At 42.9% G+C, this 66256-nt stretch overlaps 3 protein-coding genes and 1 long non-coding RNA gene across 6 annotated transcripts; 1 reads left to right on the top strand and 3 right to left on the bottom strand.

The window, feature by feature from the left end:
* The first annotated feature begins 19244 nt into the window (after positions 1 to 19244).
* On the top strand, positions 19245 to 29279 carry LOC120106185 (serine carboxypeptidase 24-like). 2 transcript variants are annotated; one of them, XM_039119092.1, is made up of 9 exons: positions 19245 to 19685; positions 26574 to 26681; positions 26773 to 26868; positions 26981 to 27073; positions 27440 to 27528; positions 27877 to 28277; positions 28378 to 28473; positions 28576 to 28673; positions 28794 to 28961. In XM_039119092.1, exons 1-9 carry the CDS (start codon positions 19427 to 19429, stop codon positions 28817 to 28819), a joined length of 1266 nt encoding a protein of 421 aa, XP_038975020.1. In that variant the 5' UTR covers positions 19245 to 19426; the 3' UTR covers positions 28820 to 28961. The 2 variants fall into 2 exon arrangements, with proteins under 2 accessions (XP_038975020.1, XP_038975019.1); XM_039119091.1 differs by having other exon boundaries at positions 19247 to 19685; positions 28576 to 28681; positions 28794 to 29279.
* Positions 20183 to 21940, bottom strand: LOC120106186. The gene is made up of 2 exons (XR_005508402.1): positions 21269 to 21940; positions 20183 to 20546 (listed from the first exon to the last, which is right to left on the bottom strand). It is a non-coding gene; the product is annotated as an uncharacterized LOC120106186 (long non-coding RNA).
* A 467-nt stretch (positions 29280 to 29746) lies between the features above and the next one.
* On the bottom strand, positions 29747 to 49105 carry LOC103721758 (phospholipase D alpha 1-like). 2 transcript variants are annotated; one of them, XM_039119089.1, is made up of 8 exons: positions 49027 to 49105; positions 47767 to 47812; positions 41592 to 41689; positions 41399 to 41488; positions 34828 to 35219; positions 34503 to 34713; positions 31322 to 33209; positions 29747 to 30366 (listed from the first exon to the last, which is right to left on the bottom strand). In XM_039119089.1, exons 6-8 carry the CDS (start codon positions 34605 to 34607, stop codon positions 29921 to 29923), a joined length of 2439 nt encoding a protein of 812 aa, XP_038975017.1. In that variant the 5' UTR covers positions 34608 to 34713; positions 34828 to 35219; positions 41399 to 41488; positions 41592 to 41689; positions 47767 to 47812; positions 49027 to 49105; the 3' UTR covers positions 29747 to 29920. The 2 variants fall into 2 exon arrangements, with proteins under 2 accessions (XP_038975017.1, XP_038975018.1); XM_039119090.1 differs by lacking the exon at positions 49027 to 49105 and having other exon boundaries at positions 47767 to 48277.
* Positions 49106 to 50430: 1325 nt separating this feature from the next.
* Positions 50431 to 64167, bottom strand: LOC103721768 (protein GrpE-like). The gene is made up of 3 exons (XM_039119088.1): positions 63785 to 64167; positions 51556 to 52071; positions 50431 to 50952 (listed from the first exon to the last, which is right to left on the bottom strand). Exons 1-3 carry the CDS (start codon positions 64022 to 64024, stop codon positions 50725 to 50727), a joined length of 984 nt encoding a protein of 327 aa, XP_038975016.1. The 5' UTR covers positions 64025 to 64167; the 3' UTR covers positions 50431 to 50724.
* Positions 64168 to 66256: the final 2089 nt, after the last annotated feature.

Genomic DNA, 66256 nt, shown 5'->3' with positions numbered 1-66256 from the left:
AAGCAGCGGATGGTAGTCACCCACCCCACCTACGTTCTGCTAAATCCAGCCAGTGACTGTCACTGAATCGCCCTCGAGCAGTACAACTCTTGCCTGCAGTTCCCGCCGAGCATAACTTAAGCCAGCCCAAGCCACCCTCAGCTCAACCTCCGGGATCAAGGTGTCGAAGATCTGCCAACCACCAGCCGCAATCACTCTGGACTCCGGCCTTCTGATGATAAAGCCGGCACATCCCCTTCTCCCACCATCCAATAGGCATCTGTCAAAATTTACCTTGAGGAAACTTGGCGATGGGGGCTCCCAGGCAAAAAATACCATACGAGATGCTCCACGAGCAGAAGTAGAGCCCCAGATATCCTGAGCTATCAAGGGTCCATCCAACAGCTGCGATTGAGCAATCTCTATCGCCTAGAGTCAGGCCCGCTCGACCATGAACCTCGGTGGGGGACAGCTCTTACCAAATGTCCAGGTGTTCCTGGACAGCCAGATCTGATAAGCTATATAGGTCACCATAGTAGCCACCTGTCGGGATCACGGGATAATAGCCCGCCATCTGATCACCTGCAGAAAGGACGTCGAGTGACACCAAACCTCCAATGGGTCATGGCAAGCTCCGAGATCCTCCTCGCATGTTGGCACTGGAATAAAGCATGGTCTGCTGACTCAACCACCTGGCACAAGGGGCACTGAGGGTGAACATCCAAACCCCTTCCACTCAGGACAAATCTCGTTGGGAGCCAGCCCCAGGCAACCTTCTAGAGGAATAAGGCCACCCTCGGGTGCAGGCCGAAGTGCGTAATCCACCCTCGCGTGCTGCTCACTTTGGAAAATGCTGTAGAAATCGCCCACCCTAATCTTGGATCTGCAGGTCGAGCTCCACACTCTCACGTCGGGGCTGGCACATCCCGAAATTGGCACTAACTAGATCCTCTCCGCAAGCTGATCTCCAAATAGCTGGGTGATCCGGGTGGTATCCCACCCTACCCCTCCAGGGTGAAGAAGGTCGCATACCCAAAGTCCTCCCAAGGCCTCGACATGGACCATAGTTGGCCAATGCCTAACCAGGAGCGAGTCCACTCAGGGGTCTTCCACTGCATCCACACTCTGCCCATCGTCGATCGGCCATCTACAGTTAGTCAAGACCAAAGGCACATACCTACGGATCTCTCGCCAAATGGAAGAGCATTTTCGGCCCCTTGTCAGTACCTCACCCATCCAAGCAAGACCATACAGGGCTGCCATCACCTAACTCCAAAAGCAATATGGCTCCAGAACAAATCTGGCTGCATGCCGGGTGATCAGTGCCTTTCTCCTCATCAAAAGAGATTGCACCTTAGTCCCCCAACTTAGGTTGGCTGGCAGATAGACTCCCAAGCTACAAGATGCACCCCGTGGCCACCGCCATAAGACCCCTAGAGAAAGGCCTGAACAAGCCGCTCGATGCTCGGCAGCACCGTCTTAGGGACAACGGTATTGAACATGAGGTAGACCGGCATAGAGCACAAGACCGACCTCATCAAGGTCACCCTACCCATCATGGACAGCGAAGCCGCCCCCAGCCCTCTGACCGCTCTTAGATACACTAAACCACACTGAGGCACTCTGACACTCACAACCTCTTTCCGATAATAGAGACTCCCAAATAGTACCAAGGCCCTATTTTGTTCCCTCATGCCAAACATCCCTCTGATCTCCTATCGCACCCGCATTTCTGTACTCGGACTCTATCATATACCCATTCTATGTCAAGCTTCACTGCCATGAAGCAATGCCGCCTCGGAGCTCGGTGCAGATCCCACTCATCTCTTGGGCAATCATAACATTGTCAGAGATGCTTCACCTTCCAACAAAAGCTTCCTGCTCTTGACAAATGAGACTAGGTAGCAATGGCTTCATCCTGCCTATCAGAATCTTAGCTACTACCTTGTAGAGGGTGGTACATAGACTGATAGGCCTATAGTGGCTAGGTTCCGCCGCATCGTGCCGCTTCGGAATCAAGGTAACCAAAGTGGCCTTCCAATCGTCTGTCGTGACTGTCGTATTGAAGAATAACTGGACTACCTCCACCACCGCCCTTCCAACAATACCCCAGTACCTCCAGAAGAAGGAGGGGGGAAGCCACCAGGCCCTGGGGCTTTGTCCTCACCCAGAGCCCAAACTGCCTCCCTGACCTTAGACTCGAAGATGGCTCTCACCAAGACAGCATTCTTCACCGCCCCCACCACAGTGTTTGGCTGCGGAAACATGGTGTTGCCCTCAGATCCGCCATCCTCCATCTACCTGGATCTAAAAAAGCCCACCAGCACTCGTCGGATCGAGCTCTCCTCCTTTACCCACTATCTAGTCCCATCTCTCAAGGAACGAATCATACTTCTTTGCCTTCTAATAATGGTCGATCGGTGGAAGAAGAGAGTGTTCCTATCGTCCTCCTTCATCCACTGGACTCGGAACTTCGGTTTTCAAAACACCTCCTGCTGCCTCAGGAGAAAGTGGTGCATGGCGAGCTTCCGCCACAAATTACTCAAGTCGGCCTCTGACAGCCCACCCATATGGTCCTCCCTCCCCTGAAGCTCGGCAATGGACGCATCCACCTCCTCTAGCCTCCTGAATATATCCCCTACTACAACACAGTTCCACCTATGGAGTCTGCGCTTGGTAAGCTCCAGTCTGCGCGAACCCTCTGCATGGCATCACTCCGTACCGACATTGCCTTTGCCTCTTGGACAATGTCCCAGGACTGGAGGTACGACAACCATATCTTCTCAAAGCAGAATGGGGGCTGCAGCTGACACAACCTAGAATGTCGGAAAGTGCTGAATCTAACATGGAGATACAACCGCCCGATCGATCTTCTCTCAGACTTTGGCTCGGCCCTCGCGATTATTGCACCAAGTAAACCGCGATCCGGAGAAACCAAGGTCCACCAGCTCATTCCTCACCAAAAACTTCGAAACTCTCTCCTTTCCACCTTGTCGGTATGGGCACTGCTACCTCGCTTCTCGCACGACCCAAAATGCAATTGAAATCTCCTGCCACCAAGGTCGGGACCCCCTAGGATATAAGGCTAGTGACCTCCTCCTACAGTAGTCTCCTCGACTTGTGGTCAATGCTAGCATATACACCACACTAATCCTAAGGAGCTTCATCAGGCTCAGAGATTACTAATATAACTTGCTGAGGGCTGTTGCAGAACACATCCACTATTGCCACCCCTGCTTCCAGTAAGATACCCCCTAACAGCCCCGAAGACTCCACTACGAAGGACTCCCAAACAGCCCCCAAGTGGTTTTAAACTCGATAAAGGCTACGCCCTGACAATTGCATCTCACATAGGATAGGAGGCCAACCAAGCAACTAATCGGACTGCCAATTTCATCCATTATCATTCTATTGACTCCACTAGGTCTTCCGAGTCACAAGAACATAAAGTGCTGGCCTTTCCTTGATACTTTGGAATGTACTTGTTGTGGTTCAAATTTGGCCCAAGGGTGACCATGTCAGAGGAGTCAGGGGAGCCACTGGTAGTTGGAAGAAGAAGACGATGGCCACCTCCTGCATGACGGCGGCAGCGGACCTGCACAAAGCCTCACCGGTGTTTTCGGCGAGGGCCCTCCGACGATCAAGTTAGAGTGGGGCAAATTTGGTCCAGCCAAAAGTCCCTTAGAAGTTACCTGACTGGGCTATTTATAATTCCGGTGGAGAGGCTCAAGTGGCAGAGGCACTGTTTTCCCTCATCATGAGGGGACGTGGTTCTGAGCTGCATGGTGCGCAGCTTAAGCTGGTGGGTAGCATGTGGTACTGTCCGTTCTTGAAAACGGTAAGGTGTTGACAGTCACAGCAGGATATGACCGGAGTAGTCATGGTACCATTCTTTAACTGTCGAGGGTCAGCTATCGAAGCGTGGCATGGTGGTGCTATAATGTACGGCCACATAGAAAGGCGTAGGCATGCACATAGATGCGGCTGTTCGCGAGGGCGAGCCCGTTGAGAGGTCGCATCATGCATTTGACGAGGTTGGCTGGACGGATGCTGGGGGTAGCTCGGCTTCTCAGGTTCTGAGGTGTGCTCGGTGGAGCGCCCCAAGCTCGAGGATCGGGGCGTACTACTGAAGTAGGCGCTCCGAGCTTGGTCGGAGTGGGTCGGCGAACATTGGAGGCACCCCGAACTTGGTCGGGGGAGTCGGCGAATATCTAAAGCCAATGGAGCTTTTGGCGAAGTCCGAAGTCGAGCTGGTTTTGGGCCGGACTGTGGATTCAACCGGACGATGTTGGCGTTTATTGGGCCAAAACTGGGCAACCTTTTAGCTGTGGGCTGGATGATCCATTTCGCCCCCCACATTTAGCCCCCACTTCCGAGGTCGAGTGGCCTTTCAACTCGAGCGACGGAAGTAGCCGGACCATTAATCGTCCAGTGCTTTCGTCAAGTGTTTATGAAGAGATGCATATCAAACTAGATATACCTCAGCACATTTCATAGCTAGGAGCTTGGCGTCGGACTTGGGAGGCTTGAGCTGCCACATTTTCCTGAGTATAATCCGTCGTGGGAATTTGTCGGTGTTCCACGTAGGCATTCTTTTCAGAAGGGTTGCTGGAATGGGACGAGGAGGGGTTGACCATTAATACCCCATCCCCTGAAGCATCCCGTCTGGCGGAATGCAAGAAGCCAGCCATTAATGCTCCCTTCTCTAAAGCGTCAAGCTAGATGGAATGCAAGAGGCTAGCTATCAACGTTTCGAGCTCCGGAGTGCCCTCTATAATGATCAGCATTTAGTGCGACGATTCGAAAAGATTTACTGAGGCTGTCTTAAGGCCCATCACATGGCGAATCCCGACTCGTCTGATCGTTTAGGCTACCTAATCGGAGCCGCTGTAGTAGGATATATAAGGCCTGAAAGAGGGGCCCTAGGATCGTTGCTTGACCCTCCCTGCTCCTTGTCCTCTTCTTTCAGCCGCCATTGCTATGGTGTTAGAGCTTTTCTCCGGGTACTCTCCAAGCTTTCCGTCAATCTTTGCATCGGGCATTACTTTCACCTCCCGGCGGTCATTCCCTTTCTCTTCCTGATCACCTTTTTCGGCGAGCTTTCGGGTAGGTATTTTATCCCTTCTTTTGGTCGCTCGGAGAGTCTTTCATATTCTCCCCTTTTTGTAATCTAAGACCAAAGCAATGGACTCGCCAATGAGGGCATCGTTGTTCGATGTAGGTCCATCACGAGCTCAGGCCTCTTCCAATGTGGGGGAGGTTGAGCTCGAGGGGGGCCCGAGCCCGTATGGAACCGGCTCGCTCATAAGCGACGAGGATCTGGGCTCGGTCCAAGCCTGATTCTTCATTCTTCTGGAGTTCGTCCTCGAGCTCTCGGATCTCGGAGGGCGAGTCACCAACCCACCTAATGGTTGGGTCGGAGGTACGTAGATACGCTCCGAGCAGGGTTGAGGTTTTCTCTACACGAATTCGTGGAGGAGCTCTTGACGGCCTATGTCCAGGTGCCTGCACAGCTCGCCCCGAACTCGTGGAGAATAATCATCGGCTTCCTCGCCCTTTGCCTGGCACATAGTCTCTCCCTCTCAGTGAATATCTTCAGAAGTTGCTTTATATTAAAAGGCAACCCTGTGGACAAAAGATGGTGGTACTTCTCCCCTCGAGAAGGCCGCAAGCTGTTTGGGGGCATGCCCATTTCCATTCACGGATGGAAGAATAATGTTTTCTTTATTTTCTCCGAGCAGTCGTGGGGATTTAATCCGACTTAAAACTTTCCGCTGGCTTCGGCGAACAATAGGCTTCCACGGTTGTTGTAGTCTGAGCAGGGGACCTTAGATAGTTTACTCGGACTAAAAGAAACTCATCGGCTCCCGACCTGCTTAGCGAGGAGGCCTTAGTGAATCTTGGTCTGAGCCCACCTTGTCCCGAGGGTAAGAGTAGTTTAGCTTTTTCTTCTTTCTTTTTATGTCGGATTCTAATAAGATCTTTTGTCTCCAGACATTGCAAACATGATCTTCAATACCGAGACGTTGATAGCCGCGTATAGGAAGAAGAGAGCCGCCCTCAAAGGGGTCCGACCTGAGGGGAGGCCGAAGAAAGCAAAAGTCGCATCTGACCTTGAGACTAAGCGGGGAGAGCTCGAGGTCATTGCCTCTGCTCGGGTCGGACTCCGCCAAGGCTTTGCAGTAGAGGCCGAGATGCCCCAGTCAACGATTGGAGAAGATCCTTTTGACCAAGTGGCGGTCGCACCCGTCAATCAAGTTCTGGAGGTCGGGGCAATCGCCCACCCGCTTGGATTGAACCCCAAGCTGGGGAGTAGGCCCGGGACTTTAATCCCCTCTATAGCTCCAATGTGTGCTGAGGCTGCGACCTTCTCCGAGGTTCCGGCCTTAGCAAGGGTCGAGCCCATGTTCTCCGAGCCCAGTAGGGAGCAATTGCAACATCAACATCGTGCACCTGAGGGCAATTTAGCCCTCGAGTCCGAGGACGTTGCTCGCGGGCTCGTGCACAGCATCATGCTCCCGCGTGACCGCGCACTGATGGAGGAGAGCCTTGGCGATCTCGTCCAACACATCTACTCGGCGAGCGTGTGGGTGAGTAATGTCGTCCTTTCGTTCCTTATTTATTTTCTTTGTGAATGTTCGACTTTTGTTGATACTTTATCTTTTCGTGCCAATCTCTTCACGTGGTCGATGTGCTGATGTCCAGCATGCTTGCCGACTGGGAGGAGCTGAGAGTGCTCAGGCCGATGATGAAGCGTGCCGAGCTCTAGGAGTAGGAGGCCAAAGCCTGGGCGGCAACTGCCGCGCAACGGTAGCAAGAGGCCGAGGAATGGGCGGCGGCCATTGAGCAGCAGTAGCGCGAGGCCGAGGAGAAGGCTACAGCTACCGCGCAGTGGCTTCGGATGGCCAAGAAGAAAGTGCGAGCTACCGAAGTCCTAATAAAGGACAGGCTCGCCCAAATCCAAGATATGGAGGCCGAGCATTCCCAGGCTCGCTCCTCTTCTGCAAGCTGCATCTCCGAGCTCGAAGCCGTCCTGGTTAGACTTCAGGACGAAGCAGAGGAACGGGAACTGCAAATTGAGCAACTCGAAAATCTAGTGGAGTCGTCCGCCCGTGTGGCTGTCGAGAAATTTCATCAGTCGGAGAAGTACTTCGCCGAACTGGCGGAAGGGGCTACTGCTGCCATGGTTCAAAGCTTCGATAATTGTCGCCTCCAAGTCTAGCAGTTCTACCCTAGAGTTGATCTTAGTAGCCTTGAGCCAAACCTGGACGAAGCTGCCGAGGCGGACGAGAACGCTGCGGAGGCCAATGTCGAGGTCAGGCCAGAGATCGCCTCCGAAGCTGTCGCTGGGATGGAATCAGTAGCCATTCCTGGTGCCGGTGTTGGAGCTGAGGCTAGCAGAGACGGTGCTTCCGAGGTCACGACTAGAACGGAGGCCGCACCCGACGCCAATGTGGAAGTCATCCACGTCGATTAATTTTTTGTTTTTATTTTTGTGAAGTCGGTCGTTTGGGCCCTTTGTAGCTAACCCAACCTCAAGGTCGGGCACCCTTGTATTTGGCCTTCGGCTTTTGTTATCAATGAAGTTCATATTTCTTCAATATGGTTTGCCTTGGATCAAGTATTTGAGCTCGTCCTGCTTCATGCTTGGATATCGAGATCCGAACTACGTAACGTAGGTCCAAGCCTATCTCACATTGCAAGAGGCACGTTTGGCATTTGCAGAAGTCTTCTGGCTCGGCATATACCTCTGATTCGAAGATAAACCTTACATGGAGAGAGCTTGTAGCTCTTTGTTTAATAGTGCAAGCCGCTTTAAGCCTTGCCAAAGAGAGAGAAATCGGAGGAGGAAGAAACTGACTGGAGATTAGCTTAAGGATAGAAGCCCACCCGAGGGCCAATGCCAACTCGAAAATACAGGTGAGCTCGGTGATAAGCATCCATCTGAGAGTAGAAATCCATTCGAGGGCTAATACCAACTCCAGGTTAGAAGTATGCTCGAGGGACAACGCCAACTTGGAAATAATAATGAGCTTAGGGATAAGCATCTGTCCGAGAGTAAGAATCCACTTGAGGGCCAATGCCAACTCGAGATTAGAAATCCGTCCGAGGGACAATGCTAACTCAAAAATAATAATGATCTCGGGGATAAGCGTCTACCTCAGAGTAAGAATCCGCTCGAGGGCTAATGCCAACTCGAGATTAGAACTCCGTCTGAGAGACAATGCCAACTCGAAAATAATAATGAGCTCGGGGATAAGCATCTATCCGAGAGTAAGAATCCGCTCGAGGGCTAATGCCAACTCGAGATTAGAAGTCCGCCCGAGGGACAATGCCAACTCGAAAATAATAATGAACTCGGAGATAAGTATCTACCCGAGAATAAGAATCCGTTCGAGGGCTAATGCCAACTCGAGATTTAAATAAACCTTGCAGTTGCCCTCTTACTCAAATTAGAGGCATACTTGTCGAATCATGCGGACGGGGGTGCTCTTCCTTGACTTTTCGTTGATGCCGCAGGGCATCCCGAGTTGAGCTCGAGGGATGACTTTGTAGATTCCCCCCACTCAGATCAGAGGCGTATTTGTAGAATCCTGCATATAGGGGTGCTCTTCCTTGGCTCCCGTTGATGCCGCAGGACATCCCGAGCCAGGCTCGAGGGATGATTTTGTAGATGCCCCCACTCAGATCAGAGGCGTACTTGTAGAATTCTGCAGATGGAGGTGCTCTTTCTTGGCTTTCCGTTGATGCCGCAGGACATCCCGAGCTGAGCTTGAGGGATAACTTTGTAGATGCCCTCCACTCAGATTAGAGGCGTACTTGTAGAATCCTGCAAGCGAGGGTGCTCTTCCTTGGCTCCCTGTTGACGCCACAGGACATCCCGAGCCGAGCTCAAAGGATGACTTTGTAGATGCCCCCCACTTAGATTAGAGGCGTACTTGTAGAATTCTGCGGATGGGGGTGCTCTTCCTTGTTTCCCCGTTGACGCCGCAGGGCATCCCGAGCCGACCTCGAGGGATGACTTTGTAGATGCCCCCCACTCAGATCAGAGGCATACTTGTAGAATCCTGCGGACGTGAGTGCTCTTCCTTGGCTCCCCGTTGACGCCGCAGGGCAACCCAAGTCAAGCTCGAGGGATGACTTTGTAGATGTCCCCCACTCAGATCAGAGACATATTTGTAGAAGCCTACGGACGAGGGTGTTCTTCCTTGGCTCTCCGTTGACGCGGCAGGGCATCCCAAGCCGAACTCGAGGGATGACTTTGTAGATGCGCCCCACCCAGATCAGAGACGTACTTGTAGAATTTTGCGGATGGGGGTGCTCTTCCTTGACTCTCCATTGACACCGCAGGGCATCCCGAGTCGAGCTCGAGGGATGACTTTGTAGATGCCCCCCTCCCTCAGATCAGAGGCATACTTGTAGAATCCTGTGGACGGGGGTGCTCTTCCTTGGCTCTCCGTTGACGCCGTAGGGCATTCCGAGCCGAGCTCGAGGGATGACTTTGTAGATGCTCCCTACTCAGATCAGAGGCATACTTGTAGAATTCTGCGGACAAGGGTACTCTTCCTTGGCTCCCCATTGACACCGCAGGACATCCCGAGCCGAGCTCGAGGGATGACATTGTAGATGGAACTCGTGGGATGACTTTATAGATTTATCAATATATAACTCATGCAGCCAAGGCATCCATAATGCGTCGAGCCCACTAGGGCGCTTCAGAGACGCTTTGGAAAAGTTTCGAAGGATAACTTCATTAATTTACACAGTCTGGGGGAAGAAAGCCCGGACCTGAAGGGGTTAAGGTCCTTTCTTGGAGGAGTAATTTACATCTAGAGTCCTTTCTTGGCCGATGAGAGTGTGGCCTCTTTTCGGCCCCTTGGGGCTAAGGCGGCGTTAACGCATAAGACATGTAGATGGGGTGTTGATAGTGCCCATGCCGGAGCGTCTATCGTCGGGCCCGTTAGATGGCCCCGAAGTCTGTCCATTAAGCTTTGCTCTGTCGGTCGACCCACCGACGAACCGGCTCAGGAGGCCTTGGCGGACGATTACTTCGATCTTATCACGGAGCCGGTAACAATCCTCTGTGGTGACCGTGATTCCTATAGAAGCGGCAGTATTTGCCCAAATACTTCCGTGACTTGGACGGTCGCATCTTCAGAGGAGATTGGAGGTGTTAGATGTATGCCCTAGAAGCCAATTTGGCTGACACATTGTTGATTCTAGGGACATAATTTTGTACTTGACTATTTATTATTGAATAAATAAAAGGCATCTTTTCATTCATATTGTTTATGTGTCTATGAATCGTCCAAGAAATTAATAAGATGATGATATATATTCTCAAGAGTTGAGAATTCGAGCCATGTATCATTGGTGATTAATTTCTAAATGCTCCTGATCAATGGATCATCACGAGGACGGTGATCTATCCGATCAGTGCACAGATCACTTTCCTTCTGGATGGACGAGACTTGAGTCCACAGTGTAGGGACACTGAAGTGATAGTGCAGGTGCTTGTTAGAGAACAAGGGTACTGAGCGTGACCAAGACAAGAAGTCACTTGGATGTCTATCCACTCGTCAGTGACTTGCTTGATGTTGCAGTAGTGTGACTGGTCCTTTGACCTGCGGTGCTTCGGCTACTCACAGTGAGGTTATTGTAGTTTGACTGCACACATACATGGTCTCTAGCCATATGGGTCCATGCAGTGTAGATTGGCTGCAGTAGGTTCACTGTAGGAGTAGGGTATGCACCTATAAGGAATCTATCGACCTTGATAGAAGAGGAGTGATCCTATGTGATTTGTTAGACTGAGTTCTAAGACCTTGGCCAGGGCAGTAATATAAAGTGGAAAAAGAGTTTTCCACCATCGAACTCAAGTCGAATAAATCTTGACATATGACAGACGATGGGGTTTGACGAGTTGTCCATGACCTCCGTCCTGTAGGGATCCACGATAGTAGGATTGTATCACATGTTAACTGCACCTAGAGGTTCATCATTCCATTCTGCTGGGTAGCCACTACATGCTGCTAGGTGTCACTGGTGGATGGTGGGACTCATAGGGATTATCTTGATGATCGATAAACCCTAATGAGTTGAGTTGGAATCGTTCCAACCCATTGAAAGGAGTTTTCAATGATATTGAGATAGAGATCACAATATATCTCACTACCAGTCAGAATAGAACCTATGGGGTCACACACACTAGAAGTATTGACCGATCCGATGGTTGAAATCGTGATTAGGAATCACAAGTAATCAATTTGATTGATAAGAAGTTGAAGAAAGGAACAAAGGGAATTAATTAATTGGACTTGAAACAAGAGTCCTACTTCGGGTAGGATTCCTAGAGTCCTAATTGGATTAGGACTGGGAATCCTAGTTGGAGTAGGACTGGGATTCCTACTTGGAATAGGATTCCTACAATCCTAATGAGATTAGGAATTTTGAATTAAAATTGGATTCCTACTTGGAGTAGGATTCCTAGAAATCCTAATTGGATTAGGACTTCGGATTCAAATAGAGTCCTAATTGGATTAGGACTAAAATTAAATACATCCTAATTGGATTAGGATTCCTTAAGTCTAAATTAATTATTAATCTAATGAATCAACATGACTCCTAATTGGATTAGGATTGAAGAGTTCAATTGAGTCATGGTTCATTCAAGTCCTAATTGGATTAGGACTAGCATAGATTGAACCCAAAATTGGCTAATCCTAATTAGATTAGGATTAAACCATGAGAGAGGCACCTAATCCTCTTTGGAAGAGGATTAGGCTAACCAAGTAAGAGGGGCATCAGCCCCTCTCCAATTGGTTAGGGCGACAAGAAGAGAGAAGGGGCCGGCGCTCCAAAGAAAGAAGGTTGTCAAGGGCTCCTAACTTGTAGGAGCCCTTGATGCTTATAAAAAGGGACCTAGGGCCGGCGCCCTAGGAGTGTGCTCTCTTCCCCCTCTTGCTGCCGCCACCAGCCCCTCTCCTCTCTTAGTTCAGCCGCAAGCAAGGGAAAAGGATCTCCAAGTGTTGGCGGCCTCCTCCCCTTCCCTTCCTTCATCCAACGCAAGGAACAAAAGAAGGCTGCGTGGGGTTCTTTCTTCTTCCTCATCTTCATCCTTCTTCTTCCTCCTCTCAAGCACAATCAAGGGTTGATTGAAAGAGAGAAGATCAGCCATCAAAAGAAGTCTTTGCAAGGGAGCTAGCACCCCGGGAAGACAAGAAAGATTTGATCGGTCCTCTACTTCGTGTGGATACCCGTAGAGGCCGGACGTTTGAACGGCTTCAAGCGAACCCTCTTCCAAAAACCACGAATTTAGATTTGCGGTGATCATCTACCCGCGCAAGGTGAAGATTTGATCTTCCTAATAGTTTTAAAAGTTTTTAATTCTTGCCTAATTACGAAAGGTCTCGAAACAACGTTCATGCGATGAACGTCGAACCCGTGCATGCCGATTCCGCTGCCATCTGATTTTTATTTTGAAATATCAGCGGCATGGGCGGGTTCCCAACAGGAGGTAGTCGCAACCCTCAATTTTGGTGAGGATCTCGGTTCGGGAAAATGTGAAAGGAGTGTACTCCTCAAAACTTCGGTGGCAGACATATCTTTCGGACCTCTGAGGGGACCTGCTCCTCGATCGTTAGCGCTCCTCGCGGAGTTCCGCAACCTGATCCCAAAACATCTGGATTTGTCGTCTCGCTTTCTCGACTTTTCTGTCGAGTTCAGCGATTGATAAAGCTCCGGCCGGATGAAGGATTTGAATAACTACAGCCAGAGCTTGGACTTGCTAGACGAGCAAATAAAACTGTTCTATCTGGATTTGAGAAATTTGGTCTGCCGGTACAAGCGGTGTAGGGGGTGGACTTTGGAGGGAGCAGTCGAGTGCTGCTTCCCGGTTGCTTGACGCATTTGGGGGCTTCCTGGCTCATTATTCTCGTGGTCATGGCTCAAGCCCTTCCTCTAGCGCTAGAAATATTGTGGTTCAAATTTGGCCCGAGGGTGACCATGCCGAAGGGAGTCGCCGATAGTTGGAAGAAGAAGACGGTGGCCACCTCCTGCACGACGGCGGCAGCGGAGCTGCACAAAGCCTCACCGCTGTTTTCGGTGAGGACCCTCCGACGATCAAGTTAGAGTAGGATAAATTTGGTCCAACCAAAATTTCTTAGAAGTTACCTGACCGGGTTATTTATAGTCCCAGTGGAAAGGCCTAGGTGGCAGAGGCACTGTTCGTCCTCATCATAAGGGAGTGTGGCTCTGAGCCGAATGGCGTGCAGCTTAGGCTGGTGGGTGGCGTGTGGTGGGAATTGTATCCTAAATGTCAATCGTCAGCATATTGATAATTGAATTTTGTAAATGAATTGATAAATTGATAAAGTATTATTTGGCATTATTCATCATTGTACATCTCCAAATGAACTCTTATATGATGAAGTCCTTAGGACTTATGTTATGATAAAGGAGGATTTATCTTTGAATCCTTAAACTGGTTCGTGACCAAATGATATGTTGCTACTGGGATGCACCATTATCGAGATTAGGTCATTGTGTGACATATACGTTGATTGTCCTTTTAACCAAGGAGTGTGGAGACACTGGTATGCCACACAGGTGAAGTGTAGGAGTACATTTCACTGAACGTGATCAATTTCGGAATACTTTACTGTCAAGAGATGTTTCGAGTGGATATAGATATAAGTTTGGCCCTCTGACCTGAGATCGCAACCTGTGACTAGCAAGTAACTCACTGTACTTTGGTACCGGACTATCTGAATTTCTAATTCAGTGACGGAAGGTCACTGAGTGCAGTCAAGTACTTGCGTAGTCAGTTGTGAGTCGAGATGGAATTGACCCCTTCTGAAAATAGGAGATAATGTCTTGTGATTAATTTAGTAAAACCTTTGCCAGGGTAATCCCAGTGAGGAGTCATGGGATATCTAAAATTAATCATATAATGGATATACTAATTATAGGGTTGACAGTGAGCTCTAAGTCATTCTGGCATTAGGAGTCAAAGGGATTGAATTATACAGTAACCATAGTCCAGGGTTCCAGAATATTTGCTTCGCATATATTCGGCCTATCCGGACGTCGGGTACCATTGCTAGATGGTCACATTGATTAGTATAGGAAGATGTTCCTATACTACCGGCTTAGATTCGAACATATGAGGTCACATGCATAGAGTTTCTAGGTTGATTAAATGGCTGATTGATGATTAAGAATCATTCAGAAGTAATTTGGTCAATTCGATTGACAAATTATCCTCAGCAAAAGTTGCATTAAAATAATTATTTAATTATTAGAGGATTAATTAGCAATTAGATTGCTAATGAACTCAATTTGATTGAGTAATTGGGCTTAGGTTGAGCCAAATTGAATAGGATTCAATTTGGGCTGCATCAGGGTTTGACCTAATTGGATTGGGTTCAATCTAAGTAGATTGAGCTTGACCAAATTGATGGGACTTGATCCAACTGGATTGGGCTTGATCCAAATCAATTAGAAGACCTTATTTGATGAGGATTATGAGTCCAAATAATCAGAATTGGATAAGGAGAAGAATTCCTAAATTTTAGGAACTCATCCTTATCTTCTTGGAGAAAAATGACACTTTGATTTATCCCCAATATTTTTCATGCCTATCCTCCTTATTTTTGGCCAAAAATTGGCATGAGAAGAGAGGAGGCGTGGGGCTATATTTTCTATAAAAATGGTACCTTAAATCTTCCTAGAAAGATTTAGATGAATTTTCTAATTTGTAGGGATTGCATGGTGCATGAAATAGCGTGGTCTACGGCTGAACTTTGGACGCATGAATTCCTATCTTTTAGGGATCCAAAATGTAAATTTGGATATATTTATCTGCTCTTAGCTGCCAAAACACCAGAATTTTTTGGAAATTTTATCAGCTAAATTAGTTTGCTAAATTAGGTGTGAGGCGTGGGGTGGTCTTTTGGCTATAAAAGATCCCCATGCCTTGGGTTCAAAATATACAATATTTAGAAGTTTCAAAAAATTCTGAAAAAATTCTCTGAGGGCCTCCATCCCTTCTTTTCCTTCTTCCTCATGTCCATCCTCCATCTCCTTGAAGAACAATCAAAGGTTGAGTGTTTAGAAGGAGAAAGCTTCAGCCATTGCAGCATTCCTGTGCGAGCTAGCACTCCTGCGGAAAACGATCTACCTAGGGCTTCGCGTGTACTTCTCGTAGAGGCCATTCGTGTGCGTGGCTGCGAAGTCAAAGATCAGATTCACAAGTTTCTTCCATCATAAAAGGTATTAATTCTATATTAATATTTTATTTTGGAGTCAGGGTCTAGATCTGATTTTCCGAGATTTTACCCTCCTTTAGGGCTCCTCACGGAGTTATCTTCAAAATCTATTCGATGAATATTCGGAGATTAATCGGAATAGAGTGTTTACCTTTCAGATCTGATAGTTAATCATGCATGAAAGTTTTAGCATAATTATTTAAACGATTCCGGCATAATCCTATGGGTTCTTAAGGTGCTAATTTTTAGATTTGATCTTGTAAGCATGCATGAATTAAATTGTTTGATTCGGTTTTTCCGCTGCGTTTTAAAATTTAAAAAGAACTACGTATGGCTTGATCCCCCTTATAAAGGAGTACGTAGGCAATCCGATCAGGTTCATCCATGGTTTTTTTTAAAAAAAAAAAATTCAGCATGCCTAATACCGAAGAACCTAGGATTCACTTTCAGGTAGTGCTGTAATGTACGGGCCCATAGAAGGATGTAGGCGCGCACATAGGTGCGATTGTTGGCGAGATCGAGCCCGTTGAGAGGTCGCATTATGCATTTGACGAGGTCGGCTGGATGGATGCTGGGGGTAGCACGGTTTCTCGAGTTCCTAGGTGTGCTCGGTGGAGCGCCCCGAACTCGAGGGTCGGGGCGTACTACTGAATTAGACGCCCCGAGCTTGGTCGGGGCGGATCGACGAACATTGGAGGCACCCCGAACTTGGTTAGAGGAGTCGGCGAATATCTGAAGCCGATGGAACTTTTGGCGAAGCCCGAAGCCGAGCTAGTTTTGGGCCGGACTGTAGAGTCAACCAGACGGTGTTGGTGTTTATTGGGCCAAAACTGGGCGGCCTTTTAGCTGTGGGCTGGACGACGCATTCCGCCCCCCATTACTTGAATTTTTGGACCAGGTATAAGGATCCAAGATCATCTGAACATACAATTCAAGTGAGACTATACATATGCTGGCCTGGTCTTCACATAGTCCCCCTATTCAAGTCCAAACATTTTTGCTAGGCTAAACATTCAAGTGAAACCTCAATTTGAACCTAATATATTAAATAGATAACTCGGCCAAACTCGCATAACTCGTTTACTAAACAGGTTGAATCAAGTTAAATCAGTTAAATAGATTAAATAGGCTTTTAATTGGTTAAACAAGACAGAAATGGGTTAACTAAATTTCAAATGGGTTAAATAGATTGGGTCATGACTTGGTCTAGTTATTACATGAATCAAAACGGGTTGAATGGGTTAGAGGTCTAAATCTGAATCCGACCAATCCGACCGGTTTAATAAGTAGATCTAGGTGGCTTGACTCATCCATGTCATGAATCTATTTATACCAAACTTAAAATTATTTAAAGTAGGTTGGTTGCTGGTCGGATTGATAGGTCGGGTCATAAATTGTGGCCTCTATTTATAATAATCTAGGATCTAAAAAAACTAGTCAAAGAGTATTATTTACATTCTCTTATAAATATTTAAAATCATCACGGTGCATAATTAATTTGATACTAAATACATGCCCTCATAGATTCTTACAAACCCATGCCCACATTTAGGGTTGGTGCAGCCAATAAACAAAAAGGTATGGAGGGGCCTAGTCCTAGACTAATCCGAAGCCATTCTTGAGAAGGAATCCAGACAACGAATTCTTATTCTTGAAATGTGGATGGTATGGATCACCATGTTTCAATTGTAATCGACCTAATGCTGCATTTAGGTCCTAGCATTTCAATGTGATCGCAGAAATGAGCCAACTTAATAGTCCTTTGAGTACGAATCGCATGACAGACTAATTTTGGTTTTGCTCAAGCTAGTGCACAAAAGCCAGTTCATAGCCAAGAAAATGAGCACGCCATGCATAACTCTTGCTTCACCGATGCATATACTATAAATGTCTCCACATCAAGTTAGTCGAGCATACAATTCTTGTGACTTAGTGTTTGCTAATTATTGATGCTGACGGCTTCGTTGGTTCCAACATCCATACATTTTCTTCTCAATATATGATAGGAAAAAAATTCTGTAGATGCGTCTGGAAGATAGCATCAGCGTTTGTCTTCAATAACTAGCTAAATACGGCGGAACAATCGCCGGCACCGTCCTTGTGTGTTAATCATACTCATGGCTTATGGATAAACCTTTCCAAAAGGTCCTTTCCAGTCTCGATCGAGATCTGTACTAATAATCACCTTGTGTCTCATATTATTCACTCATCATTATGCGTGCAACGGTAACTGGTATTTAAAAAATCTCGCCACTTATCCGTTGTTAGAATTCGAAAATATCGGCCAAAGCTATATTAGTTTCTTCACCATTAAAAACAGTGCCGTATAATTGTTATGCAGGACTGCCCTCAAGAAACTTCTTTTTTATATATCTTGGCATAGGTTCATTTAGTTCGCCTGTCATTTAGAACACTGCAATGACCTTGCAGGGCTGTACTAAATTCAAACCTCGAGGAGTGAACCTCGACCCTTTTCTATGCACGGTCTCTATGTTCTTTATCCAGAGATGATCAGAGAAGTTACGGTTTCTCCTTGGAGTAGGTGGGATTTGGCAACCTCGTAGTCGATACCACCACATTAATTTACCGTCCTATTAAAGATTCAACAAAAACTAGGACCTTAGTGGTTATTGTCGTATTGCATAAGAATTCAATGGTGCCCGGATCAACGGACTCTCCGACCCAAAAATTCCGGGCAGGGGGGGAGGAAGGATGGGGTTAAAAACTTTGGAACAAAAAAACCATTGAAATAAATAATAGAGCAAGAAGAAAAAATCTAAACAATTAGTATCTCAAAAGTAGAACAAAAGTTAATTTTATGTTTCAAAATTTTTCACAGTGCCCGTTTTGTACTGCAGAATACTGTATAGGGCTCATCATGTATGGCACATAATATTATATTGTTGATAGCCGTCTATCTTGATGATAGTTATTAGATGCTGTGCTTTATAGAGAATTCTGTGCTCCAGTTTTATTGCAAATACCATGGATAAAGTTGCAATGGATGAAAGGAAACTATATCCCTATTACACCTGCATCTATTGAGATGGGAGCTCTGTATGGGATTGTACTGCAATAACAGATGGAATCTCCTCCTTCATGATGCAATGAAGAATCAGACAAGGGAACTATATATCTCTGATTTTTTAAAAAAGGGCTCCACGCTAAACTGTTTCATGCGAGGGGGCCAAAAAAAAAAAAAATGCCAAGAGGCTGCTAAACGAGTATTAAAATATTATTTCTGGGGTCAAGTGGTCAGACACTTTTTAATAGGGTTGAAAACTTGAGACACGAGGGCCCATGATTGAGGGCATGAACTAACACTTTCGTAACCACCAAACATGAGAAGAAAAGCAAATAGGATAAACTAATAATGGTGAAAGACTTTCTCCCATGAAGCAGACAGACTTTCCATTTGGGTCTCTATGAGGATCATTAAGAAGGTGTTTTTTTGTTTACAGGGAGAGCCATCCCACATCTTGACAAGCACAAGGCCAGCTCCACTTGTCTCATTTCTTTATTCACCCACAAGCATGCAAGGATAAAAGTATTTTAAAAGCTTGCATTAGAGTGACTAAATAATATTTACTTTTTCAGCTAAAGTAGAAAGAGTGATGAACTTGTTGGTTTAGATAAGGTTATCTAGTGTGTGGATTTTGGAGAGGGAGGTGGTAACTGGTAATATGCCTATTTCCTTTCAGAGAAAGCTCACATAACTAAACTAAGCTGAGTTCATCCCCCCCAGAGCTCTCCAACTTCAGGACCTCACACACGCGCGCACACACAGAGAGAGAGAGAGAGAGAGAGAGTTGCATTGCATTTATGGGCCAGCTGTTTGGGCTCCCAAACCCAACTCTGAAGCAAATATTAATGGCAATGTAGGTCAGCTACCTTCTCCTACCCTATCGTCCATATATATATATATATATATATATATATATATATATATATATATATATATATATTCACGCGTTCTTTTAGGCTTTTATTTTGTAGATATATAGCCGCCCAACCTGCAAGCTGTAATAAAATCTCAACAGTACTAGAGTTTGAGAGCACCATCCAAAGCACACGAATGGCTTTATATAAGCATCCATTCCTATTCCAATGATCCAAATCTCCTCCCTTACAAGAGACACAAGACACCATAAATAGAGAGACTTCCCGGGGTGGGTGCAATGGGAGGCCTAAGGAAAATACGCTCTTCCTCATTGTTCATTTCTTTCCTTCCTTTACTAACCATCATTGCCACCGCTGCTCCCGATCAACAAGCCCTCGATCGGATCTCGGAACTCCCCGGGCAACCTCCAGTGTCCTTCAAGCAGTTCTCCGGGTATGTTACGGTGAACAAGGAGCACGGCAGGGCTCTCTTCTACTGGCTCACTGAAGCTGCCAATGATGCTGCTAAGAAGCCCCTGGTTCTTTGGCTAAATGGAGGTCAGTCCTCATCCTTCTTGTTCCTCTTTTCTTAATTTACTTTTTCCAAGGGCTATTTTATTAGTCGCTGGGATGATAAGTTGATAACATAAGTATACTTATGCCTCACCTTTCTGGAAATGCTTCGTTGGTTTATAATTACATGAGAAAGCTATGCGAGCAAAGCTGATCTTTTTTTTTAAAGGAAAGTGAGGAGGTTAATTATTAGGACCTTCCCCAACTTTTATTGGGTGATAGGTAGAAAGAAGATTTCTACTGGGCTGTTTGCTTTATTCCTACGTTTTTTCAACCATAAAAAGACTATGTTGAATTTCTCAAAAGGAAAAGAGCTCCATCAGCGAAACTTTTTAAGTTTAACCCACAAGAGAAAGAAGCGTAAAAAGATGACATAATGGCCATTAAAAACCTTAAAAATTCTTGTTCTTCTCGCCAGGGGCGGCTCAATACAATTGGGGGCCTAAGGCAAAAAAAAATATTTTTTTAATAAATGCAAAATATTTTAAAAATTCATTTAAAAATAATAGCTATTAGATGTTCCGAAATCAGTGCTTACAAGTAGTGAAAAGCTATGAGAATAGGGTCCATTTATGCTTAGCTATTAGTGTTTAGAAATCTAAACCTTTCACCACCCTTTAACAACCTAGCTATGTGCATTCATCTACACCACAAATGCTTTCCAATGTATGTGAAGAGGCCCTGCCCCAAAGAATTTACAACATACCAGATCACATTAGAAGATAGCCCAAGCCAAGGCCTTGTTGAAGAGAACACTTCCTTTTATCATGCTCACCACAGACCTCACCTCCTGGCCCCTGGATTAGACTATAACCTGCAGCCATCCCATTAGCCATCACCAGAAACCTGCAACCCAAGATGTCTCCTAGAAATTATAAACCCATTACAGACTAGCACCATTTTATTTTAAAAAAAAAGTAATAAAGCTCCACTTTGGAGAAGAGAAGAGTATCCCACCGAAAACTCTGGCATTAACCAAATTGAAAACTCTAACAGAAACAAATTGATGGGTAACAATAGAAGGATTCCACGGGCTTACACCAAAGCCTTCATGTCTGTAAACTTAGCTTTTTTTTTCCAAGGAGCAAAACCTTCCTGACTTGGGTGTCAGAGCCCACCAGAGCAGCAGGAAAAGAAAAAAATGGAAGAACAAACATGAAAAGAAAAAAAAAGAAGAACAAACATAAATCTGGGCATTATAACAAACATATGGCAGACAACTCAATCATGGTACCGGACCCTATTCGTTTAGAAAAGTGTTATTTCTCACATAGATTACATCATCCTGGAAGCCTAAAGAAGGTGAAACATGATCCAAATCCCCTTCCTCCTCCAAAAATTATACAAAAAAAAAAAAAAAATCCTTCTCGGCAGCAAAAAAAAAAAAAAAGAAAACCGGAAGGCTCCTGTCTTCCTGACCCAAAAATCCTTCTCGCTAGATCCCGGAGTCCCCAGCCCCTTGCCCCTTGGTTGGCTCCGAAAGTCAATCGGAACTCGGAAGACGGAAGACAGAACACTAAAGTCTCAAAATAAAAAAAAAAAATCGGATCCGGAAGTTGGAAGCTCACCTGGAGAGGGCGGAGGGCCGGGAAGGAGAAGAGACGCCATCACGCCGGCGACGCCGCCTCCCTGATCCCTCTTCGGCCGAGTGCGGACTGCGGAGTGTCGGCTCGACGGGGAGATCCGAGGACGGCGAACGGAGGAGGACCGAGGACGGTGGACTTTAGAGCAGAGCCGACTAGCCGAGGAGGCCGGAGGCCGGAGGCCAGAGGCCGGAGGCCGGAGGCCGGAGGTAGGAGGCTTGGAGCCTCGGAGAAGTCGAGGACAGTGAGGAGAGATAGAGCGGTGCTGCGGTGGAGCCTGGAGAGGACTACCGAGAACCGGAGAAGGTTCAGCAATAAAAAAGAAAGCCCCAGCAGAGAACTGAGAAGGGAGGAGAGAAGGGGGGAGGAAATGCCATTGCTTGTCATTTGTCAATTGCCGTAGCCGTTGCCCAGGGCCTAGCCAGTCTGTCGTCGGGGAGAAGCCGAAGGGGATGGACTGTAGCGGCGTAGCCCGGTAGCCGTCGCCCACTGCCCAGCTATGACTCTATAAGGTAGCTTTCGGATGGGAAAGGCTGAAAACTATGCATTAATTAAACAAAAAAAAAAAACTGTGCGATGGGGAGGGGGCCTTCCCTAGGCCGGGGGCCTTAGGCGACCGCCTCAGTCGCCTAAGGCCCGAGCCGGCCCTGCTTCTCGCTTACCCCTCCTCCTTCCTGTGAGCTTTGGAAGGAAAACAAGCCCTAATTTTATACTCATCCCAATGTAATCTTCATATCTTATTCCTTTCATTTTTTTTTTCTCTCTTTTGTGCTTATCTACATTTTGGAAAATGACATTGATTCCAAAATGATGAGCATGCAGCCTGTTGTTGGTTTACAACAACTACCCTAATAAATACACAAGGCACCACTTTATGTTCCTGTCTGAAAGATGCACACGTGGCATGACAATGGGCTTGCCACATCGACTGTGGGAAGCCCACAAAATGGATGCCTCCCTCGCCCGAAATTTTGAACGAGAACGAACGCGGCGCAGTTTAGCGCATATCCGATGGATTTGCTAAGGTGCGCCGATCGAAGTTCAAGTGGGAGAGCGGTGTCAGGAATTCAGAACGTTTCCTTGGCCTTTCGTATATGTTTGTTCCTTTCCATTTGTTTTGTTTGCTTTCATGGCTGTGGTATCATGTGAGAACCGATCATTATTCTCTGCACGGAATTGGCACAAAAAGCTCCAATTATATATATATATATATATATATATATATAGTTCATTCTCAGTAGCCATCAGGCTTAATTACAATATTCGCATATTATCTAAAAATATATATATATTTTTTAAAAAAATTGCAGTTGACTCTTCATAGATCCAATTAAGCAAGCAATTTAAAGCAAAGTTTATGTATTTGATTTTTTTTCCCAAATAAATAAAAAGAAAAACCATAGATTACCCTACTTCTATGTATCCATGGCTACTTCTCTCAGTGTTATAGTTGTAAGGTGACCGAACTAAAGATATGTCTCCATGGACTATATAGTCAGATTGGAAGGAAATATGAGTTAATTAACCTAAGGAACTGTAGGATAATAAAATTTGGTTACTTCCAACCGAACAAAAGTAAAATTTAATTATGGTTGCTTTCCACTCGTATCTTGATGCTTGATATATTTAGTGTTCCATCTATTCATGAGTGGCATTATGCCCACTTCTACCATAGGTGGAAATGTAAGGTAATATAAGGATGGTGGGGCGAGCTGATGGTAGGCAAACATCTGCTTAGGGTTTGTGTGATCAATAAGAAATAAGTTTGTTTTTTTCTCTGCCTCTCCAAAAGAAAAAATATATATATATTTGTAAGTATAGGCAGCTATAGATCGATCTGTTCTATTTCTAAAGTATAAAGGGAAACACCACAATAGGTCGACATAGGTTGGAAGAAAACCCCTCTTAAAGGTTGTTTAGCATAATAAAATGTACCTGCTATTAATCATCTAAAGTTGTCTCAATGAATCATAGACTAATTATCGCATTTGTACTTTTGTACAATTAACAAGACTTCAATTGAGTTGCATGCCACAGAAATCTTATCCATGTGTTGGTATAAATGCCATGGTCGACAGGGCGAAATTAGTGTTAATGTGTGGGAGCTACACATAGTACATGGGCATCCTATGAGAATATTAAAATTATATAACTAATTTTGACCATCTAACTAAAAACGATGACAAGATAGATCGAGAATGAACGTTTTTAATTAAGTTTGGGTACAAGTCAAGCCATTTGGATATGAGTCAAGCCAGTGAAGTGAGGAAAAAAATTACAAGCATCTGATTTCATCATACAATTATATATTAGGCTCAAATATGTGCTGGAAGGTTATATATGCATGCATTAAAATGTAAATTACAGTCCACAATAAATCTCAAAGTCTCTTCACTATGCTGAATCCAATCCTGAAGAAGGATTTTTTTTTTCTTTTTGGTTTTTGCTGTTGATGTCAAGCTTAACTTGCACCCTTCAAGCTTAAATATTAATTCTCCAAGAGAAAATAAGTATGTCGAGGGCTATATACTGTGAGTGAAAGAGCTCATGGATCTCCTCCAGGAGCGGCTCAATGCATTTGGAGGCCTAAGACAAACTCAAAGGCCCCAATATAAATGCATTTAGGGGCCTCAATATATAAATTAAGAAAGAGATAATAATTTTTTTTAGATAAGGGATACGTCCTAACATAAATGCATTTGAAGGCCCCAATGCATCCCAAATGCATGGGAGGCCTTAATGCATTTGGACGCTGACCTTGGAACTTACTATAATAAATGCATTTGGGAGCCGGGGCCTTAAGCGACCGCCTCAGTCGCCTAAGGGTCAAGTCGGCCCTGATCTCCTAATTTCCAATGTATGGCAGCAAATTCATGTGACTGCAGATTATTGTTCTGCCGCTCAAGAGATCCAAAGCTGCAAATATTATTTTACCTTTCTATTTTATTCCCTCTGTTTCTACTGCTGCCATGCATCATCACCTTGGTAAGAACCATGGGCATAAAAACAACTCCACCCAGCACTTTGCGCAGCAACTTTTCCTTGCACCCCTGCCTGCCAACTTTTGGTTCTCAGTCTGAGCCAAAGGCTGGTGGAAAGGAAGGCGTTACCCCTTGGCCTTTACTTGGGTGCAAGTGGTGGGGCCGAGAAGGGGGGCCGGGGACGGAGAAGACAAGGCCACTTTCAGAAGCACGCGTAGCCTGCAGGTGGGAGTTGGGGGTTGCTGTCCCCCCGAGCCACCTAAGTGGAAAGGAATGCCATTTAGAAATGAAATAAATTTTATCGAAGAAGTCGAGAGCGCGATCGAGTGATGGGTGGGTTAGGTTTGGAATTCATGATGTGGGAAGCCAACTTGTGGGAATAATGGTAGTGCGGCAGACCATTGCAGTCTCATGGAACTGATGGAAGCCATCCTTTCCTTTCACTACTAAAAGTCTCTTGACCAGCTATATATATATATATATATATATATATATATATATATATGATGAATACAATTATTATTCCTATAATATGCTCGGCCGTAGGTATTAATTTTTGTTGGATAACTTGTTCGAATGCAGACTTATTCTGGAATTAATGTGAGGTTCCACTTGTATGTATTGCATCAGTGGGATGGTTTCTCCAGTCATGAAGACTGAGGATATATAGAAATTTCTCTAGTCATGGGGAACCATATGATTTGTTTAGACATATTTTTACTTAACAATAATATCCAACACTCACTAAACGTACATGCTGCTATTATGGATCTTATGTCATCGATTCTTTTGTATTTGATTATTTTTTTAGAGTAAATTCAGGTAAGTTTATTCGAATATTGTTATTAAATTTAGTTTTTCTTTAATTTTTATACCTTTTTATTTACCTAAGTGGATTTATTGGCTTCTTTACATTGCCTTGCAAGTTCGTAGTGCTTATTTGATTAATTGCATTTTTTATGCTCTATTTTCTTAAGCAATATATGCATTGTGTTTAGTGTATTTCTCTGCGTACTCACCTATGAAAAGATTTTTTTTCTATTACTAAAAGCATATGTAGAGGCAAGTTTTTCCTCCTTTTTTATAGTACAAGCCTGAAAAACGACAACAAGTCTATTATGGCTTTATTAGCTGGCAACCTACCTAAGGGTTTAGCTAGGTTGTTGTTGGCAGCTTCTCATACTTCACCCACTATTTTATTTATAGTCATCCTCTTAGTAATAGGATGCTTAATTTATTGAAACCTCCTCAAATAAAATTGGTTAGGTCATGCTGATCACACTTTCAGTTGAATTTGAGTAAGTCTTGAATCGCTATGTAAATTGAAGTCACCTTCCATAGAAAAGCCAACAAGTGCCATAATCATTGGCATCCTCTTTAGTTCTTTGCAATGTAGTTTATCAATTTTATCAACTACACTAATTAGATCAATTTGGTGGTAGCGAAGCTAATTAATCTAAGCAGAAATTATAAATATAAGAATCTTGTCGATTATAGAACTTGCTTTGTTATGGGATACAAGTTATCTTTATTTGAGATAAAACTTTACTTCTGCAAGAGAGTATCTATTTATCTCAATTCCAGAATCAATAATGGAGCATCGAAATAAATTGATTATGACTTATACTATTATAATTTTTAAAATAAAAATTATGTACTTTGACGGTCTCTAATCTATGCATCAAGTTGCTGCATAAAATAAACAATTAAAATATTGTGAGATCAAATTTGGCTATCATCTAAATATCAAAATCTTTTGATTTTTAATTTATATATATCAAGATAGATTTTAAGTTTAAATACTTTATCATGTATTTAGTACATTAGTACAACAAAAATTATTTATTTTCACATTCATACATGTATAGGTTGGAGACTACCAAATTATATAATATTTGATTTTTATGTATTTTTAGTAGTATGGATCATAATCAATAGTGCGAATCATAGATTTAAATCTCAAGATATGTCCTATTCGCCCGGGCCGAGCATGGTCCATTCTTTTATTCCATGCTCCTTCAAGTCTACTGTTTTGGCTTCACCATGCACAATAAAAGCCGTTATGCCAATCCAATTAATATGCGCTGTCGGATCAATGGACCACCCCATCAATGGGCACCCAATTGGAAAGCCCACTGATGAACCTATGATGTGATCATAACCCCTCCTTCCATAACCTCACCCTACGGTAACCTGACCCCGCGTGTATTCTAGGGTCCCTCCACCAGTTTGCATGTTTGCTGCCCAACAGCTGATCTGCTTCCCATTTAATCGGTGTCATAATAAAACGGTCGAATTGTTTGAACCAGGTCCGGGTTGCTCCTCGGTGGCTTATGGCGCGTCGGAAGAAATAGGACCGTTCCGGATAAACCGAACCGGGTCATCCCTCTATCTTAACAAATACTCATGGAATAGAGGTAACTCTGTGAAAAATAATATTGCTTAATAATCTTTTAATCCTTATGTCATAAAATATTTCATCGATTACATTTTTTAAAACTTGAGCAGAAGCAAACATTTTATTCCTGGAATCGCCGGCTGGTGTTGGTTTCTCCTACACGAATACCAGCTCCGATCTTAAGACCTCCGGCGACAAACGCACTGGTACAAGATTAAATCTCTTGAGATTGTTGAAATTATTTACAGTAATTAGTACTTTGTCCATCTCAGCCTAGGCATTTCCATCATTAATCATCATTGGGGTCTTATGATGCAGCTCAAGATGCTCTCATTTTTCTGATCTCTTGGATGTCAAGGTTCCCGCAGTACAAATATCGAGAGTTCTATATCTGTGGGGAGAGCTATGCCGGTATGTTCATGGTAAACTAGAAATATGGATGTATGTATGTTGTTATGTCACTAAATCAGGTTACTTTGTCTTGACAAGTTTCACAATTCTTTTAGCTTTGCAAATAAATATCTAGCCGACCAGCTTTTCATTTATGGTGACGCAAAAACATTGCTTCCTTAAGAATCTTAAATATGAGAATTACTGCAGACAAATCAAATGATAGGTAATTGACAAAATCATCGAGTATAGATATCCCAAATAACAGTAGTGTCATTGAGGAAGATCATTTTATTTAACTTTTTTTGCAGATATCATATCTTGTTTGGTTTTATCCCCTATCTTCTATGGTACACGGAGTGATAAATTTTGCTCGCATTATGTTAGGGCACTACGTCCCTCAGCTGGCAAAGAAAATCCTTGATTACAGTAAAGCTTCTTCAGAGCGTTTCATCATCAATCTCAAGGGATTTATTGTGAGTATGATTATAGGAGACAAACAAACTTACATGCTGACATAGTACTTTCTTTTTAGTAATATAGGTAATTTTTACTCATGGAATTCTAACCTTTTCTTACGTTCTTTTCTGAATTAGTTTGCTCATAATCTTTAGCTTTAGTTGTTTCTTATGCAGTTGCACCGTGCCCTTTCTATGAAAATCTTGGCTCCAATACCGAATCAAGTTATTATCTATACATAAAAGAAAATGAAGAGGATAAAAAGACCACCTAACCTATGATATTTCTTTCATCAAATTTTAACTACGATTCAGAGAGTGCAGAATCCTGCGTGTGCGTCTCACAGACCATTTTCCGATGCACAGGTGGGGAATGCTGTCACAGATAACTACTACGATAGGATCGGCACAGTATCCTACTGGTGGAGTCACTCCATGATCTCTGATCGGACCTACCGATCCATCCTCTCCTACTGTAACTTCACCTCCACCCAAAGTTCACGCCGTTGTGATAACGCCATCAACTATGCCGTGAATCATGAGTTTGGCGACATCGATCAGTACAGCATCTACACCCCCTCCTGCACTGCCCCCAACTCCACCGCCCCTCGATCACTGAGGCTCGGAAACACCCTTATTCGGAGTCGATCATATGGCTATGATCCATGCACCGAGAACTATGCTGAGAAATACTTTAACCGGCCCGACGTGCAGGAGGCCATGCATGCAAACACTACCGGCATTCCCTACAAATGGACTGCATGCAGGTTAAGTTGCACCCACCCTGATAAACCCAAAGTTTTCTCCTATACATGCATGAGATGATACATGCTGATGATCTTGCATGTTTGATGGTTTTTTTGATAGTGATTTGCTGATCAAGACGTGGGGTGACTCGCAGTTTTCCATGCTGCCTACTTACAGGGAGTTGATCAGAGCCAGCTTAAGGATATGGGTGTTCAGGTGAGAGCCAAGCCATACATGCAATAATATTACTAGAAATCTTCTTCTAAATTTTGCTTTTCAGCCATTTGATGTTGTGATTTTTGGTGATTCAAATGGCAGCGGGGACACCGATTCAGTAGTTCCGGTGACGGCCACGAGGTTCGCGATCAATCATCTTAATCTGACAGTTGATATCCCATGGTATCCATGGTATACAGGTAGACAGGTATATATATATATATAAATGCAATAATTTGAGCATTGGCTTGATTTGGTTCGATGAAGGCAGTATGTGATTTTAATTTTTTTTTTTTTTTAAATTTCACTTTATTATGAAGGTTGCGGGATGGACCGAGGTGTATGAAGGGTTGACGTTTGCCACAGTGAGAGGAGCAGGGCATGAGGTGCCCCTGTTGCAGCCAAGGAGAGCATTCCAGCTCTTTCAGTCATTCTTAGCAGGCAAACCACTGCCCAAGTCCTGATGATAGCTACGTGGTTGTCTCTCAGTCTATGTATCAAGTCCAAATTAAGGGATTTCGATAGAGGGGTAGAAGATGTACGGCTCTGAATACATAAAGATTCGGAATTGGCTGGGAGGTGCTTGGAGGGAACCTCTGAGCTAAAGACTCTCCCATACAAGTCATATGGAAGCAATTGAAATCAGATTACTCTCTCTGTCTCTCTGTGTCTCTCCATGCACGCGTTGCATGCGTGTGCAAAACAGTGCAGGAGCAAATGGCTACTGTAAGGGTAATAAAGGGAACAATAAAACAGTCTCACTGATTTGATGAGTCATAATGCATTATAAATTCTCGATTAGAACACATTTATATATGCATGGCCAGCTTGTGTGACATTCGAGACAAGCTTATGACCATTTGAAGACCGTGGGTGAAACACTGCTGCAGGATGAAAATAATTTAGAAGACATGAGACATGCCCCATGAACCAACTCCTGGTAAAGTAATTACCAATGGCTCTGCAGAGGTTATCTTTAAGTTTTTGTAACATTAAACAGAGAAAACATTCAATTAGGCATTAGTATCAGAATCTCCAAAACCATCAATCAATTTAAAAGGCAACTCGCCAACAACCAGATTTGTTAAGGATATTTGTATGGAGGATGAATAGAGCTGACCCCCTACCAATCTATCAAGTTTCCTCTTCTACATCACCTCAGCTTTCACAGTTAAACCGGTTCGTAGTTAGCTACCCTTTAATCTGGAATCATCTTTAGTGATTTCTATAGCATTGCCACTTGCTGTAAGAATCAAAAATTAAGGCAACGGAAGTCTCGAGTAGATGTCACATACTAATGTTGATGGTGAATGAAATTAAAACGTCATACTACATCGACGTAGGCCTCTCTAATTATAATACGTAAATCCTACAGATGGTGCATGAGTGTCATTTATTATGTAACAACATTTATGCATTTAGTCCCAAAAGTTGAGAATAAAAAAGCTCATGTGGTGAGAATAGGGGGAAGGATTTCAGACTTCTTGCCCTTGACAGGAGCCTTGGTGTCTGGAAAGAAGCCATCCGGTGGCAATTCTGACAACTCTCCAAACTCCGAGACCTGGATGGGGAAAGGAAGCAGATGGCCAGGGAGATTGATCACCTCGTCTCCCACAAACTTCTCCCACAAGTCCTCAGCAATTCGCTTGACTGTTCTCACACACTTTAAGCTCTCAGGCTCAAGAAAGACCGGAGATAGGTGCCGGTGGTGGCTCATGAAGTGCTCGTACCACAATGACATGCGGTATCCATAGATGAGTCCACGAGCTGGTGCATCAGGCCTGTTAAGGAAAGCAGGTTGATATGCTCCATGGGCAATCTCAGAGTCCCTGTCACCTGCAAGTGATCTCTGATTCAAGTTTGCAGAGCCAATGATCACATATTCATCATCCACTGCACATAAGAGAATAATGCTGAGTTGAGGAAACAAAGATATCAAGCTACATGTCCCAAGTAATTGGACTATTGAAGAATTATAGAGTGAAACTCTAAAAATGGGGGGAAGGTTCCCTTCTGCCAATTGCATCACAAGAGAGAGAGGGAGAGAGAGAGAGTACTAAAGATTCCAAAACAATACAACAGGAAACTACAGAAGGGCAATTGCCAATTTGTACCTTTGGGAACTTCAAAATGAAATCTCTTATAGAATAAGAAGGCCGATAATATTGTACAGATGTACGTTAAAAGGGTATTTTCTGTTGCTCTGTGATTGCCAGTTCATTCCTATTTACCGGGGAAAAAAACAGAAAACTTGGAGATAATAAAGTTGGTGACATTCAAAGGCTCAGAAAGTTGGGTGCCATGAGAAAGATGAATCTCCAATAAATAAAAAAAACGGTCAAAGTTAATTATGAAGAATAAATTTGGCTAGATTTGAGTATGTGAGGGAGCTCAAATTCCCTGCATCAGGTGAAAAAAGGATCCAGAATCAATCATTGTATATATGCAAAGGAAAAGAAGGTTTTGGAAGGCATTACAACTAGAATTTGTGTCTAGTCAATAAAAAAAGGAGGTATGACATGCAATAATATGGACGAATGCTGGAAGCAGGATACAGAATTGGAAAGACAGACAACATGAGCTTTTAAAAAAACAAATCGTTCATATCGAATCCAAGTGTGAGACAAATTGTAGATTATAGTTTATGGCCTCTTACATTATTGGCATCAACGGAATGACTACTCAAAGTGGTTTAATTTATGGCTACCTGGCTACATCTAAAATCAAAACCATAAAATGGTTTAAATAAATGTGAGAGACTGTTTCTGCACTTTGAATGTCAGATTGAAATATAAATTTAAAATCATCACATGGAAAACTTCTAAAACAGAGAACTTAAGTTTCTCACCGATCATAAGCTTGGCATGCACATAGATGAGGAATCGCCGGTTGACTTGTGCCCTCCAGTAGTCGGAGCCTGGTTCTGGCCTCTCCGGTGGGATGTACTCCCCGGGATATCGAACTTCCCTGTTCCCCAAACAGAAGAAATTCAAATAATCACATGGGTGTGCCTTCCCACCTAACCTTGCTTCCTCTATAGCCCTGGCCACAATTCCGTACATCATCTCCATTGTCAGCCTGTTCCAATGCAGTATGGCCTGCACTGTATCACCCTCCGGTATCCCCTCGGGCCACATCGGGGTCACTATATAAGCTGCAAACCTTTCTCCCAGGCGAATCTTGCTTGCAATCTTCAAGGCTATCTCGATAGGGATCAAATTCAGACATCCACAATCCTGCTCTTCCCTCCAGGAAGCACAACTTCCAAAGAAGTATTGATTCTCAATGTATATGAACCTCTTTGCTCTTCTAATGGCTTCGACATAGCCCGAATGTATGCTTTGATCGACCGTCACATCTTTTGCACTCATCAGACCCAGCTCAGCAGCTTCGGATGGATCAGATGGGAAACCCACCACCGAAGCATCATCAATTGATCGGAAGACTTGCACATTCCATGATTCTTGAGTAGCAAGACCTGATGGGATTGGAAAGATATCAGGCTGCTCGTGGATTTTTACCAAGCAATGAGAGATCTCCTTCGGGGACTGTTTTATCCATCGCTGCTCGAAATTGGTAAGTACATCCCAAGCTGCAAGGCCTTCGAGCTTGGAATGCACATCATGCCATGGCTCCCTCGGGCCACCATGGCGGAGATCAGCATGGGGGAAGTTGTGCTGCTGGAAATCATCAACGTAGGTCGTGTCGAGGTTTCTGAACAGAGTGTGGTTCTCATCATCGTACCTTCCACCACAGAGATCGATTCCACCAACAAAGCTTACAATACGGGATGTACCATTGCTCATGGGAGCATCAAGACAGACTGCCTTCTGGTGGTGGGTGAACTCCATTCCGATCTCAACATGCTGCACCGCAGTGAGGGAGGGGTCAGCATTGCGTGGGCAGAGGAAGCACTTCACCATGCTGCCTTGGAAGAACTCGTAAGTCTCCTCGTCATGTGTGTTCATCAGCCCTGCATTCCCTAAGAGCGACACCGAGGTTCGGTCCTTCCAGACCATGACCAACACCGTAACCCCTTCCTCGGCCTTTTTCTTCAGCAGTTCTCCTATGGTTACACCCTCTGCGCCAGGGATCATGCGCTCCGGATCTCGAATGAGTGTGATGTTGACATTCACCGACCAGCCAGCGACGTAAATGAAGTGTTTTGCTTCTGTTATGGCAATGTAGAGATCCTCCCATAGTCTCGGAGGGTGGTAGTTTTTACCATCGGAGAGATGGATCACCGGTCGGAAATTGTTAGAAAGATGAGAGTTCTGGTAGAGCGTCACCTCGCAACCGGTCTTCTGAGGGAAGTAAACCTTGGGAAGGCCAGAGAATTGTGGAAGTCTGATACCTGCATTCCAACATGGATCAGAGGTGATATCAGAGAATTTAAGGAGGACATGGATCTTTGCTTTTTTGAGCTTGTGGCCCTCGTCGTCGAAGAGATCAAACCAGCCTTCCAGAGGTTGCCCGGTGAGTAACTGGGAGGTGGGGATCTTAGCACGGCCCAAAACCTTTGCATCCACTGGTAGCTGGTTTTTAATTGATATTACGATTGAGGGAGCGGAGTAGGCGCAGTAGATGTGAAAGGACTCGTTCCATATTGGGTTCTTGGGATGGAATTCAATCTCTCTGGTCCTTGCCACCCTTGCCCCACCGATGTCCACAGTGGCATAGAGCTTGGTGTGGGCAAGCTTGTCGAGATGTAAGGCTTCCTCTATCTTTTCTGTGACCTGGGATGCCGTTTTTATGGCAGCAAAAGATTAAAAATGAAATCTACAGATGCAAACTTCGAAATTAAGAAGATGAGTACAGATGCGAACTTTAATTTGTAAAGAGTCAAAGCTTGCTCTAAAGGACACAAGCAAGTTTGGTATTCATGAGTTAAAACAAGAAGATTGTTAAGAATCACTTGTGTCTAAGATGCTATGCTACAAACTCCGGAAGGGGTCAGAGAACTACTTTTTCATCTAATCTGGCCTACTGGGTTTACTCTGTTGTGCGTAGCCCAGCTAATTTGCAAGCTAATACAGATTGTGATCTCATTATCCCTTTTTTTTCAAAAAAAATGTTGTTTTTGCTCGATTGCTTCCATAGCACAAATAAGACACAAAAGGTCAGGCAGCTGACGTGTAACTCTGCCATAGCTCGTGGCTATGGCTCCGGCGTAGGTTGCAAAGTCGGGAAGAAAATCCATGTCCAGATCCTGGGTAGCGTTTATCCAACTGTTTGACATGGAAAATTCCACCCCTGTTTCTTTGAAATAATGATGACGCTCCCATTGTTGTTATTTAAAAAAAAAAAATCCTCCTATCTGCTGTCTTTTTTGCGGCCACCGTGGGCTGCCGGGTAGAGGAGCAACAGGACAGTCAAACCAGCCATGGAAACTTTCTATTTTAAAATTAAAAAAAAGTTCCCTATCCAAAGATTTTTACGCAGACCGATCTCTACTTTGACGTGCACCACATAATTCTGCCAAGGCTACTTACTAAACTATGGGTGTTAACCTGCTGCCCCTGTTAATTAGTTTAAAACTTCCATCATTTCTCCCACGGAATAGCCCAAGTGAAATTTTCTACTTCCTAGACGTCACACACTCATGAACTTCGCTTACTCGCTTGGGAGGGTCTCTTGAAAGCGAGAAGCGTTCGGTCAAAAACGGCAGCTTGCCGGATTCAGCATGCCAAAGTCTCGTAAATCTTTGAGACCCGACAAATTCGGCACAAGGTCCCGATATTCCCTTGAAGGGATGGCGGAGAAAGGGCGGAGAAGATAGAAAGAGAGAGGGTCAGTGGTTTGATTGAATCACTACTCACTACTGAACTGGGCTACCTATTAGCAGCTAGGGTTTAAACGATCAAAACAAACTCACCAATCTACCAGGGGACAGTCCAGATCCTTATAACCTTGGTTTATGAAATAGCAAGACAATTCTGCCTGATTGGCTTCCTCCGCACTCGAGAGTCCATTCCATCTAAAAGAAGCTAATAGAAAGAGGAAATATGACAGAAGGAAGAAGGTAGTACCTGAAGGAGGAAGCCATGGAAACAATGGTGGAGGTGATCAGCTTCAAAGATTGTCAAATCGAGAACGCCATGGAGGAATTGGGAAGCCTCGACCAAATATGCCATCTCTCTATCTCCTGATGCTGAGATCCCACCAAAGTTCTCGTCCTATATAAATAATGCAATCTTTGGGTTTCACATGCCGCCTTCCTCTCTCTTTCCTATCTCTTTCCTGGTTTGACGTGATTTTGAGTTGAGTAGAGCTTCTCGAAGATTATCCGAAGAATAAAGTGATGCGCATGTTGATGTTTTAGTCAACTAAAACAGGGTTACAGTGAGGCAGTACCTATCTTCGATCCAAAGCAATGCTTTGCGGACTGGGGTAGGCGGTCGGTTTAGATGCTTCCATCTTGGGAAGGCTGATCGACCCGGAATTCGATGCCCCCCCGTCTTTGCTGACCTGCAGCTTACGAAGCCGCCGCGCGAATCCAGGCTGCTACCTTTTCAGCTTCGCATCTCTTATCTTGTCTCCCAGTGAGTCTTGCTTTTTTGGCAGGAACGCATTAAAGATGAGAGAACAACCGGAACTAGGCCCACCAAAGACAGGTGCCAATCAAGACCGAAATGTTACAGGAGTATAGCCTGGATCTTTTTTCCATGTTTTATTTTGAGTAATATAATATAGCCGGATTTAGTCTAGGATCATGACTCTTAATGTCAAGCTTCAACAAATCCTGTCTTTAAGAAATAAACAAATTCAGATTTTCAATATCATCACAATAGCACCAGTATATAACAGGGAGGAGCTTCTATACGGCGATTACGATTAATATAGTATTTGAGGAGCAGCATCTGTAGACTTCTGCTACTAAATTTTTTTATTATAATAATGATGGATAGCACATAATTAACTTAGCCTCTAGAGATACAACCATCAGGCATATGATCACTTTATCAGTAGCTCATATGAAAAAAATGTGGTGGGAATATTATATGATTTGCCTCCTATAACTCGAGTCACCTGCAGAGGGTTGGTGGCCTTCCTGGGCTCAGACAAGATTGCTCGTTCTTTCCATCATGGCCCGGAAGAAACTACTAAGATCTTTCAACTTTAACAGGCAGGTGGTATTTGAACACCGTCTAATTGAAAGAAAGAAAGCAAACATCAAAGAGTAACTTACCAGATCCCACCTTTATGTGCTGCGTCCTTGCATGCCCCAATATCCAAAAAGGGGACTTTATACGGAGAAAACATATTAGAGGATTGGAATAGGTAGGAATTTACCAGATCTCATTTACATGAATTCATCATTATAGAAATTACAGCATTAAGGTATTCGATAATAAATCTGGGGAAGGTTTCTTTCCTCCATTTGCATCGAGAAAAAGTATTTGATAAAGAAAGATGGATCAGAAAATCAAAACGGAAGGTCAAAATATAAAAAGATTGTGGATTGGTCTCGTTCAAAATAATAAAATAAATGTGCGATGTAGACCCTAAAATGGACTACAGCAATATTCAACATGGTTACATGACCTGTCGGAGAAGTAGTGCCAAAAATGCATCGCAAACTTCTGTTTAGTTATAAGATATGCATTTCACTCGTTCAGAAAAGTAATGCTCATCAAAAGGATTCAATATCAAAGGAGAAAGTATTTTGAAAGTCAGTCCAATAAAAATAAGGTCCAAATTAGGTGCATGCATCAATCAAAATAAGGGCCATTGAGTTTTCTTGCATGTATCTAAAGCATTTGTATATGTAAACCCCCCCACCCAAAAAAAGCATTTATATGCTATTTAGAAAAAGATAGTATATAAGGTCCAATTAGTATATATCCAATGGCATCAAATGATGATTCAAATGGTGATCATGAAATTTAAGCCATGTTTACTTTGGAGGCAAGCATAACTGTAAGCTTTATAAATGAAAATTTCACATATATTTCTACGCATGGCCATGCTCTGTCACTGAAAGGTTCCTCAAATTCATTGTTGACAACTTCTAAATTTTCTTGGCTCGCCCCTTCATATGGACAGCTCTGAAACCATCTCAGATAGTTGTGCCTTTATTATTCTCCATACCTACAATTTTTGCCAGCGCTTGGATATTTTTATTCCTATATTTTACTACTTTCCACCTAAATATCCTCAACTCTGGTAAGCTCGCTGTATGCTTTCGCTATAGGCCAATATGCTACTAGATAGTTGGTCCTACCCATTAGGTTAGACGTTAGAGTAGCCTTCTGAAAGCATCACTTACGTGAAGCATACACAAAACATCTTGTAGCCCAATATCTGCTAAGGATACTTTGCACCAATTTATCCTCAAAAATACTGTTGTTTTTTCCTAATAGAGCCACATAAATGAAACAAGTTACCAGATATCCGTTTGCCATCAAATATGAGCAAAGAACCATTTATTAGTATTTCCCAAATTATAACCAAGCACCTTCTAAATGAATTACATATGACTGATTTTTTCGCAAAATTCTGCTGAAATTCATATTTAGTACCTACTCATGTTGAAAACTCATTAAAAAACAAAATATAAATCAGAGACAACATAGACAAGTAGGTATCCTAATTCCTAAGTATCAGTAGCTATCTATATCTGAAAATCGTAAAAGAAGTGCAATATGAGAGTGAATTCATCAATACATAGTATTTTTTTTTTTTTTTGGTATAACGGCTGCTCACGCTACTTTGGTGTAGGTACAGCCAGCAAAATCAAGAGTAAGAAAATGACAAAGCAATGGGGGAGCGGCCCTCTGGTCTGTCTAGAGGACGTCTCCAGAATGCTGGGCAGCATAGGCGGCGAACCAATCAGCAGCCTTGTTCGCCTCCTAGTACACGTGTACGGCCTGGAAGGCGCTGCAGTCCTCCATCATCCGACGAAGATCGCGGAGCAGAGAATTTCCATCCCCCCTCCTCCCCTCTTTCTGAATCCAGTCGAGCACCATCGCTGAGTCCCCCTCAAGGAGGATGCGTTTCGCCCTCAGCACCCATCTCGCATAGGAGATGCCTTCCCAGGCGGCCCTGAGCTCCATCCCTGCCGTTGACAGACCCGCGGTGCTTTGCCCTCCAGCCGTGATCAATCTAGAGTCATGGCTCCTGATCACAAAGCTAATGCTTGCTCTGTCTCTATCACTGGATGCCCTACCATCAAAGTTCACTTTGAGATGGCCTGGGGGTGGGGCCTCCCAAGAGACAAGGGTGATCTCGGGCACTGTAGCAGCATAGGATGGTTCCAGATATCCCTGGCCATCCCAAATAAAGCCGGCGTGGTAGCTCTGGTGATCTCCACTGCCTGACGGAGTGCACACTCCACAACACACCACAGGGACGCCCATTTGTCTTCGAAGATCTGGGCGTTTCTGTCCAACCATATATGATATGCTACATAGGCACATGTGACACCCCACTCAATCGTCCGTGAGCTGCACATGGCCTCCCTCATCTGTCATAGGAGATCGTCAACAGAACAGGTAGCCTAGGTCAGCTAAATCAAAGCCCCCTCCATATCTGTGCTGCCGTGGGCAACCAATCAAGGCATAGCTAATGGACTCCATGTCAGGGCACTTATCATAGCTCGGAGTAATCCTGACACCCCTCCCTGCCAGCATGCTCCTGGTCGATAAGCATCCCCAGGCCACCTTCCACAAGAATAGGGCCACCTGGGGATGGAGACACATCTGCCAGATCCATTTGCCCTCCATCTGTCGGGTAGCTCCCCCTCCCATCACCTCTTGTAAGTTCGCAGCCCGCACCTTAGGCATCCCTATGGATACCCAAACCAATCTGTCCGACGTCTCCCCTATAGGTACCAGGATAGTCAGAATTCTGTCAACCAGCTCCTCTCTAAAGGCATCCCTGATTAGTGCCCCATTCTATCCGCTCTCCTCCTGGACTATCAGATCACTGACCCTGCAGCCCTCCAACCTCGCTGAATCAACCAAGGTCGGCACTCGACTCAGCGAATGCTTGGATACCCAGCTGTTCTCCAAGACATCAATGGATCGACCATCCCCAACAACCCATCTGATCGCCATACATACCAACGGATTTTTCTCCAAATGAACACCGCCGGCCTACCTGAAAATCCATCGCCACCGTACAAACTCCATATTTGGCCCTCATAAGTGTACTCCATAGACTCTCAGGGTCCAAGATATATCTGGCCGCATGTCTCGCCGCCAGCACCCCCCGCCTCGCCACTAAGGAGTGGACCCCCAAACCACCCTGCTTGACCGACTGACAGACCACCTCCCCCGCCATCATATGAACACCCCCTCTACCCTCCTGTCTCTCCCAGATGAAATCTCTGAATAGCTTCTCCAAAGACCTCAAGAACGTCGTCGGCACCACAGTGTTCGACATTAGATAGACCGAAATTGAGCTGAGAACCGACCGCACCAAGACCACTCTACCCATCATGGAAAGTGCACCCATCAGCTACCCCTCGAGTCTCTGTCTGATACTGAGCTCCATGTCAACACAGTCACTACATCGAAGTCGGCAGCTAGTAATGGAAACCCCCAAATACCTTAAGGCGCCCTCCTGCTTTCCAACTCCCAGTATCTTCTTGATGGATGCCTTCACCTGCGGCTTGATCTTCGGGCTGAAGCTGACCGTGGACTTGGCCAGATTGACCCACCGGTCGGAAGCTGTATAGTAGTCCTCAAGAATCCTCCGTATGGCCCTAGCCATCTGTCTCGTAGCCTGCGCCAGGAGCAGACAATCGTCAACAAAAAGGAGGTGCGATATTTGGACAGATGCCGGCACTAGCCTATATGCCTCCATAACCTAGGTCACTGCAGCCCGCCGAAGAGCTCTTGAGAGCGTATCCGAGCACAGAATAAAGAGCAGTGGGGACGATGGGCACCCTTGCCACAGCCCGACAGAAGACTCGAAGAAGTGTGTCGGCGAGCCCTTCACTAGGATAGCAAAGGATGGAGGCCTAACACAGCCCATAACCCAACCTATCCAGTCCTCAAAAAAGCCAAAGCTCACCAGCGTGCACTGTAGGAAATCCCAACATATTCTGTCATAGGCCCTTTCCGTGTCTAGGAGATCTTAAAAGCCCTTTCCGTGTCTAGCTTGATCTCCATGAGGCTCCTCCGGCTCGAGGCACTCTGAAGATCGTGCATGAATTCTTAGGCGATGAGGACGTTATCAGATATACTCTATCCTCCCACGAAGGCTCCCTGCTCCGGGCTAATGAACCTCGGCAAGATGCTCCTCAATCTAGCCACTAGTACCTTTATTGTAGCCTTGTGCAAGGTGGCGCACAGGCTAATTGGATGATAATGGCTCGGCTCTGTAGCATCCTGTCTCTTCGGGATCAGGGTGACAACGGTCCTCTTCCAATCTACGGACATCGTAGATGTACTGAAGAACTGCTGAATGGCCTCCACCACATCCTGTTTGATCAAGGGCCAATATCTTTTGAAGAAGACCGGAGGAAAACTATCTGGGCCCGGGGCTTTATCTTCAGAAAGGGACCATAGTGCCTCCTGGATCTCCTTGACAGACAGGCTTAATCAGTGTTGCATTCTCCTCTGTCGAGATCCTTGTCACTGGGGGCTGCATGACTGGAGATCCTCCACTCCTCGTCTGAGTGGTCCATCTGGTGTGGAAGAACTGCTCAAACACTCACCTGATAGCGTCCAGATCCTCTGTGATATGACCATCGCACCCCTGACTGATCTGATCCTGCTCCTCTGCCTCCGAATGTCCGTCGACTGATGAAAAAATTTAGTGTTCTGGTCTCCCTTTCTGATCCACTGAACTCTGGACTTCTGTCTCCACAGAGTCTCCTGCTGTCGAAGGAGTGAATCATGTAAGGATAACCTAGTATCTCTGCTGGTTGGTACCCATCTCACCAAGTGAAAGCACTCGGGTTCAAACTTGAGTAATGGCGAATAACCACCATATGAGACACACACACACACACACACACAGAGAGAGAGAGAGAGAGAGAGAGAGAGAGAGAGAGAGAGAGAGAGAGAGAGCACTTGAAGTAGATGGCATAGATAAAATATAAAATTATGATATAAGAAACAAAAAAGTGAAACAGTATCTTAAGAGATGATAATTTACATTTTCAGAAAAATATTAACCAGCATCTTTCAGTCCATTTTGTTGTCTCAAAGTTTAGCTCTTTTCTTTAAACCTTTATTATCTAGAGCACAACACCATTAGTCTAACCACTACCAATGATACATAAAACAAGTCCACTATAAGAGTATTTGATTCAAATTAGTTTGAATTTTATACTAGTATAATTGTAACTAATTTGCAGGCTTACATGCTAGTAGAACAACCTTAGGAAAAAAATATATTCTGATATTGATTATTCAGCCACATTTCCTGCATTTTCTGTCATCACCAATATATGTCGAGCATATGAAACAATTCTCCAAAAAATTCTCCAAGCATCTAATTCATTTTTGGTGCATGCTCTTGAAAGCTTTTGACTTTGGTATGACTGAAATAATGGAGCAATGCACCCAATCATGAATCAAGCTGAATAAGCAGGTTCCTCATCACATTTTTAAATTCATTATAATAACTTTCCATTGGCTCAAACCTACATGAACTCTGGGTCAAGAATCTCAAGCCCTGCTATTATTTTCATAAGGTCAATCAAAACGGCAACATTTACACATGCAATAACCAGGAAGCACTTATCTGTCAGATCAATTTTTTCAAATATTAGACATAACTACTTAACCTACCATCAGATAAGTATTGTAACAAAAATGTATTTAGCTGCAGTTTAAATACTTAACCTACCGTCGTATAATACTAAAATTTGATGTCAAGACTATTTATCTCTGTCCATGCAATAGCTTAACTCTATTCACACATGTCACATTCTTTAAATTAAAATGAATATAGTGATTAAACTAATTACCAACAGGAGAAAACTTGCCGCAGGTCCTTATGCCATTACACTCTCAGCAATCTCAGTACATAAAGATTGTTGATATCCAGAAACCATTACCTGACAAATATACCAATTCAAATTTATTGTGTTATAGTTAAGTCATGTAAAGTTGTAAACTTCTATGATATTTTTAAGACGAAATAAGAATGGACAAGATTACTTTTCTGCAGCTTGCACTCATAGGTGCTTAGCACTGTATTAGCTCTCTCTCTGATCATGAAAGCATGACAGTAAGTGCCATGAGAGTGGAGAGAATATCTGGAGAGTTGCATAAACATCATCACAAGCTAAAATTGGTCCAACATTAGCGAAAACAAAAGCATAAGGTCACACTGTTATCCACTCTAAGACATTGACTTGTAAAGGGTAATTTACTACTTAGCAATGAGTAGCCAGATGGTACCTGCTAAAACCTTGAGTTGTAAATGGTAAGGCACTACATAGCGATGGGTAGCCAGATGGTACCCACATGCATTACTAATGTAAAATTCAATTATATTTGTAACGTGAGATAAGAATGGGAAAAGATTACTTTCTGCAGCGGAATCAATTTTGAAGCAGCGGAATCAATTTTGAGACAGCGAAAACAATGTTTTGGCACTTTTAGATGCTTAGCATCATAGTCATATCTCTAGTCACAAGATTTTGATACTAATTGGTACTACAGTGGAAACAGTATGGTGAGAGTTGCATTTACTCTAATACAAGCTAAAATTGATTCAACATTAGCAAAAACAAAAGCATAAGGTCACACTCTCATCCATGCTATAATATTGAGCCACAAAGGGTAACAGTACTACTTAGCAATGAGTAGCTGGATGTTAACCCCATGCACTACTCTCCAAACAAGGAATATTAACCATATCGAACAAAAGCCGATGCATAGTTATAGATTTGAATATAAAAATAAATTTTGACCTTTGTAACAATTCAAACTGGGCCATTCAGACATCTATACCCTGACTACCAGGCAAGGTATGCCGAACTGGTACCGATAGGCATACCGGTCGCCTACCGGACTGGTTTGGTATCGGTTGAACCAGTACCGAACCGGCAACACAGCACGTCGTGCGCGCTGTGGATAATGCCACAGAGTGGCAAATGCCACTAGTGGCATTTCCTAGAAAATGCTACAGAGTGGTATTTAAATGCTCCGTATCGGTGCGAATTAGTCCGGTTCGCAGCAGTACAAGCCCGGTACCGCTATGTACTGGTGTGAGCCCATCCAATACGGGCTGAACCGGCTGGTTCGGCATACCATGCTACCAGGCAATTGATCCATCTAGCAAAAGACAGAAAATGTAAAGATAGAAAGAAGAATAAGAAGAAGAAATTCATCGGCGACGCCAGTGGCAGCACCCACCTCATCAGCCAATCTCCCAAGTCCCCATCTTCTCCCCCTTTCCTTCGAACACTGATCCAGTCCATTACTTCTACCAAGATATCTAAGTTTAGGGAGAAAGAGAAGTTGGAGAGAGTGCGTGAAAATGAGGAGAGACAGAGAGTAGGAGTTTTGGAAGTGATGAAGCGAAAGGTATCATTGTTGCTTGTCAATGTCAGCCATATGAGTAATAGCAGAAGAAACTTGTTTCTAATTTTTGAATCCTATAGTGGGTTATATGTAGGAATGGAAACATTAAATCTGAACTATTCTCAGCATGCCAAGTGCTCCAGACTAGTATCAAATATGACAGAAGCAAAGTTACATGTAACATCCAACAAATGTCAGTACTAGAGTGAGTAGGGGATGGCAAGAAAGTAACTAGTCTGGCATTCCGAGTGCTGAGGACTAGTTTAAATATGGTAAATCTTACATATATACTTCCAACAAATGCTAGTGTTATAGATGATTTTTTTTCCCTGTCAAGGGATCACATGTAAGAAAGGCTTCTGCAGAACATGAGACCTATAGTTGCCCTGTCAACAATTAGAAAAGACATGCAAAGAAGAGGAAAGATGTGAATAGAGTGATGATGCAAAGCATTTTTTTTCAGGAGAGAGGGCTATACCATATTCTGTTTTTAACCCTCCAAATAAATATCTAGGGCCTACTTTCCCCTCCCCCTTTCATCCCTTCCTATTGTACTTTCACCTCTAGTCGTGCAACTTTTTTTTCTGTGGGATATCTTTGTTGCTATAACACTGCCTTTATCTATCATCCGACAGCTATAACCATCAAAAGAAACACTGTAAGGGTCTAATCTTGCTCTCGCTCTGACGGAGCTCCCACTTGCATATCGTGTAGCTTTTTGCCTCATTCAGAAGTGCATTGATCTAAGGTAGTTTCTTTGAGGAGTGACATACTATGCTTTCTAAGATAATCTTACCATTCTATTCAAGTTTGTGTGTTTAATTCTAAAAGTGGAGCATAATCACCAGTATCGCATTGGCTTCAAGGCTAGACTTGATAGGGCCCTGTGCAACAAAACAATGATATGAACTTAAGTAGAAATAAGATGCTAAAAATAGAATTACATTTCATGAAGGCTCATACAGGTGACGCCAAGATTGGTCTGTTCAATTATATGATTACCAGAAAACAGAATAAAAATAGCTTCATTATAAATCACTCCAAAATTTAGCAAAACATGCAATGATACTAAATTTTCAGAAATTTGGTAGACGGAGGAAAAATTCAAAGCCCCAAATGACTTTCAACACTGAAGACCTACAAACAAAGCACAGTTGTGCAATAGAAAAGGCAACATCATTGTTGGTGGTAGCAACTTAGTTTCCAGAACTGGGAGTGAGTTTTGGTGCAGAGATGCAGATATTTGTAGAAACACTTTTAGTAAGAAAGCACTTCGGAAGTGGGTGCAAGTTCATGATTCGGAGAAGATTCCCAAGCAGGTGTATTATCCTAGGTATAAGATTTTGGCTACTAAGGTTAGCAATACATTTTGAGTGCCGTAGTAATTAACTATTAATCCTCGTGATTCATGCCTCATGTACAGCAGCATCTTAAAGGCAATTCTGTATAAATATCTTTATGTAACATGTGTCTTAAACAATGTCAGCGGAACCGTCTCGAATCGGGCGGTTCGGGCCATTCCGCGTCATACCAGTGGCTCACCTGTACGGCTTCGGCAATGAAAACAAAATCTATTGCTGGAGGCAAAGAAGGAGAAGGAAAAGAGAGTAAGAGAGAGAGAGAGCAGGGGAGGGAGGGAGGCCGGTGGAGAGTGGCGGAGGCCCGGTGGAGGCCGACGCCAGGCCTTTTTGCGATTTAAGCGGTCGTTTTTCTGTTTCATTCGAAATAGGGGTTGGCCCTTTTTTATTTGGCGATTCGTAAGTGACGTTTCAATACAATCTTAACATTTTATTTCCACTTTTTCTAACTAATCTGCAAATAATTCTTCAAAGTATAGGGATAAGCATAAATTCTCCATTGCAAGAGGATTAAAAAAATATATTTTTTGCTTGAAATGACTATCAACATGTATGGTGAGTAACTACTCACATGAATAAGTCAAGCAATACCAACATATTTAAGAGCAAAGAATATTATGGATGGTTGTAATGAGTAGAATACATATCAAATCCAAACAGGGCAGCCCGGTGCACGAGGATCCTACCATTGTGGGTTCAGGGGAGGGTTAGATGTATGCAGCCTTAGCCCCACAAGTAGAGTGGTTGTTTCTGTGTCACATATCAAATCCAAAAAAGGTTGTATAGAAATTCTTGGAGAAGTGCTGGGTACACCATTTGATAGCAATATGAAATGTGTATAGGTGTCTGAAGAATAAAAACATACAAGTAAAACAGACTGCCACTACCTCTGCAAAGATAAGTAGGAAGACAAAGAAAACAAGAGCAGATAAAGCAGTAGCATAAATAGTTGAATGGTTGTATTAAACATTAACAACATTAAGCACATTATCAAGGAAAAGTCAGAGTGGATATCTTTATTTAATACCAGCTGCAGTGAAATTTATATGCTCATACAACTTCTGCATAAAAGAGGCTCTGAAAAAGAAGCAACTTAAAGTTGTCACAAACCCTGGTCAGCTTCTCAGCTAGCAGTATTAGTCTATTAGAAGAGAAGTGCCAGAGAAACCTATTTATGGAACTAGGATGGTATAGCAACGTGCAATTTGGTCCAGATTTGGATATTTTTCCAGTTGTCTTCTATGACCTCATTGCACATAAAAGAAGGAAGAGAATAGACAACAGGGGAGGAAAAAGGAATCTGTGCAAGACCGAAACCTTTTACTGAAGTAAAAAAGAAGCAGAAAATATGAATAAAAAAAATTGAGAATATGTGGCTACAAGCAAGTAGATTCAAAACCCTTAAAAATGTAATAAATTCTAAACCCCAGAGTACAATCCCGAATCTTGAATAACCAAAATAGAAGACTTGAGAATTTGGCTTCTCATAACCGTAGCAACTAGCAATGCAAGATCCCCACTGCTATCTTCAATGGTCTCCATATTGTATGAATTCTTGGGAAACCAAAGAAAAAAATAACTTAAGAAATAAATAATAGTAAAGAAATTAGAGAAACCATGAAGAAACCAGATCTTTGAAGGGGATAAAAAGAAATTTCAAAGCGAAGAAGGGAGGAAGAGACTCAGAATCACCGCTTAAACCAGCACAAATCCTAAGCGGTTGCATCTGGTTGCCTGCAGTATAGCAGCAGACCATCCAAGATTGCCATTCCTTCTGAAGTCGTTGTGTACTACTTTGCAGTGCAGCAGAAACTATTGTCTAGGAATCATCACAGCCTCTTTGCGTAAACCTTGAAATAGATGCCACTTTCCCCATTTGGGGAAACAAAAAATGAAGAAGAGAAGCAAGAGAGAAGAAAACAAACAAAGAAAGAGAGAATAAACTAAGAAGAAGAAGAGGAAGAAGAAGAAGAAGAAAGAGAAAAAGACCTACGGCATAGAGACTCTGTGGGATTCTTGAATGGATGAGACCAAAACTGAAAGATCCCACTCCCCTTCTCCTCCGGCGCCCTCTCCATCCAACAATGGCTGCAGACTGGTTGCCTACATAACAGCAGGCCTTCCAAAGTTGCCTCGCCCACCGTTCAAGAAAAGAAGACAAACAGAGAAGAGGAGAGACAAGATGGGGGTTAATTTCAAGAAAAGCTTTTAGCTGCACAAAGGCTGCATTTGGTTCAAGAATAAGATAACATCAGAGAGGAATAAAACAAGGGGAAAGTGGAGAGGAGAAGAAGAGAGGAGCGGTGCTAGGGTAACAAAAGAAACCTCTAAACATGCCGATAACTGCCCTGGTGTCAGGAGAAGCCAGAGAACTCAGCGGGTGGGTAATGGGCAGCTACCTGCAGTACAGTCCTGCCTTGCCATTTTCCATAGACTTGTAAATAGAAAACAACAACAATATTTTTCAACCCAATGGGAAGAATTCACCAAAGCTTCACAAAAGATATAGATCATTAGATTAAAAAAAAAAAGAATGAAAAAAGAATTATATGTGTATACATCTCTTCTCATGCAAAGATAACCATTGAAGAGGCAACCATCCAAGTTCTTCCAAAAGCCTCATATGCAAAACCAACCAAATTCTCTGAAGGCACCTTACTTTCCACATATAATAGTACTAGGCATGTCCAATGAATGTGGATTAGGGAAAAAGCTACAAAATAGGATTTTGAGGCTGCGATGAATTCTGCATCTAACAGATCCCTTCCATGCATCTGAAAGACCAGAACAACCCCACCAGCCATGTAGGCAATTAGTTGCCTGCCAGATGGCAGATCATGAAAGTTGCCCCAGCCTTTGCTAGCAAAGACAGGAACAGGAGAAGAGATGGAGTTCAACTAGTAGTGAACCATGCCATCCAAAAATAGAAGAAGAAATGATGCGGAGTTCAATAAGTGCAAAGGCTTATTTTTCCTGCCTACCAGAAATCTTGTCCGGTCTCCAACATGCTGCAGCAGTAGCTTGCAGAACAACTGACTTTCGAAATTGCAAATAATACAGTGTTTAATTTTATTTCCACTTTTCCCCCAAAAGGATGAAAAGTTTATGTTTTTGCTTGAAATGAACATAAGAATATATAGCGAGTAACTACTCACACAAGTAATTCCCCTAGACAAGCAATGCTAACATATTTAAGAGCAAAGAATTTTTGTGGATTATGGTAATGGACAGAGTTCATATCAAATCCGAAGAGGTTGTACAGAAATTCTTCGAGAAATGCTTGTACCCCACTTGCTAGCTATATGAAACATGATCCAGGTGTCGAAGCATAAAAACAAATAGCAAAACAGATTACCACTACCTCTGCAGAGATAAGCAGGAAGACTAAAAGAAAAGCAGATAAAGCAGCAGAATACAGTTATCAAGGGAAAGTCAGGGTGAATAACCTTATTTAATACAAGCTCCAGCGAAAGTTATATGCTCGCGCAACCCCTGCATAAAAGAGGCTCCAAAAATGAAGCAACTTAAAGTTGTCACAAGTCCTAGTCAGCAGTGCCAGAGAAACCCGCTTATGGAACCAGCATGGTGCAGCAACATACAATTTAGTATGAAGAATAGCATTGGAGATTTTTTAAGCTGTCTTATATATTATCATTCCTCATAGAAAGAAGAGAATAGATAGCAGGAGAGGAAAATTGAATCTATGCAATACCAAAGTCTCTGCTACTGAAGTAAAAAAGAAGCAGAAAAATGAGTAACGAAATTGAGAATCTTTGGCTGGAAGGGAGTAGATTTAAAACCCTTAAAACGTCATAAACCGTAATCCCCAGCATACAATCCCTAATCTTGAACAACCAAATAGACGATTTGAGAATTTGGATTCTCAAAACCCTAGGGACTATCAATGCAAGATCCCCACCCAATCTTTCAATGGTCTCCAAATTGTATGAATTCTTGAGGAGCCAAAGAAAAAATTATCTGAAGAAATTAATTATAGTGAAATCAAAGAAAACTTGATAAAACAAAATTTTTTAAGGGGAAAACGAAATTGCAAAAAGAAGAAGGGAAGAAAGACTCTCAGATTCACCACTTAATCCAGTATTATGTTGTTAATCTTCAAGTCTCGGAACAATAAGCCTAAGCGGCTGCATCCAGTTGCCTGCAGAACAGTAGCAGACTGTCCAAGATCGCCTTGCCGTTAGACATAGCCTTCGCAATGCAACAAAACCCTCGTCAGGGAATCATCACAGCCTCTTCAAATAAATCTTAAACCGATGCCACTTTCTCGATTTGGGGAACAAAAAATGAAGAAGAAAAGCAAAAAAGAAGAAAAGAAAGAAAGAAAGAGAAAACGAAGCTAAGAAGAAGGAGAAGAAAGAGAAAAAGATCTAGGCTCGGAGTCCCCATGGGATTCTTGAATGGATGAGACCGAAATCGAAAGATCCCCCTCCCCTTCTCCCTCGGCGATCTCTCCATCCAACAACGGCTGCATACTGGTTGCCTGCGGAACAGCAGGCCTTCCATAGTTGCCTCGCCCATCATCAAGAAGAGAAGACAAGCAGAGGAGAGGAGAGACGAGAAGGGGTTAATTTCAAGAACAGTTTTAAGCTGCAGAAAGGCTGCAGTTGGTTCAAGAATAAGATGACATAGCATAGGAGAATGTAGAGAAGAAGAAGAGAGGAGCAGTGCTAGGGTAACAAACAAACCTCCACAGATGCCAAGAACCGTCCTGGTATTAGGAGAAGCCGGAGAGAGAACCGAGCGGGTGGGTAATGGGATAGCTATTGGTGGCACTGCCGCACTGGGACTCCTTATATAGCTATGGTTTTTGAAGCCGTTACCGTTACAAAGGCCCCGCAGCTTACGCCTTACGCGACCTCTAAATCCTGAGCGCCTATGCGAGAATTTTTTTTTTCCTAAAATGTTTGATATATTACAACTACGCCTGATAAAATCAAAAAATAACGAGCCTTGCACTAGGCAACTCCACCTCCCATCTATATAGTACCTTTAGAGTGGTAGACCATATAAAAAGTCATCCAGTCCGCAATCTAATTTGCCTCTCCGAATTTATACTTAATCTAAAAGGCCATCCGTTGCTCACTATCGTCCAAATATTTCGAAGCAGAAGGTATTTCCCTCTACTGCCAGTCGGGCCACCCTGAATCCAGTCGATCACAGTGACCAAATTACTTTTCAATATAATCGAGCTGGCCTATAGCACTCGCCATATATAGCTATGCGAGATCTTTTTCACTGGGAGTTGGTATAATCCGTTGAATTTATGTAGTGGCATTTTACCCAGCTTTACGTAGGTACTTCTAATTCCGATACCTACTACATTCAAAACTTTGCTCTTCAGGTACGCCAAAGGAGTGCGACAGCCCGATGAACCGCAAAAAAAAAAAAGAAAAAAAAAAGAAAAAAAAAAAAAAACAAACAAACAAACAAACAACGACGAGGAGCGCGACAGCCATAATAGAATCATATTTATCATATTACTTAAATAACCAAAAATTATAAAATCTGTTGGACTTTATTGACCTAGTCTCAGCATGCCAAGCGAATGGTACTTGTATAAAAATATGATGAGTAATCTTACACATTATACCCCAGCAAATATTAGCATTAGAGAAAACCTTTTTTTATAGGTCACATGTAAGAATACCATTATTCTAGTTTGATCTAATCTCGGCAAGGCAGGTGCTGGGATTAGCTCAAATACAATTGAAGCAGCCTTACATGTAAACCCTTGAGGCCTTGACTATATGTTAGTACTAAAGGTGACGAATTTTTCGTTTCACACAATGTTCAAAATAAACTAGTCTTGGAACTCCAAGTGCTGGGAGGACTTCAAATATGATAGAAGCAAAAATAACTCCAATATTAAAGATTGCTAATATTAGATCTGAATGCAAACGCATTGTGTATAGGACCTTATGCTGCAGCATTGTAATGAAGAATGCAAATATTAAGTCCTAAGTAACCATTGAAATCGGATTTCCAGGACTTCCAAATATTGATGGTATTGACACAAGTAGGACTTTTGGATTACTGGATTTCCATGGGCCAGCTTGCGGATTTTCATCCCATTCTCAAAATCTTAGGAGTACAAAATAAAAAAAAGGGTGACCTCAGCAAAATAACACAACTTTCTGGAAACATGTCAGGATGGGAGAGCTCGTATCTATCTATTCTAGTTCAGCAACATGACTTTAAACACTACATCGAAATCTCACATTGCCTCAAACAATGACTCTAGGGGCCTCCCTCTCAAGAACAGTAGCTGCAATACTGAGAACTGCAAGTATACATTGCAGCCGTACGTTAAAAAGCTTCAGATCTTCTGAACACAATAATTCTTACAAAATTGATTCACGAACTAAAGAAACCGATAGTACAAATTAATCAGAATCTCCACCTTCCTTGGTGCTTTCTTGACTTGCTTCTCCACTGCCTTCATCTGCTGACGAGCCTCCATCTTCGGGCTTTGCAGGGCCTGGTCCTGCCGATACCTTCACCATTGATGGACGCAAGAGTCTTTCCCCAAGTTTGAACCCCTTACGAAATTCTTGAATTATAATGCCTTCTTCAAACTCCATTGACTCCTCGCGCATTATTGCCTCATGAAGCTTTTACGACAAAATAGAAGTTTGTAAGAGTAGCAACATATGTGAATAAGATACATAGATATAGCATGTGCATGTGTGTGTATTAAATTTTACACAAAAAAACAAAAGAGAAAAAAATCCTTTGCAGACGATTCTTTTCCTGTCACTATGAACAGAAAAGTTATATGTATTTGTTAGATCAGGCGCACAAGTAAAATTAGTTGTTTGCATCATTCTGCTGCAATTAGGCTCTTTGGCATTTAACCTGTGCCTCCAAGATAAATGCAGCTCCTTCAATCAAACTTTTGCCTCCTTAGCGAGCTTAGACTGATAACTGAATAGTTATGCTTAATGTTGCATCAAACACCAATTTGGCAGCAAGACAAGCAGAGCATCTGTCTGGTTGAGAGTCAGTCAAAATGCTCATAAACCTCAAGACTTAATATTTCTAACAATAAATTCTTGCACCATATGCATGTAATAGAGCTTGCTAATTAAAATTAAGAAAAACTAGCAGTTGGAACAGCATGCAGGTGTATTCATGGATTAGGCAGGAAACGAAACTTCTAATGCCAGCAGATACAAAGGGAGCATAACTCAACATTATAAACAAAGACAACTCACCAAAGGATCAAATGGATTGCCAACAGTTTCCACCGTCTCAACACCCAATGAGTCAAAGATCTCCAAAAACTGTTTATAGATGCTCTGATAACTGTTGTTTATTTTCTCTTCTCCCTCAGTCTCCACCTTTATCTGAATTTTAGCCCTTTCAAAATTGTCTAAAACAGGCAATAAGCTCTCTATAACTTGTCCTTGTGCATTTGTCATCAAAGAGAGCCTTTCTCTCTCTGTCCTTTTCCTGAAGTTGTCAAAGTCCGCACTGATCCTAAGAATGCGGTCCCGTTCTGTGGACAACTCTTCAGACAAAGAAGCAACTTCAGTTGCAAGAGAATTCTTCTCCTCCTCGATGGACTGAAGAAAGGCCTCTATCTCAGCAATTTTTGATTGATCATTATTAGCCAAAGCTTCTTTATATGATTGCAGTGATACCATGACAGCCGAAACAACTTTTTCTCCAATATCAGCAACATCATCGTTTGCACCATCCTCTGTGAGGATTTCATCATCTGAATCTGCCTGCGATGGAGTTATATATATACATATATATATGTATGTTAGCTCAAGTAAAGGGATGCATACTTGAATTTCTGAGACAATGAATATAACATGAAAACTATAGTTTCAAGGGAAACAAATGGTGGAAGCATAAGTGTTCACCATAATCAAACATCTCATCCTCGGGTTCCTTTCACCAAAGAAAGTTTTCAAAATATTACAAGGATTTTCAATCTCCTTAACTTTAATTTTTTGATAAAATCTGGGGGATACTATGATATCTAAAAATCTATGCATAAACAGAAAATTGATGAAAGGAAAAGAATAGATTGTATAACAAAATCTAGAACTAAGAAAGCAATGTTACACTACGAGAGCGATTAAATACCTTGTGCATACTCAATATCATCATGGCATGCATCAACGTTCAAGATTCAATGGAAGAAAACCAAAGCTGACATTTCTTGTCATGTGTGTACTAAATATTCAGATATAAAGAAAGATACAGTGAGGACGAGTAAGGGTGCATGAGCTACTTGGTCATGTGAAACTTATCATCCGATTAGAGCTTCTGTTAGGAAAAGAGAAGCTGGAAAGTTTGGTGAGCCCCTCAATATCTAGAATCCTGATAATTTTGGAATATCTCTTCTGTGCCTGTTTTCAACCATTGTAACCCATCTTTGAACCAATTATTCATGGTACAAAGATCAGAATCCAAACAGCCCATAAGAGAGGGACATAAAACCTTACCTCCACAAAAGAACAGGACAAACAAGATCATTTCCGACAAACAAGAAAAGGACTCCTACTGGAGACCCTAAGAAAAGAAATAGCTACTCAATAACATATCCAATTTTCAGATATCAACCAATATCTTTTTCTTTTTCTTTTTTTTTTCGATGATAAGATGTCAACCAATATCAGAGTCCGATGCCTGCTCGGTGCAGCATATCACTTTTTCATAAGGGGGATATTCAGATGCCTGACTACTATGTCCGCTTGGTCAAACCAAGTTTATCCAGGTTTTAGGTTTCAATGCTGAAGGCAGCCAGAGGTAAAGTCGTCTAGGCCCTTAATATCGAGTTTTGGCCTCCTCTGAAACCATCCAGGTTTGACCAATGCCGAGTCTAAATTGCAATAGGTTCAACCACTATGCCCGCTCGGTCGAACCAGGTTCATTCAGGTTTTAGGTTTCAATGGACGAGCCATGCTCAGGCTGAAGACAGCCAGAGGTAAAGTCGTCTAGGCCCTTAATATCGAGTTTTGGCCTCCTCTGAAACCATCCTGGTTTGACCAATGCCAAGTCTAAATTGCAATAGGTTCAACTACATGGAACCAAATAGGCCCTTAGTTGGTAAACACCTACTGTCCAACCAATTATCTGTATAACAGCCCAAGCAACCAACGCAGCTACATGAACAGACCCAAACCACACCTTATGCTACACTTTCGCTACCCACCAAATAACTACTAACAAGAGTACTGAGGAAGGAGGAGAAAAAAGGAAAACTGAGAAAGGAGAACGAAGACCAATGCTACATTCCTAACCAATTGCCAATTTTCCTTATAAAAGTTAAAGAAGCAACTAAAAACAATATAGAGCTCCATACACCAAGTTGTCTGCGAAACTAAAAAAATAAATCCAAACAATTACAAGAGAGAAATTCCAAGTTTCTAGTTACCTCAATCACCTTCTTGCCCTCTCCATCCCCACTCCATAGAGGGTCAAAAAGAGTATGGGCCAGTTGTCACAGGCAAGCCAAGATACCACATCATCGTGGTTCAAAAATTCATCCAAAGCATAGGCACAAACTTTAGTGTTGATGCTACTTAGGCCACAAATCTAACCATGACTAGTGGTGCATTAGTCTCACCATTCTTCCATCATAAGCCATGAAAATCACATACACAGTAGTGTGGCACCTTGAATCCTTCATCTAATATGTTTATTTCAACTGGCTTATTGTTGGGCTAGTAAGCAGATATTCTTCTTGAGCTGCAGTGATGACCATCCCAATTCCACTACTCATCAAGGTGGCTACCTCTTCAAATTCCAAAAAGGATAGAAAATTGTCCATAGACAATATCCATCCACAATGCAATATCTCCCAAGCAACGACATAAAGAAAGTTTATATTTGGGTCCTCCGTGTACCAAGGTTATGGCATACTTCTTAATGCCAAAAACCACTGCAGCCATCCTGGAAGTAATGATGTGGAACAGGTAGAAGAAAGCATATGTTGTGAAATTTGATATTCATTTATCTTATTGTATACATCGAAAAATCCTCTAGGCTTTGGCCATGCAAGGTCAGATGTGAAACCTTTCATGTGTTGCGCACAAGTTAAGGACCACAACTAGCCGCCTGCCTTTTTCCAATCTCTTCCTCTCACATCTTCCTTCTCCTTACAATCATTCTCATCTTTAATAATTACATCCCTTTCATCCACCTTTTACTCGCTCTAGTCTAGAGAAATAAACAAGTTCATAAGCCAAACATGGTGGTCTATTTGTCAAGTCAAACTGTCAAATAGATGGTTAAAAGAAAATCTATAATCACTTGGAATTTCACAGCCATGCCTATTTCTCATATTCATTACATATGCCCAGTGGTAATATAAAAATATTGCTCTAAAATGTATTGCTTTTCTTTCTCTTTATGCAATATTCAGATTCCTCTTTGCAGAATATATAATAGTGAATCAAACTCTCTCATCAAATCCCCCAAGTTTAGATAGAACCGTGCATAGTTCGGGTCACAAAAGAATTATTTAATTTGGTTCGATGTATTCTATATTGACCATGAAGAGCCATATATTCTACAATAAAAAATCTGAATATTGCACAGAGCAAGATTTGAAAACTAGGTATCAGTTTTGCCAAGCTTGCCAAGTTTCGGATTCCACAGTTTTGTTATGTATTCTATATTGACCATGAAGAGCCATATATTCTACAATAAAAAATCTGAATATTGCACAGAGCAAGATTTGAAAACTAGGTATCAGTTTTGCCAAGCTTGCCAAGTTTCGGATTCCACAGTTTTGTTTGTCTCAATATTTTTGGCTTGAGTTCCAGCCAAATAGGAAAAAATAAAATACACTAAGAGAAAATATACAAGCATGTTTTATCATTTGTAATCATCAAATTTGTGATCTGTGTTCTTAGGTTGCAAGTCTAAAAGTATGAACAATAATAAACATATTCAAAAATCAGTGAAATGTTAAAGAACTATTATTGTCAGTTTAACAACAACCTAATTTCTGAACACCTAATAGTGTAAATATATAGCTTAAACAGTGAATTATACTAAAATAGAACTCAACATAAATATGAAATGTGATATAAAAAATTACCATCATATTAAGTATCATGTGTTCGCATATAACTTAACAAAGACTATGGTTAGATGTAGCTCATCCAAATGTCCTAAGGATTTTGGTTAAGCTCTAGCAAATCCAAATTTAAGTCTTTCACAAATACCCTTTCCTTCTGTTTCTCTACAAAGTTTATCTTAAAGATCGAAAAGACTCTTTTACATCCAACAAAAGCTACATTTTTCTTAAATATCTTAGAGCTAGACACCCAAATACTTTCAAGTTTTTTCCAAAAAAAAATCAGAAACATATGATTAAGGTTAAAAAAGTACATCTGATTTTCTCATAGGTTAGATTAATCATACATAAATATTTTTTTAACTTTTTAACTCAAGAAATCAAAAATGACAGGAAATAAGCACTATTTACTCAAATTTACTTAAGAAATGGTGAGATGACCTCAAATGATACAAACTTAGTTAACTGCAAAAATTACCACAAATATTATTGCAAAAAAAAAAACGAAAAATAGCATATTCTATCAAACTCAGCCAAAACTAGCCAACTCCATTAAAATTGGACCAAAGAAACTTCCCAAAACTGAAAATTTCTAGAAGTTTTGAATCATTTCCAGCCAAAGTGGACCAGTTTCAATCCTTGATCCTTGGCAGAAAGATAATAATGGCAAATAGTACATTTTACGACTATTATATGTAATGAATACCTCTTCACAACATTTACTTCTCATTTCCCCTTATTTCTAACAATTAGTTATAGGATGGGCCACATCAGGGTTTGGCATGGGGATGCCAAAATAGTGCTGCATGTAAGATCCAGAAAAAACTGTCATTATCAACCAGTCCTTGGACATACCTGTCACGCCCCAAATCCGGGACATGACACGACCATGCTACAAAGAGATATAGCCCACGATAACATGAAGCCAACAATCATAATTAACCCACAAATCCATCACAAATAAAGTATAGCAAAATGATCCAAATCCATCATGCATCAATTATATAAACAAATGCTGATCCAGAGCGACTAAATCCAAATTTAAATGCCAAATCCCATAACTCTAAAAACTCAGAAAGTCATCAACTATAAAGGGGTAGTAGGGAACCGTCAGGACGCACGAGACGAATCGACTGCCCCTGACGCTAGCAGGGACGGGACGGATTCTAAACCGCATTCCGGTAAATCAAATAAGGCTCTCAGGGACTTCGGGATTTTAGACCCATTACTCTAATGGACTATAGGAACGAAGGGAGGGATTGGACGACGGACGGACCGGGTCATTTTAGGCGAGATCAGATCATTGAACACCAATTCAAACGAAAAACCGAAACTGACTTCGAAACAACGGGTTCGAGAGCTTCAAATCCAGCTCGAGGAGTAGGGCAAGCAGCAGAACCTGTTAAGTACAAGTACGCGTCATAAGCTTTCAATTGCAGCCGCTTACTTTATGAGCTATTAGGTGCTGCCGCACTACGGATATCGTGGCAAGAAAGAGTCGTCTCATTTCCTTACTTCTTCGTTCTTTCGAATTCATTCACTTCGACGGCTGGTTCTGAACGCCGCGTCACCTACTTTCTTACTGAAGTCTACGAACCGGAAATTCAAAGTTCGGGCTCGTTGCAAAATCGCCAAGCCTGCTAGTGCAAACTCCAAGCCTGAACCATCTTTCATTCCTAGTGATCCTATTTGTCTAAAAAGAGACATAAAAAGAGATATGAGCTACACAACTCAATAAGTAAACCTTTCACTACCTCACCGAATCAAGCATAAAATTTTACATGCATCAATAAATCATTTAGAGGAGATAACTACCATTAGAAAATAGAATATTTCATAATAATGGTATAATTACAAATCAATTTGGTCTTGCATATGCATAAATCATGCAAATTACATACATATGATTCCCAATGCATAAATAAAATCATAAACTATGCTAACTTTATAAAGTCATAAATTATTTCTTATTTTGCCACATCATATTTCTTAATAATTCTCTCAGACTAAATGTTGTCATTATTACAATCGTGACAGGGTCGTAATATCATGCCAACTACTATAACCCACTAGTGGGGTAGTATGCCGAGCTACTATAATCCACTAGCGAGGGTCGTATGCCAAGCTACTGTAATATGCTGACGAGGATTGTATGCCAAGCTACTGTAATATGCTGACGAGGATTGTATGCCAAGCTACTATTGTTTTGTATGCCAAACTACTGTATCCTGCTGGTGAGGGCTGTATGCCAAGTTACTGTAACCCGCCGGCGAGGACCGTATGCCAAACTACTGTAACCTGCTAGCAAGGGCTGCATGCCAAGCTACTGTAACCCGCTGGCGAGGGTTGTATACAGCTATCTGAGAGCCCGTAGTCATATTTTTCTTAAAATCAAATTTTCTTAAGTCATATTTTCTTAAATTATATATGAATAAAATACTAAATGGCTTTATAGGGTTCAAAATTCATAAATAAGTCTTTAACAGTAGAAAAATTATGAAATAGTTCTTTTCATAACAAAAAAAATATAAATTTTATAAATATGGAGTTCATAGTTCATAGACAAGCCATTAATAATAAATATTTATGGAGCCATATTTTCTTAAATTATATATAAATAAAATACTAAATGGCTTTATAGGGTTCAAATTCGTAATATCATATGCTTGATCTTTGATTTTAAGCAAACATGATATAGTCAATATTTAACATTATTTTTGTATTTTCATATAAAGCATAAGCATAAAAAATATGGAAAAATTTAAAAACTAATTAGGGGTATCAGTGTCACAAGTTCGAAAACTAGTAAGAAGTGTAAGATTTACTTATCTCTTTCGCTTTAGACCTTCAAACTTCACCAGACCTAGCTGCTAAACCTCGACTCCGGCAATGTACTCCGGCCTCGATTTTCGACGGGCACAATGCTAGGGAACAACGAGTTCGAAAGAAGAAAGAGGGAGAAAGAAGAAAGGAGGTGTGATGATCGTCGGTGGAGGGGCATAGAGGAGAGGGGGTCCTATTTATAGATGTGACTTAGGGTTCTAGCAGCACTAGAAGCGTTCTAGCGGCCCTAGGTCTCCTATTTCTACTAAAAGTCGCCAGCTTCGGATGTGAAAGCAGACTCCTTTCGGAAATCTGTTGTTGCTCATCGTGTGCGGCGCATGCACGAGTCCAACATCCAGGTTGGGCTGGTTAAGTGGACTGGGCTCTGACCAGGCCATCACATACCCCTTGTAGTGAGGTAGGGGATCAATGTTCGAAGACAATATTTTGTTCTCATGAAACCTGAAAAGACAGCCACTATAATGAGCAGAGGGATTAAGATAGTCATAGTTGGAGAATGAAAAGAAAGGCAACTAACTACCTTGGTGCTTATTGCAATTGCGGTATAAAGGTAAATGTGCCATACTTGTGAGAATTGTAATATTGACAAATTATGATGGATGGACAATGAGAATGGTGATCCACTAGTGTTGGTATCCTGGTTGAAGTAGCCTTGATACTAAAGCTATACGTTTCAGCCTTGGATGAAATTTTGAACCTCAATGATATGATATCACCAAAGATAACTGGAACATACTTATACTAGCCCTATATGGAGAGGATGAGAACAACAAAAAGCAGAATATTTGATGGAAGAACAGGGGATCCTTTTGAACAACCTGTTCTAATAGGAAAGTCCTATATCCTAAAATTAATTCATCAAGTTGATGATAAAATCCATGGACGTTCTAGTGGGCATTACGCACTTGTTACACAACAACCCCTTAGATGTAGGGCCAACATGGCAACTAACTTGTGTCTCCTTAATCTTTGGTGCTTGAATGGGAATTATACAGCAGATAGCAGTTGGGTAGTGTGGGAGCTAATATAATTTATTTACATGGGCAACATATGCAGCTGTTTTGATCACTTTAGTTGTTGGATGACCTGTAATAACATTTTTCTTGGGCTTGTGGGCTGACCCGAAGAGGCCAGGCCCAAGCCTGACCGTGCACAGTGACATAATCAGGGCGGAGAGACTCTGGTGAGAGTCTTCTTCCTCCCCCGATCCCGATGGAGTCAGAGACTCCCAGAGCAATCTGAGTTCGACTAGAATTCTAGGATTCCTCTATTTAAATCCTCCACCTCCTCTGTTGAATTCCATCACCAGTCTCTTAAGGAATACCCGCGCAACCCAAGCTTCTTTTCCGGATTTCTTCCTTGAATCTTCGCCAGAAGGAGTCGTCGGACCGCCTCGTTGGACCGACGTGAGTGTCATCTACCTCTTTCTCTTCCTTTCCCCAATTTTCTAGCCTTTGCAGCCTTGGAATTAAGCTGGCAAGTCGTCGGAATTCATCCAAAATAGGGGTACCTTGTTTCAGCGTCTCTTCCTCCTATGTTCGCAGCCATCGGCCGCCGGAATAGGCCAAGCTTCGCCACCTTCCGAGAGCACTGAGATCATGTGGTCGTCAATCAAGGAGATCGGCCGTGATCTAGGCCAAATTTTTTCATGATTCATCTTGTCTTCCTCCCTTCTTCCTTGTGCCGGACAGCAACTGTCGCCGGCAAGGCTGCGGCCGAAGGACCCTTGGGCCGCCGCCACTGGAGTAGGCCGCTTTGGCCGCCACCATAGAGAGGTAGAGAACGGCTCTCCCCTATTTTAGGGAAGAAAAGAGGCCTCTCTCTCTTTTCTCTCTCTTAGTTTTCTCTTCCTTTGTTTCTCTCTCTTTACATGATTCTATGGACCCAACAGGAAGGTCCCAGATTTCCTTTATGGACCCAAGTTGACCCCAATAGAGGGTCCTAGACCAGTGTCGCTGCGACCACCCGTCGCGCTAGCTTTATCCTGACCATTGCCAACCACCGTTGGACTCTATCATCATTAGTCTTTATTGTGTTACCTATATCATAGTCTGATTCTTGTTTCATAAGTTAACTAATTTGATTGACCAGAGCGGACCGATCCAGATCATCGGATGCTGTTACCTAGTCTATCATGTCAGTCCTGCACTCAATTGTTGTCAACTACCATTGGATCCATAATTAATAACCCCGGATCTATTGTTTTTTTCTTGATTGGATATATATTTCTTGATCAGATAGATTGAGTTACGTTGTACTAACTGATTCGAACAATTGAGCGTTGTCATCTAGCTGGCCTCATATATCTTCCTATACAAATCTATTTTCATAGTCTAGCCCTAATTTTGTATAGGGCTACAATCATCCGGAAAGAAAGAAACCCAACAAGATTCTACACTCTAGTTTCTAAATTGAGGTAAGGCCCCGACCCTTTATTTTAATTAAAGAAGAATAGAGAATATGAGTAATTCAAGTATTGTAATTGTAAAATTAGGTAATTACTGAGCAATTGATTCATTGATATGGCGAGTGATTGATAAGGAATAAGTTGGTGTTATATTGATATTAAATTGATTGGACATGTTAGGTATGGATTGGTAGCATTATAGCTGGGTTGGATTACGATAGAGGTAAGAATTTTTATACTCAATCACCATATATATATATATATATATTGGTTTGTACTGCTGGATTTGCATCGTGAGATTTGCATCGATGGTTTTAGTTTGGCATGTGATGATATGTTTTTAGTACAAATATATTCGTATGGTTATTATACATATTAGATATTGAGAACATAATTATGTGAACAAAAACATCTTGAATTTGAGAAAAATTCATTGTATAAGTGGTAACTGATTTGACAAGAATAACATGTAAATCAGGTAAAAAAAATATAGTTTGGATCAAGGTACGCTGAACCGGTACCGGTAGGCGTACCGGTCGCCTACCGGACCGGTTCGAACCGGTCCGGTACGAACTGGCGCACTGCCCTGCGCGAATGAGCTGGCCCGCGCCCGCGCGGGGCGGGGCGGCTCCCAGCGTAGAGAAACACTCTCGTGCGTGGTGGAACTACGCGCGGGGCGAAGAACCATGCACGGGTTCGCGGCCCCGTGCGCACGGGACGCTCTGCCCCGCGCGCAGGGTGCTCTATCCCAAGGAAGGGCCACATGCTCTGACACCACAGTGCGCGCGATGTGGTTTAAAATCTACAGCGCTCGCTGTGGTTAAAAAAAATTGATACCGGTGTGAACCGACCGATTCGTACCAGTACGGGCCAGTACGAGGCCACACGCAGCCGGTACGCACGCGTACCGATCGGTACCAGCCCGAAAATAGCTGGAACTGGTTTCCATGCTGTTCGGATCCTGATTCTAGGCCAGACCGGTCCATACCAGGCTGAACCAGCTGATACGGTCCGGTTCGGCAAACCATAGTTTGGACTAACCTCGTCATAGGATAGCGCCCATGGGCTAACGCATGACAATAGCCTCCATGAGCTTATGCACGAGATAGGCTCCACGGGCTTAAGCATATGGGCTAACGCATGGGCATAGCCTCCATGGGCTTATGCATGAAATTTTGTCAGTCTTGGATCAAGTCATGATCTTGGTTAGTCCAAAGCCGGAAGTTAATCAATGAAAAACATGAAAATCAAGTTAATGAGAAACGGATGAAATAACATAAAAAATTGTTGTTGAACAATTAGTTATATATATATGTGTGTGTGAATTTGAAAAGATGATAATGAGAACTTATGTGCATATTATTTGTATGAGCTTTTCGAGTATTGATATGAAATTAATTTTATTTGGTACTGTTAATTGATTATTTTCTTATTATTTATGGTGCAGCAATTCAGAATTTTAATGGGTTGTAAAGCTCATAACCTTTTTTTTCTTTTTCTTTTCAAAGTTGCAGATTGCAAGTGGCTTAATACTTGGCTATGGTTACTTGGCTATGATTGAGATCATATGGAAAAGGGATGAATAAATAGAGCATCACTGATACTGGTTGAATGATTTAATTTTATAAGTGGATTGGCTTTGTTATTTGATATGAATTGAGATCATTATTGTTTAGTGATATTGAAGTTGCAATAAATTTTCGGGCCTTGCATATTTTTTGGGGCTTTGCCCTAGAGAGTGTGCGGCCGTATCACGTGACCGACTCGGATGATGGGTTCGAAGCGTGACTACCATTTGCTGAAAAACAAATTTGTTCATACTGAGGATTTTCTTCGATTCCATATAATTGAACTTATTGCAGTTCAATGTGTTGCGACTAACTTAAATCCAATGATTGTTTCCTCTAATTTGAATTCATCTTTGAACCATGAATCCACATTTTGGCATGCCCGGAGAATTTTGACCAATGACCAAAATGACTAAAGGTTCCCCATAGGAGAAATGCAAGCATACAATGGATTAAAGCTAATTCTAATTGTTGTCGTTGAATCTCGAACGAGGTCAGAGTGCAGCTCAGATGACCCTAAGGTCAGTAGGAACTGATCTCCTCCGGAGATGGCCTGCAAGAAGTCCGCTTGCTAGAGAGTTTTTGGCAGAAGGCCCTCCGATGCCTAAGTTAGGATAGAGAGGCAACAGTATGAAAGAAAGAAATTTCAGCAGAATAGTGTGCTCTGGGTAAACATGACATACCTGAGGTCCCCCGAATTGCCTCCTTATATAGAGCAATTCATTTTGTCGTTTTCTGAGTTGATGCGACATGCGTTAATGGCCAGTCCTATGTTTACGGCGTGGGTATCATTCCTTGTGGATGGCGTACAACACTGATTGCACGCCGACTGCAGTGCTGCCAAAATTTGCCGGTGGTCAGGGATGTCAATTCTTGTCGGGACGTGCTAATTGGCCTTTCAACTGATTGGCTCCTTGGCAGGGCCAAAGTCCCCTACTTCGGTTTATACCAAGGTCAAAGAAGTTGGTCTGATATGAGGTCGAGGTGCCTAATATTTTTCCAATGACTAATCATCTTTTAGGTGCAAAAATCTCACGGCAACTACTACCGATGAGCAATCGGTGCCTTATTGATATTGAAAATGATCTCAGATATGATTGGACAGGCCTTCAGCCCATAAGCCAACTATATTACTTATAACTAAATGCTTTCTCTAAATCAATAACAACTAAATCTAGATTATTTCTCCTCCTCAACTCTTCCTATCCTTTAACCTACTTAAATAAAAATTATCATGATGGCAGACCGTCGTAACATTTAGCAAAAAACCTACACTCGCAGGGGAAAAGTTGAACAGATCAACACCAAAACAAATCATTGCATACCAATCACAAACCCACACAATCATATAACCGAACACTTGATGTAAACAAAGATATCAAAAAAGACCAAGATGATAAAGGAGAAGATTCATTGATGCAGAACTATAACCCCCCTCCCCCCACCCAAACACACACACACACACACAAAAAGAAAAAGAAAAGGAAAAAGAAAACCATGAATCTTGATTTGGAATAATAAATCCCAGTACAAATTCTTCTGAGCTTCTACCCAATATTTAAAGAGGAGCCAGAAAACGATACCTTGGCCGCAGTTTCTTCGACCACGTCGGTTTCTGTGGCATCTCCATTGGCAGCAGCTAAGGGCGGAAATCTTGGGAAGCGTAGAGGTCTTTCGGGGAAAGGGGATAGGTTTAGACGTAGAGGCCTTGCGAGCCTCTGATTAGGAAAGAAGATCGCAACGCTCCTCGGAGTCTCGCGAGATGCGACGGCCGGCCTCGGCGAGGGGAAGAGGAGAGCCGGAGTCCCAAGGATTGCGGCCATTGGTTGTTGGTGAGAAGAGACGAGCGAGGGCGAGGAGCTGCTAGCGATAGACCGAGGCGAATCTGACCGGAAGGTTCAGGAGACTTCAGCTGCTTTCGAGCCCCGACCGTCCGGGCGAGGAGTATGCGGTCCGGTCCGATCTGCCAAACATTCTGCTTTCAAATGTTTGGTCTAGGATTTGGACCGGCGGAGCCTGAGCTACCGCGTCTCCGCTACGCTTCGCCTTGGTGCTCCCGAGAGTGATAGTTTTGATCAACCGTCGTAGGGCTCCCGTCGAGCTCCATGAAGAAAATAGTTTATCTCTTTTTAGCAACGAAAGAGCTTTAGTAAGGAATTCAAGCCTAAGGTAGGCTTCAAAAGTCGTAAGATCATGCCGAGAAAATCGCTCTCGTTCATCTTACCAGTCTACAAGAAGAGTCAAAACTGAGAATCCATCAATTTAAAGGATAGGGGAGGCACTCTAACCAGGCTCTATTTTCACTGCATCATGAATTTCCTCTCGTTATGGCGTGGAAATTTGAAAGATATTTTCAGCATCAGTGAAATCATGAAAAGCAGAGCCCTTGAAAGGCGCATGAAACAGTTTTGGGTCTTTCTAGATACTGTCCGTGCGTAAGGGACCGGTTTGTGAGAGTGATGCACGGCATTCGGTTCGTTGTTGCAGGCTGTGCACGAGTTCACGCGAGGAACCCAAAAGGTACCTAAAAAATCACCCAATCGCAACATGACACGTTTGTTGGTTTGTGTGCTGCTTAAAACGTTGCTGGTGCGTCAGGTGTGTTCAAGAAAAGAGTAATACTTTTCAGAAGCTTTATTTAGTAGCTATGTGCTGATGGTGGTATGTCCATCCGGCACTGCCACATCAGCACGGAATTAATAGCAGTGCCGTTTTGCAGGATTAGAGTTGTATCTTTTGCGTCGAAAGAATGATTAAATTTTTTTTTTTGTCCTGCAATATTGACAAAAGATATCAAAAGCAAAAAGTGAGGGATTTTTTTATCCTTTTTAGATTTATAGTGAGGTCGCCATCGTGAACCCTATTAAAAAAAAATATATACCTATACTGTCGTGCATGCCGTCAAATTGTTACACAACAACGTGCTATTTAACCTTCCATTTCAGTTTCTGATTTAGATGAGAATGTCCGCATAGAGATTGATCAAGTTCGCCAATTCTAGCTATATGATTGCTATATCAAAGGATGTAGCGTAGCTGTAAGATTATTTTTAGAAGTTGTTGTGGGGAGGGGAGGGGGCCTTGAATTTAGTCCCACATCGGCTAGTAGCGGAAAGGTTCCATGCCTTAAATGGGGAGTGGAAATCCTTTCCTCTCGAGGCGCCTTTTGAAGGGCAAACCCGTGAGGGCACCAGTCTCCCCCCGTCAGCGCTGGACGCGCGGGCCGGAGCGCCCAAAGCGGACAATACCTCGGGAGGAACGTGGTCCTCTTTCTCTGCTAGCTTAATGTGGGCTATGCTGTTGCGCGAGGCTCCGGCCAAAGCGCCGTCCCCGCAACAGATGGCGCACCAGGTAGGGGCGCCTCCTCCCTCCATTGACTACCCTTCAGGACTGTGGGGGCCTCCGGCGTTAAAAACCGGCAAGGAACCTTCCCGCTGGGGGGGCTATGTTGTGGGGAGGGGAGGGGGCCTTGAATTTAGTCCCACATCGGCTAGTAGCGGAAAGGTTCCATGCCTTAAATGGGGGGTGGAAATCCTTTCCTCTCGAGGCGCCTTTTGAAGGGCAAACCCGTGAGGGCACCAGTCTCCCCTCGTCAGTGCTGGACGCGCGGGCCGGAGCGCCCAAAGCGGACAATACCTCGGGAGGAACGTGGTCCTCTTTCTCTGCTAGCTTAATGTGGGCTATGCTGTTGCGCGAGGCTCCGGCCAAAGCGCCGTTCCCGCAACAGAAGTCTTCTAGCTGTATGATTGTTATATCAAAGGATGTATATTTGGAATGTATTCTTAATATGTACATGACTTTGTCTATAAAAAGAGAATGAATATATAGCTTTGGTACGATAGACCAAGCCCTTCTTCTCAAATCTTTTATGGTATCAGAGCTTGACTTAGCTCATGCCCGATCCTACCCACAATAATGTCTTCCACCGCGGCCTTCGTTCCCCCAAACAATCTTGTTCAATTTATTTCGGTGAAGCTTGAAGGGCCATCATCTTATTTAAATTGGTCCTCTCAAGTTGAAGGTGCCCTTGATATTCATGGTCTTCTGGATGTTGTG

Source organism: Phoenix dactylifera, unplaced genomic scaffold (genome assembly GCF_009389715.1).
Source record: "Phoenix dactylifera cultivar Barhee BC4 unplaced genomic scaffold, palm_55x_up_171113_PBpolish2nd_filt_p 000488F, whole genome shotgun sequence".
Taxonomy (NCBI): domain Eukaryota; kingdom Viridiplantae; phylum Streptophyta; class Magnoliopsida; order Arecales; family Arecaceae; genus Phoenix; species Phoenix dactylifera.
Note: the sequence above shows the minus strand (reverse complement) of the source record. Positions and strands in the feature narration are given on the sequence as shown.

Bases quoted from the DNA above. Each gene is read 5' to 3' on its own strand.
- LOC120106185 (XM_039119091.1), top strand. From the start codon at position 19,427: ATGGGAGGCCTAAGGAAAATACGCTCTTCCTCATTGTTCATTTCTTTC. The intron at 27,529-27,876 runs GTGAGTATGATT...TCCGATGCACAG, and splicing joins TCAATCTCAAGGGATTTATT to GTGGGGAATGCTGTCACAGA. The intron at 28,278-28,377 runs GTTAAGTTGCAC...TTTTTTTGATAG, and splicing joins TACAAATGGACTGCATGCAG to TGATTTGCTGATCAAGACGT.
- LOC103721758 (XM_039119089.1), bottom strand. From the start codon at position 34,607: ATGGCATATTTGGTCGAGGCTTCCCAATTCCTCCATGGCGTTCTCGAT. The intron at 33,210-34,502 runs GTACTACCTTCT...ACGGCATCCCAG, and splicing joins TCCATGGCTTCCTCCTTCAG to GTCACAGAAAAGATAGAGGA. The intron at 30,367-31,321 runs GTGAGAAACTTA...TCTTATGTGCAG, and splicing joins GCATGCCAAGCTTATGATCG to TGGATGATGAATATGTGATC.
- LOC103721768 (XM_039119088.1), bottom strand. From the start codon at position 64,024: ATGGCCGCAATCCTTGGGACTCCGGCTCTCCTCTTCCCCTCGCCGAGG. The intron at 52,072-63,784 runs GTATCGTTTTCT...ACTCCATCGCAG, and splicing joins TCGAAGAAACTGCGGCCAAG to GCAGATTCAGATGATGAAAT. The intron at 50,953-51,555 runs GTGAGTTGTCTT...TTGTCGTAAAAG, and splicing joins GCAATCCATTTGATCCTTTG to CTTCATGAGGCAATAATGCG.